The following is a 72,089-nucleotide window of genomic DNA, read 5'->3' as shown; positions in this document are numbered from 1 at the left end:
AGTTCCGAATGAAATCCGGTGGCGAAAAAGCGTTGGTCCGGTGAAATCGGTCAAAATTTGCAGAGCCGAAGTGACGCGTGTCCGCCTACTTCAACCGCCATCAACGCAGTCCCGTAGGAAGAAGGAAAATAAAATGCACGGGCCTGCTACTGGCTGTGTAGCTGAGCCACCTTCGCTGCCTCGTGCAGACAGAAGAGAAAATAGAGAGGTACTCTCCTGATGAGGCTGGGGCAGGTAGGTCACCGCCGCTTGCGGCGGGGGCTAGCCTGCCACAGAATTTTTATCTATCGCAGCCCTCCACTACGGCTTCCCTTTCTCTCCTTCCACTTTTACTCCCACCTTCATCCCTTCCCTTACGGCGCGGTTCAGGTGTCCACATAGCAAGTGTGACAGATACTGCGCCTTTCCCTTCCTGTGAAGCAATTATTATTATTATTATTGTAGGCCGTCATTGCATCCGCCACCGCTTTGGTGGTGGACGACAGCTGTTGTTGCGGCGCGTGTTGTTCTCTCCGCCCCGCCGGGGTGGTGCAGTGGTAAGACATCCGACTACTGTGCCGGAGTACCCGGGTTCGAACCCGACCTCGGCGGCTGCGTTTCGATGGAGGCGAAACGAAGAGGCGTCCGTGTGCTGTGCGATGTCAGCGCACGTTAAAGATCCCCAGGTGGTCGAAATTACTCCGTAGCCCTCCACTACGGCTCCTCTTTCTCTCTTTCCACTTTCACTCCCACCTTCCTCCCTTCCCTTACGGCGCGGTTGCGGTGTCCACAGAAAAGCAAGTGAGACAGTTACCGCGCCTTTCCCTTCCTATAAATAAATCAGTTTTTTAAATCAGTCTTTCTCTTCCTCTTCCTTTTCTTTCTGCTCTATTTTCTCTTCTGTCTGCACGGGGCAGCGGGGGTGGCTCGGCTACAGAGCCAGCAGCAGGCCCGTGCATTTTCTTCTTTTTTTTTGTGCTCAGCCCTGATGGGGCTGGTGCAGGTGGGTCACCGCTGCTTGCAGCGGGGGCTGGCCTGGCACCGAATTTTTATCTGTTGTAGGCCGTCATTGCACACGCCACCGCTGGTGGTGGACGACGGCTGTTGTTGCGGCGCGCGTCTTTCTTTTCCTCTTGCTTTTCTTTCTTCTCTATATTCTCTTCTATCTGCACGAGGCAGCGGAGGTGGCTCAGCTACAGAGCCAGTAGCAGGCCCGTGCATTTTCTTTTCCTTCTATCCTACAGCCACGACAACAACAACAACAACAACAACAACAACAACAACAACAACAACAACAACAACAACAACAACAACAACAACAACAACAACAACAACAACAACAACAACAACAACAACATTTTCTTTTTCTTCTTCCTACACCCACAACAACTCTCTAGAGGAAAAAGAAAGGGAAGAGGGAGAGACAGACGCGGTCCGCAACAACAGCCGTCATCCACCACCGAAACGGTGGCGGGTGCAATGACGGCCTACAACACAAAAATTCTGTGGCAGGCTAGCCCCCACCGCAAGCGGCGGTGACCCACCTGTCCCAGCCCAATCAGGGGAGTGCCAGTCCCAGCCCCGTAGGGCCAGTTCCAGACATTGACTGCGTTATTGTTGTGGATGTAGGAAGAAGGAAAAGAAAATGCACGGGCTTTCTACAGGCTCTGTAGCAGAGCCACCTCCGCTTCCTCGTGCGGACAGAAGAAAATAAAAGAGAAGAAAGATAAATGAGAGAGAGAGAGAGAAAGACGCGCGCCGCAACAACAGCCGTCGTCCACCACCGAGGACTTCCTCTCGAGACGCCGAGCTGTACGGACGTGCGCCGTATAGGCTCTGGCCTCGCGACCACTTTTTGTCAAATTTCTGTGACTTTGGCCCTGTGAACAGTGTTAAAGATTCGGAAGGGTGTTCCATGCCAACCGATACCGGATTTCGCCTGGTACGACCACTGACAATCCATTTTTCGGAAATTTAAGTACCAGCTCTTGGTGAACCGCGTTTGGCCTAACGTTAGGCCAAACGCCGGTGTCGAGCCGCCGAGACCCGCGCTCGCTTTCGCGAGTCACCGAGGGATACTTGCATCATGGTCTACACCGTAGAGGGTGAAGACGTTACTCCGGAGCAGCTTGCCGAAGGAGGATGGCAGACTGTACTAAACCTGCAAGAACGCTACCGACGCCGTGGCCCGAAGGAAGACGGCCAAGCGAGCCAAGACCTGACGGACGCGCGCGTTCCTCATAACCAAGGCAAGTCCAAACCATCTCTGATATCGGAGGAAACCACCTACCCGACGTAGAAAGGCACCGCTCCCACGGCTACCAGCAGACGACTATAAAGTAGTCGTTAGGCCTAGAGGCATGGACTTGCGCACCATCGCGCCACGCAACCTTCTCAGAGCTACCTGCATAGCGGTTAACCTACCGCTTCAAGAGCTGCTGGAACAAGACAGCCTTCGTGTTAACACAGTTAACAACACTTTCACGATAAGCACACCGCATAAGCTCAGGGCTTCGGTTTACAGTAACCTGCGACGGCTCAAGTCGGGCGAGAAAGAGTACGAAGTGACATCGTACGTGTCAGCGCCGGACGACTCTACGAGAGGCGTAATTTATTATGCGTATGACGGCGGAACTCCCGATGAGGTCCGACAAGGATTCTTGAAGCGCAACCAAGGGATTCCGGTGGTGGATGCTCGTCGCCTTGGCCAGTCAATGTCCATACTGGTGACGTTTGCCGGAAAAAAAAGCTCCAGACACCATCTACTATTGGGAGAGTCCTTTCCGCGTACACCCGTACAGAGAGCAGGTGGAAACCTGTTTCAACTGCAGAAGAGTCGGCCATCGGGCGGATGTCTGCTACAAGCCCAGGACTCAAATTTGCCGCAGGTGCGGTGAAGAACACCTTCCGCCAGCCGAGGGGGAACCTCACACTTGCACGCCGAAGTGCATTGTGGCAAAGGGGCCCACAACACGGGGAGCAAGGACTGCACACATCGCTTTGTAGAACGCCGCCCCAAACACAAGCAACAACACAAGAACCTGAACGATGAAGTCGACCAGCAGTCCGAACACACGCCGCGCTCAAGAGACAAAGCCGGTAGCCAATCGTCGAGCCACCATGGAGGAAGCAAGACGTGCCACAGGTCGTCCTCCTTCCCACCACTGTCATCTAGCCAGGACGCCAGTTCGAGGCAGGGAAGCACGGACCGACGGCAGCGTTCGAGCAGGAGCAGGAGCAGAAGCTGCTCAAAGCAGGTGAGCTGGCCGGATACGGCTTCCCAGAATTACACCGCTCGGGAGAAGGAGCTCTTCGCTAAAATACAGTCCAGAGACGCAACCATTGCGCAAATGCAAAGGGAAATAACAGAAATGAAAAGTCTATTTCAATCTTTGCAACAACCCCTAAAAACTACGCCAGTACCCCGTGCGCCTTCATCCACCACGCTAAGCGCCATACCCTCCACCAGTAATGCAATGGAGACGGACAGCCGCATTAACCTGAAAAGACCGGCTCCTTCCGACGAGGGTTCCGGATCGAAACGCGCTGCAGAAGCGTCTAAAGGTGACAACCCGCAACCCACTACCAAATCTAAGTCAGCAGACAAGCTAAGAGCAGAATTGAGCGCACTCGAGAATAAATTTAGCGGTCTCGGGGAAAAATTTAACGTTCTCACGCGCGAAGTAACTGAGCTGGGTTCAAACATCGCTGTTTTTTTCAGCAAGTAGTGCAGCGTCTCGCGGCCCTGAAGGCAAGCCGTAATGTAATGCCGGCATCCGCGACCGTGCCCGTAATTATTCCTCCCATGTCTCAAAATGGCCCCTCGCCAGCAAATTGAGGTATGGCAGTGGAACTGCAGGGGATTCCGCAACAAACGGAGTAACCTGTTGTTTCACATCCAAAGCTTACCTAAACAACCGGACGTAATAGCCCTTCAAGAAGCTAGCGGTCCGGCGAAATTACCGGGCTATAAAGCGTTTACTCCCCCCTCGAACGCAGGGACGATGGCGACAGTCCCATTCACAGCGACATTTGTTCAACGCAACATTACTGCTATACAACACACCATAGACAGTTCTAGCGAACAGTACACACTACTTGAAATTGTGCCCAGAAAAAAAGGGAGAGGCAAATCTTTTCATACTCAACCTATACAGTCCACCGAAAGACAGAGGGTCAGGAATTCCCGACCTACTGTGTAAAGCAACTCGTCTCGCCGCAGGAACGCAGCTCCTTGTGGTGGGCGATTTTAATGCCCACCATTCGGCTTGGGGTTATCGGAAGAACAACCCCAAGGGTACAAAGCTGTGGCAGCCTATCCAGAACCTGGGCTTCATAATTCTTAACGATCCCCAAGAAATTACGCGGGTCGGCAACAGCATTAGCGCAGATACCTCGCCCGATCTCACACTAACCAAAAACATTAGCGACGCCTGCTGGTCCAACACCAGAAACACACTAGGGAGCGATCATTACATAATAGCTACAACATTTGACACAACATTTCACAAACTGCACCACATGCGCACACGCATCACCGATTGGGATAGGTTCAGACGCTTACGAGAGCAAACTGCCCCCAGTCAGATAACAACCTAACGGAGTGGATTGCTGCACTTAAAGAGGACGTCAAGACCACCACGGTCGAGACGCCGACTGAGGAGCCGCACCGGACGACTGACTCCAAACTCCTTCACATGTGGGAAGCGCATGCCAGCCTACTAAAACGTTGGAAGAGACAGAGACACAATAGAAATCTACGCAAGCTATAGCGCAACTCGAGCGCCATATCGAAACGTACACTGTAGAGGTGCAGAAAAAACAATGGGGCCAAATCTGTGATAATATGAACGGGCAGCTTGGAAACAAAAAGACATGGTTCTTCCTCCGACACTTGCTCGACCCCACACAGACAAAATGCACACAGCGAGACCGACTCACGAAATTAATGCACCAATACCAGGGTACGGACGCTGAGCTACTTGCCGAACTGCGAACACGCTACCTGAGCACATCCCACACAGACCCTCTACCCGCGTATGAGGGTCTCGCCAACGACACCCTAGACGCCGACATAGCAGATTCCGAGGTCTGGTTTGCTCTCAGCTAGCTCCGTACCACCACCGCGGCGGGACCTGACGGGGTGTCAAACAAAACGCTCCGAAACCTAGACCACACGTCTGTCGCGGCCCTGGCGAAACTAATGAACACCTACTGGAGGGAAGGCGAGATCCCTCAGGAATGGAGGCACGCGTGGGTCACCTTCATCCCAAAACCAGGCAAGAAACTCTCGATCGAAAATTTGCGCCCCATCTCCCTCACGTCTTGCATCGGAAAACTAATGGAACATGTCATCCTTAACCGACTGCAAAATTATGCGGAAGACCGCGACTTACTTCCTCCAACAATGATTGGCTTTAGGGCAAACTTGTCCATGCAGGACGTGATGCTACAGCTTAAGAAGGATGTGCTGGACCCTCCATGTGGAACTGGGACGAAGGCGGTACTCGGGCTAGACCTGAGCAGAGCCTTCGACAACGTCTCGCATGAGATTATCCTCACAAATCTCTCTCACTTGGACCCTGGTGAACGGATATTTAATTATGTCCGATCGTTCCTATCAGAGCGGACAGCAGAGCTCACTCTAGGTAGCCTTAAATCAGATCCCATTCCTCTGGGAAGCCGGGGCACACCACAAGGCTCGGTGCTCTCGCCATTCCTATTTATTCTTGCACTCATTACACTTCCCCCCAAGCTCGCTGCCCTGCCGGGGCTGCAGCACACCTACGCGGACGACATTACCCTGTGGGTAACCACGGGGAATGACGGCCAAATAGAGGATACGCTGCAGCAGGCAGTCGACATAATCGAAACCTACGCGTCGGGAGCGGGCCTTGAATGCTCGCACGCAAAATCAGAACTGCTGGTTTTCAGGGCCAAGCCGCGAGGAAGAAATGCAAACCAGGCCCCCCGATCGCCCTGAACGTATGTTTGAGAGGCCAACCGGTCAGGGAGGTTCAAACCATGCGCATACTGGGCATGTACATACAAAACAATCGCAAAAACGCCGAAACAATCAACAGACTCACTGCCACGGTGAATCAGACTGTACGACTTATCAGAGGAATCGCCAACAAAAGAAAAGGAATGAAAGAAAAAGATCTCTGTCGATTAGTCCAGGCTTTCGTACTGAGCAAAATTGTCTACTCTCTCCCGTACCTGAAACTGCAATTCGCGGAAAGAATGAAGGTCGAGAACCTAATCCGACAGGCCTACAAGGCTGCCCTTGGGCTCCCGCACAGCACGTCTACGGAAAGGTTAGTGGCCCTTGGGGTTCACAACACACTTTCGGAGCTGTGCGAGGCACACCTTGTCTCCCAGCTCGGACGACTCTCTCGCACGAACGCGGGAAGGTCCATCCTGTACAGACTACACATGTGCGAACAACTTCCAGAGAAGGACGCGAAAACACACTTACCTACACACATTAGGACAGCTCTATTCATTAAACCCTTGCCCAAGAATATGCACCCCGCGCACCACGAAGGCCGACGCATGGCGAGGGCTCGCGCCCTACATGCCAAGCACGGCCGACACGTCAATGCAGCATACGTGGACGCGGCGGAATATCGGCACACCCAGATACAAGCGTTCGCACTGGCCGCTGTGAATGGGAACGGTTCCCCGTTGGCGGCCGCATCAATCGCATCCACCTCCTCTGAGACAGCGGAGGAAGCGGCCATAGCCTTAGCTATTGCAAACACGTCCGCCGATATTATATTCAGTGATTCTAAAACAGCCATTCGTAATTTCGCGAGGGGTCGCATCACGTCTACCTCCCTCCGCATCCTCCAAAGCACCCCTACTCCGGTTAGGGAAATTGAACCAATCTGGGTCCCGGCCCACTCGTCTAATCCGGGGAACGAGGCGGCTCACGCGCAAGCCCGAGGTTTCGTCGACCGGGCAGTGAGCGTGCCCTCCGACCCGAATTTCACGAAGGACGGGTTAATTTCTTTTCATGACTTTACCCATCGCTTCAGGCTGGAAAGGCGCACATATCCGCCCCCCCCCCCCCCAAATCTTTAACAAAGGCACAGGAAGTTACCTGGCGCCGACTACAAACACGCTCTCACCTAAATCCGGTGGTGCTTGCCCTGATGTACCCAGGCCAGTACAATCCAACCTGCAGTAAATGCGGCGAAAGAGCGACATACGATCACATTCTCTGGAATTGCGCAAATGATCCACCTGCGGTGGAATTAATACAGCTCCCTTCTCCCGAGCAGTGGGAAGCCGTGCTGGTCAGCTCGGACCCGCAGATTCAAATCGAGCGGGCTAGTAAGGTCGCCGCCAGCCATGGACTAGCGGCCATCTAGTACGTCTCTCCATAGACCTGCTTGAGCGACGAAATAACTGTTTTCCAATCCAATCCAATCCACCACCGAAGCGGTGGCGGGTGCAATGACGGCCTACAAGGATAAAAATTATTCGGTGGCTGGCTAACCCCCGGCGTTGACCTACCTACCGCACCAGCGCCATAGGGCCAGGAACAGTCATCCCCATTGACTGCGAGACAGTTGGTGATTGACTAGAATTGTGACAGTACTGTGCCTTTTCTTTGCTGTCGGCAAATTTTAAACGCCGCCGTTGTGGCTGTAGGAATGAAAAGAAAAATTTGGAGGACGCTTAAGCTTCGCCTTCAAGAGTGGAACGCGATAGCGTTATTGCACCTCGTCGAGAAAACTTACTAAACGCAAGGGTATTGACGCATCCTCGCACCGGTACCTGCGCGGCCCGAAGGGGAGAAGCGGGTGAGCGAAGATAGTGATCTAAAGAAAGGAAAGACGCTTGATTCTACAACCTGTGAGGGTGCACGGCGAAACGTCAGGGGCGAGTGGCGCGCCACGTGTCGGGGCAGTGCCGCACATTGCGAGGAGGGGTTCTTCTGTGTTTGCCGCAAGATGGCTCTGCATGTGCGCAGAGCGCAGAAGAAATGTAGCGCAAACGTACTTCGCTACTCGTGTAACTGCGACTTCTGTAACATGCTCATAATTACCGATATACACTGCAATATAACGTTCTACGGCATGTTTCTAAGGCAACACCGCATTCACTAGAGGCGCTTTTGTACCGCTTTCAAGAAAAAAAAAAGAACTCGTGGCTGAGTGGTAGCGTCTCCGTCTCACACTCCGGAGACCCTGGTTCGATTCCCACCCAGCCCATCTTGGAACTTGCTTTTTATTTATGAAGTGCATGTTTATTTATGAAGTGCATGCCGGGATTTATCGCTCACTGGACGCCGACGACACCGGCTTTTCTGCGACACGAGCTCCTTACGCTACCGCGTTAAAATGCTCGGGCCTGCTACTGGCTCTATAGCTGAGCCACCTCCGCTGTCTCGTGCGGACTGAAGAAAATAAAAGAGAAGAAAGATAAATTAGAGAGAGAGAAGAAAAACTGATCGCGCTGCAACAACAGCCGTCGTCCACCACTGAAGCGGTGGCGGGCGCAATGACGGCCTACAACAGATAAAAATTAGGTGGCTGGCTAACCCCCGGCGTTGACCTACCTACCGCACCAGCCCCGTAAGGCCAGAAACAGTCATCCCTATTGACTGCGAGACCGTTCGTGATTGACTAGAATTCTGACAGTACTAGTTGTGCCTTTTCTTTGCTGTCGGCGAATTTTAAACGCCGCCGTTGTGGCTGTAGGAAGAAGGAAAAGAAAATGGTCGGACGTGCTACTGGCTCTATAGCTGAGCCACCTCCGCTGCCTTGTGCGGACAGAAGAAAATAAAAGAGAAGAAAGATAAATAGAGGCAGAGAAAGACGCGCACCGCAACAGCCGTCGTCCACCACTGAAGCGGTGGTGGGTGCAATGACGGCCTACAACAGATAAAAATTCAGTGGCTGGCTAACCCCCGGCGTTGACCTACCTACCGCCCCAGCCCTGTAGGGCCAGGAAGAGTCATCCCCATTGACAGCGAGACCGTTTGTGATTGGCTAGAATTGTGACAGTACTGTGCCTTTTTATGCGAAGCATATTAACGTAGGTTTCGGGCCTTCGCGCGACGCCCGGCGGTGGCCACCATTGACCCTGAAGTGGGGTCACGTGACATGACGTCACGTGATGACGTCACACCGGCTGCAGATGGGGCCTCATGTCGCGCCGTCGGACTTCGCCCGGCGGAGGCCTCCACGCTTCGGTTCGCGCCGTCGCGCGCGACGCGGCGGCGGCGCCACCATTGCTGCATCACGTGATATGTGGCGTCACGCCAGGGATGAAGCGGCGCGCTCCCGCCGTCGCGTCAGTCTCTGTTCCCGCAACCGCGCCAGCGTCTTTGCGCCGGGCGTGTATGCGTAAGTGACGTGCAAACCAAGAGTCATGCATTTACGGACCATGAGTGTTTGTCGGTCTGCAAAGAATAAAGTACGACGATTAACCTAAAACCACGTCTCCTTTACTTAGCCCCATCCACACTGAGGCAGCTGCTTAACATGCTTCGCATCCACTGGGCTTGACCTTTAAAAGCCTCCAATTTTTTTTTTTTTTTTTTTGCTGTCGGCAAATTTTAAACGCCAGCGTTGTGGCTGTAGGAAGAAGGAAAAGAAAATGCTCGGGCCTGCTACTGCCTCTGTAGCTGAGCCACCTCCGCTGCCTCGTGCGGACAGAAGAAAATAAAAGAGAAGATAAATTAGAGGGAGAGAAAGACGCGCGCCGTAGCATTAGCCGTCGTCCACCACCGAAGCAGTGGCGGGTGCAATGGCGGCCTACAACAGATAAAAATTCGTTGACCTAACGTCCCAGCCCCGTAGGGCCAGGAACTGCCATCTTTCACCACTTCCATCGAAACGCTGCTGATGCCTGCTGTACTGCGTCTATTTCTATATATGCTCGGTGGTGCAGCGTTCGAGGAAGCGTCAAATAAAAGGCGCCACACGGACGCCTGGATCAAACGCCCGGCGGGGCAGCCAACACCACCTAGAAAAGAGGTGTGTTGGTTAGCTTCGTATACGTGTGAATCTCCTGGTGACATCACATGACCGGACGTGACGTCATTATCACTTTCATTATAGGATGTGACGTCATGCTACGTTCTGTCCAGTGATGACGTCAGGGCTGATGACGTCATCGAATAGAATCTCATGAGGCGTTTTTCGTTTTTGGTATGATACCACCAGCATGTGTGCATGGGGGTCTCCTGTATTTCTCCTGTATTTTTCTGTCTCCAAAAACGAAAAAGCCTCATGAGATTGGATTGGAACCAGTCCAAGCTTGTTAAAAGGAGCGTTGCCCACTCATGCATGTTGCAGAGCATTAAGAAGTCCTGCGATCACAAAATGACAGAAAGCATTGGCTGTTAATAACTCGGCTGAAAGGCAGTGGTTTTCCAGATAGTGTCATTTCTTCTGTGGCAGAAAAGCTGCTGAAAAACATAACGAAGAAAACGCAGGTGCAGATAGAAGAGGGAACGTAGAGCGATGTGTTGTAATTCCGTATATACACAAAGTGTCACATGGATTAAAGAAGGTAGCAAAAGGTGATATTTAGGGCGCCAAAAACGTTGATAAGCCTCTGTACCGCAGTAAATGAGCATGAAAAGCGTGGCAAAACGAAGGAATGTGAAATTGCACATCAAAAAAGGTTCATACCTTGTCAGGATGAAATCATTTACAAGATCCCGATTTCGTGCGGAAAACAATACATCGGAAAAACGGGAAGATGTGTTAATAAGAGGCTCCTGGAACATCATAATGACTGTGGGAAAATCAGCCAACCTGGAAATCTTGCGCAACATTGCTTGCGATGCGAAACTGACTGCAAACCATTATTCGACAGGACTAAAATTTTAGACCAACAAAATGAAAGAATTGAAAGAGAAATCGTAGAAGCCTTCTTAATTGAGTTAGCAGAAAAAGATACGTGTGTTAGTACATCCTTTGTGGCTGTCACAAAAGAAGAGCTAGATATGATAGCTGCGCAGATGCGGAGTTGTGGTCGAAGTGATAACGTGCGTGATCACACGCATGAATGATGTGTTTGTGATTTGACGAGAATGCTATATGTATATATGTACGTGTTTTGTCGATAAAAATAAACAGTTGTAAGTTTACGCTTCATTCGTGTGTCGTCATTCACTTGTCTCTGTCTATCAAGTAGCGCAGTATTCCCCAGTACGATCACCCAACTGGCCCCCGTGTTTGCATTGTCGGCTTCTGTCGACAACGATGAGACATTATAGGCTTTCGCCTTATTATAAGGGCTTGCGCTATCGGATTTTTCCTCATCTTCGGGGAAGCGCCAATGGATATGTCCTGTAACCATCTTTGTCATTCTATTCATGACCATATAATTACATTATGTGGATGTCTCTGCTAGAATGAGAATTCATTTTGGTTTTCCTTTGCCTTTTTATTTTAGTTCAAATTCTAGTCTAAAAATTATTTAAATACTCCACTCCTTTTAGGTGTTTGTGTTTCTATCTGCAATGTACCAGGCTAATGCCGCACCCATGCGACATTACTACTGAGGACGTCATCGTTATCATCATTAATGTTCGCCCTCTCGTGCACAGAGCTGTGCCCAGATGCAATCAGAAGCGAAGAGAGAAGACGCAGGACAGGCAGCCATGCATTCCACAGAAGGAACCGAGCGTGCTTCACGGTGCGCCTGGGCTTCACGACACTGGGAGCCCTGCGTGGTTGCCTCGGCGCTTGTGCTGGGCGTTGTCGGCGGCCTGGCACTGCAAGGGGTGGCGCTCAGCCAGCGCCACTTGAGTTACCTCGCCTTCCCCGGAGAAGCGTACACGAGGGTAAACTAGTATACCTGTACCGTGCATGATGTAAACGTCATACGTAGTGCGCAAAAAAAAAAACCTGAGGGAAAAGGCTGCTAGCGCAAAATAAGATAAAGCAGTAGTAGTGACATCAGGTTCGGCAAAGAGAGACCCTTTAATGAAGAACAGAGATTTTAGCCGGCGTTTAAATTTTGCTGACATGATACTTTGTGTAGGAAGGGGAGTTCGGGAGGTAAAGATGGAAAAAAATCGTGAGGAGATTAAAAGAAATGAAGGGGGAGATAATATGCGGCCATTAGGTGTGTTCTAAGGTGCATCATGGAGTAATGGTATAAAATGAAATGACAAATGCATAGTCCGATAAATGTGCTCATAGAGTTCACAGCGTGAGAAATGCTGAAGGGTAACATTCAAGGTGAACTTAAAGTTTGTCTAAAAGTCCAATGTCTTTTAAATACGTAAATAAAAAGTTCATTGCGAGTCTCTGTTGCCTAGGGCAGGCTAAGGGACCTAAAACAATGTCCATTGCTAAAGGCACTGAGGAGAGCTTTTTCATTGTATGTTCGTAGTACGCGCACTCGTCAGCGTACGCAGGACACTCAAGTAGGATATGTTGTACAGTTTCAACCGAACCACAGTTGTTACAAAGCGGAGTGTTCATTTGACAAAAACGGTATCGCAAGCTATTTGTGTATGCACAGTTCGGGAGGAGTCGGTGGTAAAGAGTTTCTAGCTGCACTCTGTACTCTGTCAGGTTCGAGAAGCTTACGGTGTGAATGCTGTCCCGCAATAGCGCGAAGCGTGCATGTCGAACGCGCTCCGTTTTTTTTTGTCGTTTCTCAAAGACGTTTTCGAATGAAAACATTTTGTTTAGCTTTCAAGGCGTGGTTATGTAATGCAGAAGTGTTATGTCACCATGTTTTTATCGCAAGGTGGGGTATGCTCCTTCTCTTTTGCTGTTGTATTTGTGGCACTAGTGGGATTTTTTTGTCGCAGCAACCACGGTATCAGCCAGTTGCGTGACTGAGCTGTTTTAAAAGGAAGGGAGTAAATGTTACATGGACGTTAGTGGTGAGCAGGAGTGTTAATATACTTAAGTGACACGTTCGTAGGTTTCCTTGAGCTCGAAGTCCTCTTCTGCAGCATGAGAAATTAATTTTTCTGCTACCTATTTTTGCTATTAAACGCTGTGGACGCTGCAGACTGTTCGGGATGACGCACCAATGCGACATTCTTCCCCGCAGGTGAACTAGATTGGATAATAATGTAGTAAAATTTCTCGGATTTTAACGCCACGTGTCTATTAAAAGTATGCCCTGTGCAGATTGGAGTAGCGCTGTGTGCCGCAGATGCTGGCCATGCTGTTCCTGCCGCTCAAGGTTTCGTGTCTTGTGGGTTCCATCGGCAGCACCTCCTACCGCACGGGCGGCAAGCTTCTGCGCTGTGCTCTGGCCTACTGGGTCCTGAGTGCCTCCAGCGCTGCGATGGTTGCTTTCGGAACGACGATGCTTCTGCGTGGCGTCCGCAACGAGACCGTCTCTGCTCTCCAGCTCACCCCGATCGCACAGCTGAACATATCGGCTGTCCAAACAACGGACCTGGCCATGGATATGATACGGTGAGCACTGCATTCACAACGAAGGTCCATTACGATGGCAATGGACGGGGAAATCAATACGTTGCAGGTAAATGTCATCGTCGCGTGCCTATAGGTTTTCTCTCCAGCATTTAAAACGAAAGGAACTCAACGTGCATGCAGAGGTCTCTTTCCGCCGAACATCGTGGACGTGTCGATGAGGACGTGGCCCTCGCAGTTCTCGCCGCGGGGAAGTGAGCTTTGGGCCGACGACCCACGGAAGCTTTGCTTGGATCCGAAACACGTTGAGGCTGACACTCCAGGTGCGCCGCACACTCGTCATCCACTGCGACGGGTCAGCGGCCTCGGCCTTCTGTCGTCCGCCGTCGCGCTTGGCTTTGTTCTTGCGCACAACGCGGACGACCGGAATGTCCTCCTCAACTTCTTCATAAACCTGAGCAACGCCATCGCTGCCGTAGGCAGGGTGCTGTCCTGGTTTCTGCCGGTAGGCCTCGCCTCACTGACTGCTACGCGGGTCATGACCATCGCGAGCGCCCTGAGATCAACACAGAGCCTCTCGTTGCTTCTGACCTATTCGCTGAATGTTGTCGTGGCAGTGATGGTGCACACCTTCATCGTGCTCCCAATCATTCAATGGATTCTGGTGCAGCACTGGAAGCGCGGCCTGCTTCGGTTCTTCGGACAGGTACAGTGCATACTCCCGTCAGCGCTAACGGCAGCAGCTGGCCGATTGTCGTTAGGCGATTGCGGAGCCAGATGGCGGATCCTCCTATTGTATTAACAGGAGCTGTTGGCGGGCTAGTTGGTGAATGTCTACTGTAGTATTGCGTACTGTAGTACTGTAGGATTGCGCTCGTCCCGTGCTACGTGTCCCTCTTACTTTTGTGTCGTGTTTTTTGCGCAATTTCACCATGACTCCTATTGTAAACGATGACTGCATGATCGGGCATTCTTTGAAGAATTCTGCAGTCAGGTTTATTTAAAAGCATAAACTTTGTAAACAGAGTGCAGTGACGCACAATTATGCATTACATTCGCCTGAACTATTGAAAGCTTTTATTTCAGTACATCATGTCCACATGCCGAAACTCTTTCAGAGCTTATCGGCACTGCACAAACCACAATCACAAAGAGTGGTAGTGACTACTACCTCGCCGGTATTCGAAAGTGTAATTACTCGTGGATCATAAAGTTGGTAAAACCCCCGTTATTTGAACTGTGTAACATTAACTTAGCCAGCCTTATGTGCCGTCATATGCTATTTCCCACTCGAGCCAGGCATGCGGGTAAGGGGTAAACATTTCTTCTGAGTTACGTCAAGCGGCATCGTGCCCATAAATTTCAATTTCGGAGCTACAATGGACAAACCAAACGGTACATCACTGCATTCAAGCAGGTTGTCGGTCACGAAAGCTGTTCTTTTACGGTCGGCTTGATGGGTTCGGATTTGCCGACGTCAAGGTCAGAGAGATCAGAAATCGGTTGTTGGTACATATGTAGGACGCCGAGGCCAGACTGCCAACAGCATCATAAACGCTGGTAAACGGTACACATATTTTTTGTGACCGCGCTAAAAGACACTACGCGACGAAATATCTGTAGGAATTATCTCGAAGCGTCCACGGCCGAGGCCCATGCATATGTTGAAGGACTGAAATGACTTGCCTTTCTGCAGCACTTATGTAACCCCGCCTTATGTCACTGTAGTGATTTGGGTTGGCTAACGGCAAAATGGAGTTTCGTGTGCTAATTCGGGACTGCAGACGTGATGCTGGCAAAGTTCGGGGGGGATCCGGCTTTTCTGAGCGAACTCGTCCAATTAAGTATTCAGCACAAGATTTCCTTCAAATGAAAAGTGCTCAGCAGAATCGCGCGACTTGTTACTCTTACGTTGCAACTCAACGGAATAGCGGGGCTTTACTTTCGTAGATCGGGTGGTACAAATGGTTATAGCTGGGATAGGATCGCTAATACGAGAATCAAATCTAGCGAATCAGAAAGCCAGGTGTAAGTCAAGCTGATGCATCAGGAAAGTTCATGGCACACACGTACCGTCTTTGTCAAAAGTAACCAAGCAACCCCGCCTGCTGGCGGAGTAGGTGCGGGGCCGAGCGGCGGCGCGATGGTCGCCGTCGATGGCCGCTGCACAGCGGCGGCGAGTGTAAAGTGGCTGACGTAATTCTGCTCCCTCGCTACCTTTCTTGGGATATAAAATGTAAATGGGTAACATGTGGGCTCTGATTTCGCGCGTTCGGAACGCTGTGCTAATGTGAAAGGGCGCTGCTAGCAGCAAACTCGCTCAGCGATTCTTTTTTACTGGCGCCGGGAACCATGCGCTGTTTGTTAGAACACCGTACGCATCTAAAAATTCTAGAGGGCACTCTGGATCACCAGAGTGTACTAGAGTGGAATGAGGGAGAAGCCATTATAGCGGGGTTGATCGTAGCCCTCCACTAGGGCAGCTCTATCTCCCTCTTTTCTTTCACTGGCACTTTGGTCCCTTTCTTTACGGCGTGGTATATGGGTCCGCGGAGAATTGGGACAGATACTTCGCATTTTTATTGCGAAAGCAATACTACTTGCACTTTCAAGCCTTTGCGGTGCGACGGCGGTGCACATGAAATGACCTTTCGCATGACCTCTGTGTGACGTCACGCCTCAAAGATGGGCGACCAACTCGCGCCGTCCGTGAGAGACGGCGGTGCGCATGAACGACGGCATAACTCCCACTCTCTCCGCCAGGAGCGCCACAGGTGTTATGACATCACGCCTCAAAGCTGGGCGACAACTCGCGCCGTCCGTGAGAGACGGCGGAGCGCATGAACGGCGTCCTAACTCCCGCTCTCTCCGCCAGGAGTGCCACAGGTGTTGTGACGTCATACAGCTGTATAAAGCGGCGACCGACTCGACGGCGGTGCGCGTGACTACGATGCCGCCTACTGTTAAGGATGCTTTCGCAACCTACCGGGCTTAACCAAGCTAAGCCTCTGCCAACTTTTTTATCTTGTAAATCAATTTCAAACGCCGCTGATGCCTTCTGTACTAACGCCTCCTAGACATCTGGGTCTGCTTCTGTTTACTGTGTGGTGCGGCGTTCGAGGAAGCACCAAACGGAGGGTGCCGCACAAACACCTGGATCGGACGCCCGGCGGGGTCAGCTTCGCATATGCATGAATCGTACACTTTGTAAAGCCTCTCTAAAGTAACCAAAAATACCTCCCGTGTAACATTCGGTTGGCACAAAAAAATCTGGCAGTGCACGTCCAAGCCTAATTTGGCAGGCAGTTAACAAAAATGGATCATGAACGTCACGTAGGAACAGAAATCTGCTGACAATCTGCCGCAAAAAAGATGCCCTAAGCCGACGCCGCCATCCTTGACATATAAATTCGTGCGGCTGCATCTTTCCCATTTTGAAGCCCACGCAAAAACCGCGAATACCCTGTGCAGCTTCACACAATCAATCTTGTACAGTGTAAAACGTGCATCACATACCACAGCCTAGAAATGAAGAAGAGGTTGCCCATTGTGGCTCTGGAAAAATTGATAAGCCAGTTCTTTCCACTTATCTGCCCTTTCCCGCAAGTCATCTGTGCATGCTCTCCAATATGTCTTGCTATCACGATGCCATTCTAGTGGCACGCCAACGTACTTTGGTGGAGTCGTCACCCAGGACACGTTTGCAAAATTATCAGGAGCATTTTGCCATCAACCATGCCAGACTCCCAGGAACTTGGACCAGTTTACCCTACTGCCTGTAACTTCGCTAAAGGTTTTTACAGAATCAACAACTTCGATTATACCCTCCTGGTTAACCGTAAAAACCACAACATCATTGGCGTACGCCAGCAGCTTCACTTCCACGGCTTGCAAACGAAAACCAGTAATATTCTAATTGTCCAAGATATTTATGCAAAGGGTTTCAATGTAACCGCAGAATTAAAGAGGGCTGACGGGGCATCCCTGCCGCACAGAACGCTGCACGCTAATGGGGCCACCAGATGTTTATTTACGACTAATCTCGTAGTGCAATTTCGGTACGCCAGGGCCACGCCCTCACGAATAACAAAACCAACATTTATATAGTCCATTATACAAAGTAGAATTTCATGGGCAACACAGTCGAACGCCTTTTCAAGGCCCAGCTTCAGGATGGCCACACGGCCATTTATGACCCCCCATCACAACATTCTAATACACTTCTTGCTTTGTGTATATTTGTAACAATGGACCGTCCCTTTATCCCACATGTTTTATGCGGCCCAACGATTTCCTGGATTACCGACTGCAGCCTTCATGCTAACACCTCCATATAAATTTTGTTATCAACGTTTGTGAGCGCAATCGGCCGGTAGAGTGTTACTTGAAGTAGCCTAGCTATCTGGTTCATCAAGTTTAGGTATGAGGACTGTGGGATTTGCCATAAGAAGGAGGCAGTTCGTTTACGTCATAAGCTTCGTTAAATACTACAGCCAGGACTGGCGCTATTTCGAGTTTAAATTCTTTGTAAAATGCCGAACTTAAGCCGTCTGGACCGGGTGATTTTCCCGGGTTTAAATTGTTTATCGCCAGTTCGACCCCTGATTCATTTATTGGCAGCTCTAATCTTTGTTTCTTTTCTTCATTTAATCTTGGTAGTGCCCCGAGATACCTGTCCTTAAACTCTCTCATATCAAAGTCATGCAATGCAAACAGTGTCTGGTAGTATTGGAAGAATGCTTGCTGAATATGCTCATTTTCATCCGATAAGACGCCGCCCCATTCTATATTTACGATGTAATTTCTCTGTGCGTGCGCCTTTTCAATTCCTAGCGCTCGTCTCGACGGTGCCTCCCCTGCAGTTGTCTCTTCTGCTCTCTCACGTACAATGGCACCGCGATAACGCTCTTGCTCTATCAGCTCGATTTTTTGTTTAATCTTCCTTATATCTTCTGTTCATTTGCCAGGCGCTGCACATTCATTTTCAAGCATTTGTTCCAAGCAGGGACCTTAAGTTTCGTTCAGTATGTTTCTGTTCGTGGGCAAGAACACTAGATCTACTAATTGGTATTATTTTAAGCTGTTCCTTACAAAGCTCCCATTGCTGCCATGTTCTCAGTGTACTATTAGGGTCTATCTTGCCTATTTCTTCCGTTACTGCAGCTCTGAAAATTTCTTCTTCGATCAACTTTTCATTTAATTTCCACTGGTTCCAATTAAAAGCACTGCCCCGTTTTTGTGATCCTATCACGCATATTACTAAACAGTGGTCAGAAAAAGAGACGGGAACAACATGGTAGCTACTACTATTTGGAATCACATCAAGCGAAACATATGTGCGGTCTAGACGAGCGTGGCTTGCACGCTTAAAATGTGTGTAGTTTACACCGCACGCGCCGTCAAGACATTCCGCCACATCCTCAAGTTCCACTCCCCCCCAATTTTGGAGACTACCTCAGTGCTTATGTCTCTGAATCCGCGCACACTGGTCTTATCGCGACTACTAAGGACGCAGTTGAAGTCGCCCATAAGAATGAGGTGCTTTTGCAAACTGAGATGCTGTTCAATGCTTTCAAAAAACGCTGCCCTTTCGTCTGTTTGATTTGGTGCATACAAACATACAATGCGCCACTCAGCGTTGTTGTTGTTGTGGCTGTAGGAAGAAGGAAAAGAAAATGCACGGGCCTGCTACTGGCTCTGTAGCTGAGCCACCTCCGCTGCCTCGTGCAGACAGAAGAGAAAATAGAGAAGAAATAAAAGTAAGAGGGAGAGAAAGACGCGCGCCGCAACAACAGCCTTCGTCCACCACCGAATCGATGGCGGGTGCAATGACGGCCTACAACAGATAAAAATTCTGTGGCAGGCTAGTTTCCGTCGCAAGCGGCGGTGACCTACCTCTCTCAGGCCCTTACGATCTTACGATCTTACTTCATACCATCCCACGAAGGAGAACTAGGGAGCAATTGCTTACGTCAGCTAGCTTAGGCTCGCTGAGGGAGAGCTGTGGCCAGCGATAGCGACCGTAGCACCGAGACTCGGCCCCGCGCATGCTCCGCAAGCCGTCGGGGCTGCTCGGTTACGTTTGCTCGGTATAGCCGTCCACGAAATACGGTAACAATTGTCCTCTTAAACAAAGTAGTTATGTCGTGTTTGACTACAGTGTTTTAGTCCTCCAACGAGCCTCAGGGGAGGGGTTATGGCACAAAATTTGCTCTTTTATTGCGAAAGCAATACTACTTGCACTTTCAAGCCTTTGCCGTACCGTGGCGGTGCCACCATTGACCTTTCGCGTGACCTCTGTGTGACGTCACGCCGAAGAGCTGGGCGACCATCTCGCGCCGTCTGCGAGCAGTGGCGGTGCCACCACCGGCGGCCTAACTCCCGCGCTGTCTGCCAGGAGCGCAACAGGTGTTGTGACGTCACGCCGAAGAGCTGGGCGACCATTTCGCGCCATCTGCGAGTAGTGGCGGTGCCTCCGCCGGCGGTTTAACATCTGCTTCGACGATGCCACCTACCGCTAGGGAAGCTCGTCGCAATGATCGTAAGAGACAGCAGCGAGCTACAGAGACGGAGGAACAGCGTATCCATGTCGTATCCAGAGTGAATCATTGTATAACCACCACAGTCTAACCATAACAAGCATATCCATAAGCACCACCACCAGCCGAACATTAGCTGAACCTGGGCGTAGCCATGGGTATTGCTTTCGCAATCTACCGGGCTTAACCAAGCTAAGCCTCTGCCAATTTTTTGTTTTCAGGAGCACGCCGCGCGTGTAGGAAATACCTCCTTTTGGGACACAAGGTTGGAGCATGGAATAACGCGGGCAACATTTTGCCTTGTCTACCGCCTCACTCATACAAAACGTCAGCACCCATGGCATCCTCATGCGTGGCCGTCGAGTGAAAATGGGCCCAAGCAAAAGCGACGGGGAGAGATATTTTCTCCCCACTGCATAAAAATTACCTGCGGTTTAGCGTGTGGTTAAACCTGGAGTTACGCGAGAATTATATGTATGACTGCGCTCAGGTTCGGCGTGAAAGTAAAGATATAGCTTTTTACTCTATAGTTTGAGCTTTATTTATGCCATAGGGGGCACTTTTGACCACTAAAGTGCGATGAATCGAAAGCCTCTATCACGTGGTAGCCCGTAGCGCTCCACTACGGCACCTCGTCCTCTCTGTTTTTCCTCTCACCTTCGCGATGAAGCGATAGCGTAAGCCGCCAGCCAACATATTGCTACGAATATGACGAAGCGGGCAGTGGCGCGGGTCGGAGTGCTCGCGCTAGGCCTGCTGGCCATTAAAGCATATTTCATCGTCATGTCATCACGTCGTTTTGTTTCTGTTGTGTCGCCGTGTTACATCGCTTGTCATGCCACCTCGTAACATTTGGTTGGAGGTGCGGTTCATCCCCATCCTCGCCTTGCACCGTCGAATCCAACCGTACGCCTGGTCCATCGGCCGGGAGCCTGTGGAAATCGCCGCCCAGCTCTGCCTCAGCCCGTTTTGCTCAGACCCGACCAGTCGCTCTCCGCAGCCCCGTCTCCAGCCCTGACCACAACACACGACGACCACGAAGAGCCCAAAGCCGACCCGACCGACCCCCCAACGAAGCAACCTCACGACCACTCAGCGACGACAGGACCCCCCACACCAGCCGTCCGGCGTCTCCATGAGCCTTGACCTTCGGCAAACGATGAAGATTGGACCTGATGCTCCGGGGCGAGAATTCATCTCATCTTCGCATTTATTGTGGTGTCCAGCGTTTCATGTCCTAATCCTGTGTCTGTGTTCATTGTCACTTCATGCATTGGATTTCTAGAAATCGATCGGACGATCGCTCGATGGCCCCGGGTAGTGCTACGAAGATGACGAAGCGGGCAGTGGCGTGGAGCGTAGTACTCGCGCTAGGCCTGCTGGCCATTAAAGCATATTTCATAGTCATGTTATCACGTCGTTCTGTTTCTGTTGTGTCGCCGAGTTACATCGCTTGTCATGCCACCTCGTAACAATATAAAACCCCGCTTTAACCGAGGCGTGTAAACGTGCCTGTGTGGCCTAAGAATAACGTGATTGCAAGGGTTTTGGCAGGTTGATTGGGATATCACCCTCCCATATGAAGGGAGAGGTCCGAGTTGGCAGCTCCTACAAAACGTAATGTGAAGCCCGACGTTCAGGTAATGCTAGGCCATGTCAGCTGCCAGCTACCGCCTCCCATGAACTCCTATTCCTCCTTCTTTTTCACTCTTCAAGACAGGCGCGGCAAAATGGCGAGACTGTAGCCAATGTAGCTCTCGCTACAAAACGGGGCCTATATAGGATCACGCGAGCGCTGTTGAGGCGACTTGAAAAACTCACAAAAGACATTGTGATACCAATCCATAGCAAAACAACAGTACTAACTTCGTTCACACAGACAGTTCTTCGACATGATCCTTAGGTATAAGATAATGGTGACAATGGCATTTCATTGGACATTAACTTCATCGATTGACTCAGATAGCTTCCCAGCGGTGCCGAACGAGGTGACGGGGAACGGCCTGATCGGATTGGTGCTTCAGATGGGGGTGCATCGTACATGAGTTGTTGACGGGGATAGTAGGAGGGAGGCCTGGCGCTCGGAGAAGTGACGATAGCAATTCTAGTGCTTTATTTCGGAGGTGTGGACTCGCACTGACACGTGCGGATATCAACCACGGTTAAGAAGGCAGGTTTTCCTTCAGTAGCCGCTGTTACAACAAACCGTAAATTCTTCGCACGCTGCCGGACGACTTGACGGAAACCCTTTTCATTATATGATAGGTGGCGGCCCCACGGCACAGCTTCTCACTTTGAATTTCTTCCTTGCATAGTAGCAACTGCTTGGGCGCAGGCTTGCATCCGAATTTGAAGACCCAAACTGCTGCGTAGTGACTGTAATAGACTAGCTCACAACAGAATGCTCTAAACGTGCCGCTCGTTGGTAGCATTATGATGTTAACTGGAAGGTGAATGGTTAAATCCTTCGTAAGAGTCATCCACATCAGAGAGTCTGTCTTCAGACCTGGGATTGCCAAATGTATAGTTATAACAACTACTGTCATCACCGTATGCAGCTGGCAATATTTCGATTTATTTCCGCTGAGACTTCAAGCCTCGAAGGCACTAAAATGAAGCATGACGTCGGCTGTAGAATTACTCTTTTCCTTCGTCATCACAGATAAAAAGTTGGACATATCTTCAGCCACTCTTTTCAACTGGTTCCAAACTTCTTTATCCTATACATTTTCCAGTTGATCAGATGACAGAGTTTAACCACTTCCTTAATCTATATTCTGCAAATGACTCCAGGACCTTTTCATCTTTTTTTTGAGGTCTGATATCACTATTTGTGGTGAGAGCGTGTTCAAAGCGTCATTTTGCCTCTTCAACGGACCTACTAGGGGTAATAAAAGTATCCCAGTGGTTTTAGAACCACAGTAGAGCGGCTCCGGCCAGACATTGTACCAGCTAGCTGTGCTGGAGCTTGCAGTGGTTGTGTAATATTGAGTTGATGGCAGTGATAGAGCCAGTAGCCAATGTTAGACGCCCCTTGCGACCCTATAGGGTCGCCACTGAAACCTGCCTAGTGGTTTTCGAAGCTATTTCCAGGACATAGTTTCCGCTGCTCATCTGACGCTGGAGAAAGTGCCAACTTTCAAAGCGGCAATTTTTTTGTTTTTGTTTTGCAGCTGATGATCTCTGCCGTGGTTCATTGCCTGTAGCATAGAATTAGGACACCTGAATGTGTGAAGATAAGGCATTGATGACGCTGTAGACATGAGGGAGAAATTACTTCATAAGCGCTTCACGTGTCTCCCAGAAGTCGGGGCCAAATGGAGCAACGCAATGTTTAACTCCGCTTCACTATGGGTATGCTTCACAGACAGATCTACGAATTCAAAAGAAGAATTCGCTGTTCTTTTATTTCCGTTCTTGTTAAAGTGGGAGCCCCGTCGTGGTGGTGCAATAGTTAAGATGCCCGACTACTGTTCCGGAGTGCGCGGGTTTGATCCCGACTAGCATCCCGACTGCAGGCGGCTTCATTTCGACAGAGGCGAAATGAAGAGGTGTACGTGTGGTGTACGATGTTAGTTCACGTTAAAGATCCCATTTGGTCGGAATTACTCCCCTTTCTCTTTTTCCGCTTTTATTCCCGCCTTCCTCACTTCCCTCACGGTGCGGATCAGGTGTCCCCAGCGCAAGTGCGACAGGTACTGCACCTTTCCTTTCCTGTGAATAGATCAAGGACGTTATAGATCAAGGATCAACCGAAATGCCAAATGTAAATTAAAAGGTCAACTGTCAAGTTAAAGGTCAAAGGTTAACTACTCGGTTTGCGGCGCGGGAATTGAACAAAGGTTTAAGAATTTGCGGGACTACGTAAACAAGTTGATGGATTGTGCCCTGGCGTCATTATGAACGTCAGGGCGGAATCAGGAGCATAGCGTTGGCAGGCGGTAGTCGGTAACTGACTTGGCCGAGCGCTAACTGGACGTCGGTTTTTTAGATGTTACGTCTGGCAGGAGCTGCCAACTCAAGCCTTTATCCTTTCACGTGAAATAGTAATATCCAAATCAGCCTGCCAGAACCCTTGTATTCAGGTTACCTCTAGGGCCTCGCAGGCACGTTCATAAGCCTTGGTTACAGCAGAGCTCTATATGTTGTCTGGTAGCCTACGCTATCGCGTCATATCCTTACAGGCGGAGCTTAAGTGTTCTCCATAGTTTTGATTTGAAGCTTCACGAAACTACAAATTAAACTATTGCTTAACCGTGTGTTTAATCCCAAGTTCGGCCATAGACACAGCCAGGGAAGAGAAGCTTCTGCTTCCATCCAGATTTTACCAGAGCTAACCATAGGTATTGTCTTTAAAGTCACATTTCCTTTACTTTTGAAAGCACATTTTATGTACGCATACTGACGCATACATTAATTGGAATAAAATGGGAGAGGCCTTCGCCCTGCAGTGAGTATAGTCCGACTGCTGCTGATGATGATACTGACGCGCCTCGAAACCATGAGACAATATGCTGCCCTTGAATACATCGTTGGAACATCTGGCAACATCGCTCTCGCTTTATTGGCCGACTTCAACAGACTTCCCTCGAGTGCCTATGCCGCAGAAAATCTATTGTTGCCCTTGCCGTTGTACTTAGTCGTGAGCCAAAAGTCCCAATGGGACATTGAAATTCAGGAGCAAGCCGAAATTTTCAGACTGGTGTTAAATTTGCCTGGAACTTCCTGTCACAATAAGAAAGTTATTGAGCGACAACGAAAATGGAGTTAGCCGGACGCCGGTAAAACGCGATTCGCCGTGATGATGGATTAGATCATGAAGATAATGCGTTCGATAACGTGTACAGTTGCAAATGAATGAAACTCGACAAAGCGAGCTCTTAAAACATGAGATAAATTGTTCGCTTCGTAAAGCCTAAGCGCTAAGGTAAGAGCACAACTCTTTTCGGGTGCGGCTTTCAACAACCACCGTACATAGGCAAATATATGCACGCACCATGCGCATGGAGCACCCTGTTGTATTATTTAAATCTCGTTCCTTACGGACATCATTTGTTCCCTTTACATAGATGCGACTGTGAGCGAACGTCAGCGAATTCATGATGATGCTTGCAATGTTTCCAATATGTTCATTCTTCAATATAAGACAGGGCTTGGAAATTCGAAATAAGCTCAAAAGTGCGCTTTCGCTTCTATTGTTTGCCGAACTGCGACGGGCAAATAGAATCTGCAGCGCATTATTCTTTCACCATTGAAAATTTTCGCAAGGAAAAGCGGAGATGCCTCGTAAGTTTCGTCAAAATGCATAGGCAGTGACTGCTGTCTTGCCGCGATGTAAACGCCGTAAGAAAACGAATTGATGATTGGACGACTGTGTACCAGCACACGCAAACAGATGACGCCGGCGTTCCTGGTATACGGGGTTGTCCACTTGTAGTGTGAACGCGCTAGCAAGCGGCCTCTCTCTTCCAGGCGGCTTTGCGTCTGACGTGGCTGCGCAGTGAGGCTAGGATGCAGACCATGCGAATCATCACTTCCAGGTTTCTCAATCCGGCTCGGCTTTGTTGCGATATGCTGCTGCATTGAACGCAACGGCGTCCGGAGAGAGCGACCACCTCTTCATGTGTTCACTCAAAGAGTGGACGACCATATACTGATCAGTTTAACCACCAGCGGCATGCCCTTTTCTGCAGGGCGCATATGGTCAATGACGTTTTGTAATTTTCGCTGGTTAGCCCAAGAGAGAGCAGAACGTTTTATTTATTCCAGCGGATGAAGAGGCTCCGGCCCTCCGTTGCTTGGGATGGATGGCGGGTGTCCCGCCTCAGACGCAGGCCGGCAGACGTTGTTGGCCGGCGGCGTCCCAGGCCAGCTGGATGGCGGCTAGCTGGAGCCCAGGGTTCGAGCAGCGCAGCATGGTCTCCCAGAGTTGCGGCGTCAGATTTAGACCCCTCCCGGGAGAAAAGGGGCAGTCCCAGAGGATGTGTTCGGAGTCCCTTTCGAGTAACAGTTTGCACAGAATTCAGATCTTTCTCCTGGGAGAATATGGCTCACCAGGAGCGGGTGTGGGAATGTCCCAGTCTGAAGGCGACGCCAGGCGACGGCCTGCCTGCAATTTAGGGTAGGGGTTGGCGCAGCAGCCACCCGTCTACTGAGTCTATAATGCTGCAGAATTTCTGTGTAAAATTTGGCACACTCTGTGCTCCCCGATGCAAGCGCCCCCCCCCCCCCCCCCCATTCTCTGCCGCCGGCTCGGTGGTAGAGCCCTCGAGCCGTTGCATGGGCGGATTCGTTGACGGGAACGCCAGCGTGCGCTGGAGTACAAATCAGCTGTATAGTTCGCGAGATTGGTGATTGCTGTAATATTCGAATTGCCTAGGGAGCAATCAACCCACGACTGTAATTTCGTATGGCAGTTTTGCTGTCGCAGATCACGAAACGCGCCTTTGTCTGGGCGCAGGCTAGAGCTACAGCCACTTCCTCAGTGCCTCAGGAGATCTAGGTTTCAGAGTGACCGCGGTGATCGGTCTACCTGACCCATTCGTTACCGCTGCAACCATAAACGGGTTTGCCCCTCCGGCAGCATCTACAAAGGCTACTTCCTCCGGCGGCAAGTGGCTAGATTTCTTAATGAGCATTTGAGCTCTTTTTTCCTGACGCTCCGTATGGTGTTCGGGATGCATGCTTTTGGCAGCAGAGGTATCCATAGCCTGCCCCGTACAGCCATGTGTATTTCAGATTTTGACTGAGCGCCTCCCCAAGTGTCGATGCTCAGTTTTTCTAGAATGGATCGGCCTGCGGCGGTTAGGCGGAGCCGTTCTACCTGTGAAGTGCGCACCGCTTCCGCGATCTCATCCCATGTGTTATGGATGCCCAGTTGCAGAAGGCTAGCGGTGGAAGTACAGCGCGGGAGTCCAAGGGCTCTTTTAATACTTGTGCGGATGAAGCTCTCTAATTTCTGTCGTTCTGCTGCCTTAAGGGGTAAGTATGGCGTAGAATAGCTGATTCGACTAAGGATAAATGCTTGGATTACGCGCAGAAGATTCTTTTCCTTTAGTCCTCTGCCTTTACTCGAAACTCGGCGGATGAGGCTAACTGTTTAAGATACATGCCGTTCAATCCTCTTAATAGTTTCTCCGTTGTAGCCATTATCTTGGAGAAGGAGACCTAATAAACGGATCTGCGATACCTGGGGAACTTGACGTCCTTGTACCGAAACTTTATATCCACTTCATGCTCGTTCCGCAGGCACCGTGGATGGTAAATGAAGAGTTCTGATTTTTCCGGCGAGCATGTAAGTCCATGTTCTGCTACAAACCGCACGATCGTGTCCACCGCCTCTTGTAGCGTGTGTTCAATTACGGCATCGCTACCCCGGCTGATCCATAGTGTAATCTCGTCAGCATAAATACTAAAATTTAAATGAGGGTAACATCGTAGTTGTTCTGGTAATTTTGCATTGCTACGTTGAAGGGAAGAGGCGAGAGTACCGATCCTTGAGGAGTACCCCTACTGCCCAGAGGGAAAAGTGATGATGTGCTATCGCGGAATTTAAAGCGGGCACTACGCCCACTCAAAACGTTTTTGATATAGTTATACGTTTTTGTCCCTACATTCAATGCTGATAGGCCGTCCATGACTCCTTGGTGCGAGACATTATCAAATGCCTTCTTTAGATCGAGGCCAAGGATAGGCTTAGCATCTTTACTCTTGGACCGGATAATATCATGTTCCAACTGGACCATGAAGTCCCGAGTCGAGAGATGAGAGCGGAAGCCTATCATTTCCTGCGGGAAAAGGTCGTGTCTATCAATATATTTGGTGAGCCTGGTTAGGATAACATGCTCTAGTAGCTTTCCCAAGCATGATGTTAGGGATATTGGCCGTAAATTGTCTATCCGAAGTGGCTTACCAGGCTTTTGTATGAGAATAATGTCAGCCGTTTTACACTGCTGAGGTATTTCCCCTTTCTCCCAGCACTCCTGCAAAAGCTGAGTTAGTGCGGCTACCGATTGTTCATCTAAGTTTCGCAGTATTTTATTAGTGATACCATCTGGGCCCGGCGCCGTGTTGGTTCTAAGCCGAAGAATCTCTGCTCTTCTGCCGTGCTAATAGGGGCATCAAGCTCATCATTGGCGTCCCCTAAGAAATCTGGAAGGGGCATCCTGTTTGTATCGCCAACATACAAGTCTTGCAACTGTCGAAAGAACTTCTCGCCATCTCCTGGAAAGGAGTATGTAATCTTCATGAGGTTAGTGGCTACTTGAGCTTTCGAGCTCTCAGGGTCCAGAAGGTGACGAAGAAGTCCCCAGGTCTTAGGCATGCTCATATTATTCTCCATGTGTTCGCATCGATCCCCCCAGGTTTGCTCGCATAGCTTGAAAGCGTAATCTTCAATGGCCTATTATGCCGAGCTATCTTGCGCCTTAGGTTACGATTCCACCGCTGCCCCTTAAGTATCCGTTCCATTCGTTCCTTTGCCTCCCACATGCGGAGAAGACGACTATTCACTAAATCCGTAGCGTTAGCGACATGGAGATATTTAGTCGCTGCCTTGACGTCGGGCTTTAGTTGTGCAACCCACGTGTCGAGGTCGGTTATTTTGTCATCATTGTGGCCTGTCCGGTTGTCCCGAAATTTGTCCCATTCCACTATTGCCTGCTTTGCACGACGTTTGGGGCCGGGGCCACCCTCAAGTTTAAGCGCGATTATGTAGTGATCGCTACCGAAGTTCATGTGCGTGTTGTTCCACTGGGGACTGAGGGTGCGCCTAGATAGTGTGAAGTCGGGGGATGGTATCGACGCTAACACTGTTCCCAATTCGTGTCGGACAGGTAGGATCTGTATGTATAGTGCACCCTAGGTCTTGTATATCCTCCCACAACTGCCTCCCTTTTGGGCAAGGCGTACAGTATGCCCACGCAGGGTGTCTTGCATTGAAATCTCCCATAATCACCAACTGATGTTCCTCGCTGACTTGCTCTGCTTTTCGGAGCAAAGTCCTGAATCTGACCTTGCGCTGCCTCGGTGAGCTGTAAATATTGAGGAGGAAGATACTGGCCCTAGGACTGGTTCCCAGGATAATCTCCACAAAAATATTTTTTATCTCTGGCGATGCGAGGTCGTGTTGTACTGCTGCCATATTTCTTTTAACTAAAGTTGTCACTGCCGCCCGCTTCCCCTTATCGCTGTGGAATGCTTGGTATCCCGACAGTTTAGCCGGGCCCCGGTTTCCTGAAGTGCTAATACGAGAGGCGCATGTTCTATCGTTGTGAGGAACTGCTGCAGCACCGGCCGTTTCCTTCGGCATCCGTGACAGTTCCACTGCCATATCTCATACCCAGCCTTGCGAGCCATGTTTATTCGCAAGGGTCTGTTCGATGTTCTTCTGCCAGGCGTTGATGCCTAGCAGCTCATTCCGGAGTACTTGAGACTCCTCAGCTTGTTGTTGCACTGCCCCACAAGCGTCTGGAGTTGGGAGGTGATTTGATTTAGCGAGGCGGCCATCGAATCTAGCGCCCCCTCAATTCGGGTCATCCTTTCTTCTACTGACTTTTCTTCCGAGGTATCCTCGCGTACCTTCCGTTTTACAGGTGGAGGGCTTGCCGTGTCAGTGATCATGCTATCCTCTTTAGCGTTCTGCGTATTGAGCCTGATATTGAGATTAGCGGCTGTGCCAGATCTGGACTGCCCCTGCTGTTGCAGATTTTGATTTTGACCTCTAAGGGAATCTACTACCCCATTAGGATTTTGTAGCATGCTTCTAAGCTGTCTATTTTCATCTCTTAGGTTTGCCAATTCCTTCTGGGAGATAATATCTGCGAAACTCACCCCCTGCTGCTCCTGGCTGCCGCTCCGCCGCCAGGCGTCCGCCGGGTCCCGTGAGCTGGAACATTCGATCAGTTCTGTCTTCTTGCCATCTAGCCGGGGAAAGGATTCGTCCCTGGCCTTGAACTCTCGCCCTTGCTTGCTCTTTGATCTGCTGCGCCGATCCGTCGAGGGTTGCTCTTGAGCTTGCGGCTGTTGATGTTGCTGCTGTTGTTGTTGAGTCAGCTTGCCCCATGCCTTCTTCTTAACGTGATGCGAGGTGCGATACATTTCTTCGCACTTCTTGTCTCCGAGAATATGGTCTTTACCACAAAGCATGCACTTTGGCTCACAGCGATGCTCCTGTGGTTTCAGCTCCATGCCGCACCCCCTGCATCTTATGTTGTCGGGGTCCGGGCAGACATCTGAACGGTGTCCAAGTCTCCCGCACGATTCACAAACTTCATATTTCTGGCGATAAAGTTGGCACTTAAGAGGCATGCCTCCATAGAATATCTATCGGGGCACCTCCGCTTGCTCGAAGAGTATAAGCACCGTCTTGGAGTCTTTTCCAAGCCTCCAGGCTCCAACTACTCGAGGATTGTTGAGGCAATCCTACATATCCAAGATGTACTCCGCGGAGTGGTATAGAGGTATGTCATGTATTACGCCTTCCCACAATTTTCAGGAGACGCTAAGTAGGCAAATGTGTCGATGCGATTTTCTCCGCAGGGGATGTGGGTAATTTTTGGATACTTTGCCATCTTCTCTTTTTGGCTGGTGCCAACCATAATTGAGTTTTGCTTGTGGTTGAGTACAACGACGTCATCCTTATTTTTGGAGGGATCGAGTCCTGACGCCCTGTAGCAGTTTTGTTAGGCCGCCTCTCGGCCGCAGAATGATTTTGTACGTGCACGGCGGCAAACGCGTACGCAGCGTCTCTATTGATTGGCGTGCTAAGCGTCTGCCTTCCTTCGTCGTAAATGTTTGCTTCGTGTCGCATTTTCCTTCGTCTGTCTGCGCCTCCGCGATCTCGAGTGGTAGCGCCTTCGACTTCCTCACGGTGAACCATGAGCCTTGTATCATATCCTCGGGGCTTATATTCTCTCCGTCAACGATCTCCATGTTTGTCATTTCATTAGAGTCTGCCCTACTTCCCGCGCCGTGCCATAGATGTGCGGCGTCAGCGTCAGTGACTTTGCCGCAGCGTTCGCCGCGGCAGCTCGGTAATGGCGGCTCTCTAGGGTTAGCTGGTCGACGTGGTCCGTGAAAACGAGCAACCGAAAAATCGGTGGTTAGCCCAAATTACGATTTGTGTAGGCTGCAGAGAATGAGTGTCTTTAGCCAACATGACTTCTCACTGCAACATGACTGCTACGTGATATCTACATGTTTTTGATGCCCTTTCTCGGCTGATTATCTTATTACCGGCTCTTTTAGCGATTTTTAGATATGTCATGAGATTTTCTTTCTGTTAAGAAGGCTGCGGTTTCCTTGTGTCATGTGCGCATGCATGTGCCGCCGTATATATTTTTAACTTTTGTTGAAAAGAAAACCAGTCCTTAGTAGCGTTTGTTCTTGTGGTCCCTTCCTCTGTCCATGTCCTTTTCCGCTACCTTTTCCAAGAATGACTGCTGGAGGCGAAAGCGGGGGTAAAGCAGCTAAGCCCCGGAGGCTGCGGATCTAGGATGGTGTTAAATGTCGGGCACCTGTGCCGCTCGAACCAACTTCTCCTCAGCGACGACCGACCTAGCCAGCACGCGCACTTTCACATACCGACGCACGCCCGATTGCACGCCTCCGGCAAAATCTTGCTTGGAGGACTGTAGGTCGCCGTGAGCGGTTCATGCGTCCCCCAAAGGGGCATCAATCCCGAGTCGCAACACGTGCAGGCGTGACTAAAGGGGGAAGCATACCCGGAGACAGTCTTGTTGTCCATTATTAAAATGCTTGGGGTAACCGTTAAGGGGTCTCGATGGACGTCGCTTGTCCTTGTAAACTGACCCTGTGGTGGTTGCACAAGAGGTCAGCCAGTTACTAAGGGAGTTGCTAGGGCTGGCTCTGTAGGCGTTCAAACGCTGCTTTCTGCGAAATGTGAAGTCCTGTCCCAACACGAGTCCTCAGCCGGCAGATCCGCTCCAGCTGCCACTAGACGTTCTTGACTTTCCAGGATGCATGGTTCGTCACTTCTAAGGAAGCCACGTGCGTCCAAGACGCCATCCTTAATATCGGGCGCCTGACGCTTACAGTAGTTATTTGTAATGATGAAAAGGATTTATTTACAAGTACAAGCCAGTAAATTTGAGGGCAGGACCATACGCAGCCAAGTGGGCGTTCTTCGCACGTCTTTGGTGTTTCCTGATTCGAAATTTGCTGCACTCTGTGACCGTATATAATCATTATACTCGTTACAGTGTTTAATGATTGTATATCGCGCCAACCGGAAATGTATTGTCCGGTATCAATCTGAGTCGCTCTGACGATTAAACTGGTTTAAACAACACCGGCATAAGGCTCGAATGTGACAGTTGTGTGCTTTATGCATATCATACAGGAGTGACCATGTCCAGTATGCAGGTCAGACCGGACAGACCATGTCCGGTATGGCTCCCAAGCACGACGGGCCGTTTCGCTATTGAGCTGGAGGACTGGTTCAGTAAGGTGAAGATTAAGCGTCCGTGAACTTTTTTCAGGATAATTGTTCATTTTTAATATTGAAAAGTGTTTCCTTGAATACGCCGCGCTTTTGAGTACGTATCCATGAATACAAGGAGCTTCCATAAATGACGCAAGTTACATCAGCATCATGCAGCTTGAGGACGAAGCAGCCGTGCAACGAGAAATTTGTGAGGTAGCCATCTTGGGCCGAGCTGTTAACGGAGAAACGGAATGTACTTCTACGTTATTTATGTGTGAATTATACTTTTCCCTTAACTCACAACTGACATGCATTCGCTGTGCGCAGACGTACGTTCCTCTGGTCGTCAGTGGGGCTACTGGCTCGACGGCCGCCAGTTTGGCCCTTGGCGTGTCCGTGCTCGAGATAAAAAGCGGTCTGGATGCACGTGTGGTCCGCACCGTACTGCCTGCAGGGGTGGTGCTGGGCCGCTCCGGCAGCGTCGCTCATCTGATGGTGTCCTTGCTTTTCATTGCCCACCTGCACAGGGTAAGCTTGTGAAAGACGGCGGTGATCACTTAAATCAAGGAATGCAGAGGAGAGCGCTCATTTGGTTTCATGATGGTGTATGTTGGAATGGGAAGTTAATGGTTAGTTGTTTAGAGAAGTAATATGCAAAACTAGACCAAAGACGAGCACATGTCTTTTTTCACCTCTAATTTATAGTATTGAACACCCAAACAGTTATGTCATGCAGCTGAAAAACATTTTACTTTCGATTGTGTGTGGATTTAGGGTTTATCTTATTGTGTGCCCACCAGTGCCACTACGTTGCTATGTTTTAGATGTATTCCGCTAGAGTTTAGACTGCCCAAATTTTATGTCAATATATTTAAACTGTGCGATAGCACAGTTAATAACATGTAATTAATAACATGTATATAAATATCAAGATTGCAAAATGACACTTTGTAGATAGTAAAATATACGTTTAGATCCGTCAAAGCCTGCAAGAGGCTTGAGAGACTGGACCCTACAGCCAAACAAAAGCGCCAAAGTCCTCAGTTTACCGCACGAATCGTTACTAATAATATAATAATATAAATTGTTTATTTATTTCAAAAAAATACATACAAATACGAGCCTGCCCAAGCCAACATTGGGCTTGTGGGGCAGCGCTCGGCAGAATGGAGCGAGCCCAGGGGCGGCACAGTAAGTCAGTTGCACAAGACTCAAACTAAAAACTAAAGAAAGGCAGTAAGAAATGATGGGGAAGAAAAAAAAATAAAAAAAGAAAGAAAGAAAAGAAACAAAATTACACATACAGATCAAAGATATAAGATTTTACTTCTTTCCGCGTGCTGGAAGATAAAACATTATCTGGCAGGTCGTTCAACACATCAGGTACATAGAAGGCACGGACACGTTTCCCGTATCTTGTCCGTACTCTTGGTAAGGAAAAGCGGTCGCGTGGACGTAATGTTCTGGCGGGGACATACGGGGCGCAGAACTCATTGTTCCATATATAGGAAAGGATTACTGTTTCTTTGAATAACAGCCTGAACGAGGGCATGTGCGAGCATGAAAAAAGACCGGGATTGTTAGTAATGTGCACACCATACATCACCGCCCGAATTATGGATTTTAGTAAAGAATCAACTTTATTGCGCCAAAACACTGAACAGAAATAAAAAGAACAAATTCCATATCTCAGCACACTGTACGCCAATGCATGTGCTATTGTTTTCCTTACGTAAATTGGGCATAGTGCTTTAATAGAATACAGCAGGCAGGCTATTTTGCGCAGCCTTTCACAAACGTTAGCCAAGTGAGTGTTCCAGGACATGTTAGAATCGAAATGAACACCGAGATAATTGACACGTGAGAGGTATGGAATAGGAGAGCAAGAACAATTGTTACACAGAGGAGAATGAAGAAACACTGGAGTGATGACAGGAATAGATTTCAGCGGATCGTGAAAACATACTAATTTAGTTTTATTTTGGTTAATAGAAATTTTATTAACCAAGTAAAACGTAAACCCGATTGTAACCAGAATCACAAATTAAACAGATAACAACTGTTGTAGAAAGGAAGCATTTATCGAAAATGTTATCGCGTGATTTTCAGACAGCCATATTTCGAGGACACTATGTTCAACGCATAGCTTCCAAACACTGCTTCAGTTTGCGCAGTCAGGTCACGACAAAAAAAAAAAAAAATCATCGCGCGATTCATTACACTATGAAGCGCTTTTAGAGCGTGCATTCTATCGCTAGCAGTATTCAAGGTTGGGTGAATAGGCGATTTAATATTGACCAATAAATCGCTTAGCAACGCAGACATCTGACCCGCGCCGTAAGATAACGCTCGATATTGTATACCGCACCGGAGTGGCGTCATTTTTTTCATACCTCGTTAAGAACCGCGTACAAAACGCACGTGGATTTTTGGAGCAAGCGGAGAAGGCGATGATCGCCCTGGAAATAAGCTCAACCTCAAGCGTACGCATTATTAACGACTGGAAAACTGCACTAAGGAACTGCAGAAAAGGCAAAATATTCCTTACTGCATAAACATTACTGCTTTCCAATCAAACAAGAGACCGTTCCATGCAGCTAATATGGACAACAGCACATTCCTCCCGTCATAGAAGTGAGGAAGGCTCATAATTTCGCCCCCGAGGAGTCGTCCTCTGGACGATGGGACAACCACTCATGAGGTCGGTGATGGGCCGTATGGTTTTCTACCAAGAAACACCCTACACTATCATTAAACACGAGATATGTACCCCTGGGACACAACTCTCTCCCAAAGGCGCAGGAGGTCATCTTGCGAAAACTGGAGATGCATTCTTTCCCAAATCCTGTTACCAACGACCAAGCATGCCCTGTATTATACACCTCATATTTTAACTATGCCAAAAGGGGACCAACCTAGAACATACACTGTGGGAAACTTCCCGAGACCCCTCTACGCGGGATCTGCAGCTCCACCTGTGAGCTATGGGAGGCCGCTATGCTCAGCGCGAACCCGCGAATCCAGCTCCGGGCCATCAAGTGAGAAACGCAGGTTGCCAGAGCCCATGCCCTCCACGCCACGTAACGCTGAAGCCCCTGGATGATAATTTCTGCAAATTCTGGAACAAATAAAGTTTATCTTCCCTCCGCCTACTAGCAGATTTACTCATAGAACATTTTAATGAAAAATTGCAATGGACGATTACTTGCACAAATAAAGTGAGAAAGGATGGAAAACGGAGATCTTAAAAACCTTGCATGCATAACGGTTCCCCAGGACAGACTTTTCACCTAGATATAACCCTACACTAGCGAGAACGGTGACGCTTCTATCCCCCACCTAACATCTCTCTCTCAAAACACCTTCAAATAATTTGGCGACAGCTACAAGTCTATACCTTTCCCTCCCAGCTTGGTTGGCCTTGGCACACCCGGGCCAGTACGAGCCCACATTCACTCTTTGCGGCGCATCTAGAGCCACCTTTGTGCATATTGTCACGTAGTGGTGACAATGCCGTCGGCAAAGAATGAAGATAATTGATCTTCACAAGATTCAACTCTTTATTGGACTGACGTGCGCCAATAAAAAAGCTGAACAACTCGGCGATGGCGATAGCAACAATCTTGCTCAGCAGTCGTCGATCCACTGACTCCGTCATACCGACAAACGCTCAATTCATAGGCGGCGAGGAAACATCTAGATAAAGCCCCAAACGGTGACCAGCGCAACCTAGATCATTGCAGACACATACATGAGTGGCCGGAATATTTTTTGTTTTTGCGATGTTTATGGCCTCAGGGCACAGAAAGAATGTTATGACGGATGAAGGGTGTGGTTAAATAAAAAAAAAAAAAGGTTGGGTGATGCAATGAAGTCGAGGAGTGAACGATGATACGGAGTGGCCGGAGTCGTCGATGCACATCTCGGCGCATCTTGTGCTACAAAGAAACTGATGAAGCTCCGTCTGGTGACAACGAGCATGATCAAACAAAAAGAAAACGCAGAATTGATGTGGGCCAGAATCAAAGTGATAAGGCCATATGTCGGCGGATGTCGAAAAAAGAGGAAATAAAGATTTGAATGGTTTGCAGCATTCCTACCCCCATAAAAAGGCATCCTCCCGATGCTTACAAAATAAACATAGAAAAGTAAATAAAAACTAGATAATAAAATAACTTTAGCGCGCGTAATAATCTTTGAGGCGTACAACACGGATGACTTCTCGGCGCGCCCGGCGCCTTTGGGATGTGGTCGGGCCGTCGGATTGGACATTGTAGCCGAGCTGTCCGATGCGTAGAAGGATTCTGTATGGTCCAAAGTACCACCGCAAGAGCTTTTCGCTCACTGCGCGGCGGCTCATACGGCGTCCAAACCAACACATGGTTTCCCGGCCTGTGCTCTGCGTCGCGTCGCCGTGAGTTGTAACGTCGGGCATCAGTGTGTTGCTTTTTTATGCGGACCAGGGCAAGCCGTCGGGCTTCCTCTGAGCGGTGAAGGTAGGCGGCGACGTCCAGGCTCTCGTCGGTTGCGTGCGGCAGCAATGCATCGAGCGTCGTTGTAGGCTCCCTGCCGTACACAAGCTGGACCAGGGTTGCTATGATTTTCTCCTGGACGGCCGTGTTATACGCGTAGATCACGTATAAAAGGATGGCGTCCCAGGTCTTGTGTTCGGCGTCGACGTACATTGAATCATGTCTGCGATAATTTTGACGTCGTAAGTACATTGGTCTGGGGATGGTAGGCAGTTGTCCTCCGGTTGCTCCTTTGGCTGCAGTGCAAGATTACCTGTGTGAGCTCCGCTGTAAATGCAATTCCTCTGCACGTGATGAATCCTTCAGGAGCGCCGTGTCGCGGGAGAACTCGCTCTACGAAAAACTTAGAAGGTTATGCTGCGGTACCGTTGAGTAGGGTATTCGCTTCGGCGTAACGGGTAATGTAATCGGTTGCCACGATGATCCATTTATTCCCCGCTGATGAAGTTGGGAAGGGGCCGAGGAGGTCCATCCCAATTTCTTGGAAGGGCTTAATCGGGGGCTTCTTGCGTCACTGGCACTCATGGCACGTTTGCGCATAATCAGCAACGTCGGCAGGTAACCGTGACCAGTAATATTTCTCTTGCGTCCTGTGCAAAGAGCGCGCAAACCCGAGATGCCCCGCTGTCGGCTCATCGTGAAGCGCCTGCAGAACCTCCTGTCTGAGATTCTTGGGTATAAGAAGCTGCGCAGTTCGGCCCGCTGCAAAGTTCTTAACGACGACGTCAATGTTTAATATTGCCGCGAAGCATTCAAAACTTTATTTCTTCTTTTTCTCAAGCCGCCGGCATGCGGCCTTATCACCGTGATTCCAGCGCAGGAATCGATCATGCATTCTTTGCTTGTTCATTGCTTTTGTCGCGAGACGTAGGGCACATGTAACAGGCCAAATACAGAGGCTTTTTGCGAAAGCAAAAAGACGACGACAGAGAAAACGAGGACGTAGACCATCGAAGAATTAGGAAGATGAAGAAGTAGTCGGTGACATATAGCAAGCGCAGATTGGTGAACGGATGACGATGAAGACGACGATAAGGCTGATGTGTATCCACGCGGAGGTTATAAAAATACGCTATATGGAGCGGCAAGGCTGTGGAAGCCAGAGAAGAGATTTAGCGTTGCATAACCGGTACAGTGTATCGTCCATGCGGGGGAAGGGTAGTCGCCTTTTTTCGTTATGCTATTCAAGCGCCGGTAATTGACGCAGAAGTGAAGGATGCCGACTTTCTTGTTTACCAAAGCGACTGGCGCCGCCCAGGAGCTCTTGATGGCTGTATAACATCGGTCCTAAGCATTTCTTGTTTTTTATCGCGGATGGCCTGGCGTCCTCGCGAGGATACATGGTAGGGTCTTTGGCGCAGAGGTCTGGCGCGTTCATCCGTGATGATGTGGTGCGTGGATATATTAATTTGTTGCACTTTAAAAGCTAACAAAAAGGATTCGCTGTGGGAAGAGGAAGAAGTGCACGGGGAACGTTCCAGTCAGTGGCAGCGTGAGCGCTGCGCGTATTGGACCTACTGTGTTCGCTGTCGCTGATCTGACCAGTCTGAGTACCTCAATAAACCCCCATCTTACATTTGATGGAGCTGCCGGGTAAGATCTATCCTCTGGCCCTAGAACTCCGTAGACGCACGTTACCACCTCCTGCGATGCCTGAAGACAGCAACCACCAAGCCGTACAAGTTGGCTCGCCCATCATCTGTACAGGCTTCCTCCGCCAGCGAGACCTCGCCATCTTCAGCGGCACTGACGACCATGACTTCGAGGACTGGCTCACATCCTATGAGCGGGTGAGCACTTGCAACAAATGGGACGCGGAAACTAAGCTAAGCAACGTGATTTTTTATCTCACCGGCGTAGCAAATGTGTTGTTTTGAAATCATGAAGCGGACATTCCATCATGGTCCGTGTTCAAAGCCAGCTTCTCTGAAGTTTTAGGCCGTCCGGCTGTGAGGAAACTCCGCGCTGAACAGCGCTTACGTGTGCTGTCTCAGCAGGTTGGCGAGAATTTTACGAGTTACATCGAGGACGTCATCGACTTGTGCAAGCGCTTCAACGCACAGATGTCGGAGGCCGACAAGATCAAGTACATTCTGCAAGGCATCGATGACGACGCCTTTCAGATGTTGACTGCTCGAGATATTCGTACCGTCGAGGAAGTTGTCACACTGTGTTAAAGGTTTGATGAAATGCGCAAACAAAGGGCCATAAGTCGCGCGAACCACATGCACATTAAGTCGCTTGCTGGCCGGACAGATGCAGGTGAACATTCTGCGCTCCTGCCACAAATCAAGAGGTTCATTCGGGAAGTTGCTTGACAGCTCTTCCTTATGTGCTGCCATTCCGCTCGACCAGCACTTACATATGCTCCGCCACAGCCTGCCTACGTTCAGCCACCTCCTGGTCCTGCTCAAGAACCTGCGCAGTTTATTCCACCGGCTCCGAGACCACGCAATCCCTGGCGCACGACAGATAACCGGCCCATTTGTTACACTTGCGGGCTGGCTGGATATATTTCCCGTTATTGCCGAAACCGTCTCCCATAGTCAGCACCACATACTCATGGTTCTGGGGACTGGCCTTCGACGCCTTAGTATTCCGGCCTACTGAGCCTCCATCCAGCCGTCATTTCTCCCCAGACCGCTCATCCACGTCCGACCGCTGTTCTCCGTCGCTATTACGCCGCTCTATCTCTCTGATGCGACGTCGACAGAACGCTTCACGTGAGGAAAACTAGAGGCCGCAGTTTCTGAGGCGAGAACTGCGACCCCTTCAAACTTCCCAAGTCCTGATCTGTCGCCAGCCAACCTTATTGAAGTTTTCGTCGAGGGTGCTGTGGTCACGGCTCTAATTGGCACTTGTACTGCGATTTCAGTTACGGGCGCAAAACTATGTAGCTCTTTAAAGAAAGTGAAGACGCCAATTGCGGGACCTTCGCTTCGAACGGCCAGCGCTCAGCATATCAAGCCTTTAGCAGCGTGCACAGCTCGAGTAGTAATCCCGAATTGCCTTTATACAATTGAGTTCGTCGTGCTGCCAAGTTGCTCACACGCTGTAATTTTAGGCTGAGATTTTCTGTCGCGTCACGCTGCTATTATCAATTGTGCTCGCGCTGAAGTGGGGTTCTCAACTTTGCGCGATGCCTTACCAGATGCTGATCCATCGAATTCCTGTTCTAAACCCCTCGCCGCCGAAGATACCGACCTCCCTTCCTGCTCTTCTGTGCTTGTTCGTGTCGCTTGTGCCTCTGTTAGCGATGACACCGTTCTCTTCACACCAGCCCATACTTTCCTGAGCCGCAAGTGCCTTTCATTACTGACCTTTTCATGTTATGGGTCTCTAACCCATTTAACTCCCCTACTGCTTTGCGCCATGGTGAATGCCTCGGCAGTATCCCGCCAATCGCATCTCTTCTGATCTCTGAGGAACCTGACGACGTGCCGCACTCTGCCGTGACTGCGCTCAGCCCCCCTTCACCTGCGCCCGCTCCCCCATCTACAGAGTTGTTCCTCCGTTCCATCGACGCCGTTCTTCCTCCAGCGCAGCGCACTCAGCTTTTGAACCTACTGCATCCCTTTCGCTCCTCCTTCGACTCATCAAAGTTCTTTGGGTCAAACTTTTACAGTAACTCATCGCTTCGACACCGGCACCGACACACCACTGCGACAGCGCCCCTATCGTGTGTCTGCAACCGAACGCCAGGTTATTGAAGAGCAAGTCGACCTAATGCTCCAGAATGGCGTGATTCAGCCTTCAAGTAGCCCTTGGGCGTCACCTGTTGTCCTCGTAAAATGAAAGATGGTTCTATTTGCTTCTATTCTACTTTAGCCGCCTTTATAAGATTACGCGCAAGGACGTCTACCTTCTCCCGCGTATCGACGACGCTCTCGATTGTTTGCAAGGCGACGAGCTCTTTTCTTCTCTAGATTTACGTTCCGGGTACTGGCAAGTTCCCCTGGAAGTGGCTAATCGCCCCAAAACTGCCTTTGTAACTCCCCACGGCTTGTACGAATTTACAGTTATGCCGTTTGGCGTTTGTAATGCTCCGGTAACATTTGAGCGGATGATGGACACCATTTTGCGTGTCCTAAAGTGGAAGAAATGTCTATGCTACCTCGACGACATTTCCTTTTCTCTCGACTTTGACACACACACCTCTACCGCCTGAAGCACGTTTTGACTTGCCTATCTGATGTCGGACTGCAGCTGAATTTGAAAAAAATGTCGTTTTGCCGCCGCCAGCTCACCATTCTCGGCCACGTTGTCTCCAAAGAAGGTGTATCTCCAGACCTTGCCAAACGTCGTGCCGTAGCAGCCTTTCCCAAACCGACTTCCATCAAAGATCTGCGTAGCTTCCTCGGGCTGTGCTTTAACTTTTGCCGCTTTATAAGAAATTTTGCTTCCATGCTGCTCCCTTGACAGAACTTCTGTCCAACAGTTCCGACCTTTCGCAGTGGTCGCCAACGTGTGAAGATGCCTTAAATGATTTACGCCGCATCCTCACGGCACCGCCTGTGCTGCGTCACTTCGACCCCACAGCGCCTACTGAGGTCCACACTGACGCCAGTGGTGTTAGTCTCGGCGCTGTGATTGCTCAGCGCAAATCAGGCTATACTGAATACGTGGTCGCCTATGCTAGCCATACACTCTCGAAGGCTTAATCCAATTACTCTGTTAGTGAAAAAGAGTGCTTAGCGATTATTTGGACTCTTACTAAATTCCGCCCTTACCTCTATGGCCGCCCTTTTGAACCAGTGACGGACCACCATGCGCTTTGATGGCATGGCTTTCCTCACTGAAAGACCCTTCCGGCAGACTGGCAAGAAGGGCTCTTTGCCTTCAGGAATATGATGTCCGCGTTGTTTACCGCTCCGGCCGCAAGCATCACGACGCCGATGCACTTTCCCGCTGCCACCTTACAGCTGAGGTCGCGAACCTTTCCTCTTCCAACGATTCCCCGCCATCGCTTCACATCAGTGACATGTCGTCAGCGCAGCGGCAGGATCCTTGGATAAATTCTCTCCTCGATTTTATCTCCAATCCTGCGGCTGCTTCTCCATCGCGTGCTTTCCGTCGCCACGTTTCCCACTTCGCCATTCCTGATAACCTCCTCTACCACCGCAACTACTGCGCAGATAGCCGCAAGTGGTTGATAGTTATTCCCCAGCAGCTACGTTCTCAAATCTGTGACAATTTTCACGCTGACCCACAATCTGGTTACGCGGCCATCTTCAAGACATACCCTCGTCTCCGGCTGCGTTACTACTGGCGGGGCATGTACTCCTTCATACTCAAGTACGTTCGCTCATGTCTCACCTGTCAACGTCACAAGCCATCTCCTCAACGTTCTGCTGGAGAGTTTCTGCCGTTATCCTGCCCACCACGCCCTTTGGACCGCGTCGGCATTGATTTGTACGGGCCGCTTCCCTACACTGCAGCCGCCAGCCAGTGGGCTATTGTAGCCGTTGATCATTTAACGAGGTACGCAGAAACCACCGCAATTCCATCTGCCACAGCGTCAGAAGTAGCTTCCTTCATTGTTCTTCGCCACGGCGCACCTTGAGAGCTGCTCAGCGACAGAGGACGCGTTTTTTGAGAGACGTTGTGAAAGCCTTGCTCACCAAGTGCAGCATTATTCATAGAACCATCTCCACCTATCATCCCCAGACTAATGGCTTCACTGAGCATTTCATCGTACTCTTGGCGACATGCTCTTTATGTACGTCTCCTCCAACAACTCTAATTGGGACCTCGTCCTTCCGTATGTCACTTACGCTTGCAATACCGCAACGCAGTCTACTACTGGCTTCTCTCCTTTTTTTCTCCTCTTCGGTCGTCGCTCCTCTGCTACAATCGACACCATACTCCCGTATCAGCCAGACATATCCGAGTATACTCCTGCGTCTCAAGCAGCCCAATGTGCCGAAGACTGTCGACAAATTGCCCGCGCAATGATGGCTAACACCCAGTACCGCCATAAATCCAACCATGACAATCAACACTCGACACCGGACTTCTCATCTGGCGCTCTTGTGTGGCTATGGATAACTTCCAATACTCTGACTGTCCTCGAAATTTCTTTCTAAATACCATGGGCCCATACCGTGCTCTGGAGAGCACTTCTCCGGGTAATTATGTGGTGGAACCTCTTACGACATCTCCTGTTGCCATTAAAATATCTCTCTCTCTCTCTCGCCGTCTCATGATTTGCGCCTGCGCGGACGCGGGATTGTTCACGTCCAGCGCCTTAAACCCTATTACGACCGTGCCGTCTTGTTCAAGCCGTAAGTCACCAGGATGGCTCCTCTTCGTCCCGCGGGTAATTGTGAAGAAGAAGAAGTGCACGGGGAACGTTCCACTCAGTGGCACCGTGATCGCTGCGCGTGCTGGACCTGACTGTGCTCACTGTCGCTGATCTGCCAGTCCGAGTACCTCAATAAACCACCCTCTTATAGCTGTTATTTTGAAGAATGGCCTGTATCTTGCTTTTCCTAATTAGGGGTAGTACTAGTATAATATTGAACTTGGGATGGCGGTCTTGGTCAGTTTGGTCATTCGCGGGCTCATCGGAGAGGGCGACGACATCGCTGTTTTCTCCTAATTCGTCGAGGAAAGCGACCGTTTTTCTCTTTTTGGGATGCCGGAATTCCTTGGTGAAGTTTGTTACCAGAACCTGAGCTTGTCCATTCCGGGAATGGGCGACGCTTCCTGAGATGTCAAGTCCTCTATCCAGTAACAACTGGGTGTTTCCTTCGATGACCCCTTCAGCGATTTCGACTTCTTTTGCAATCCACAAGGACGATAGCGCTTGATAGGGGCGATACGGTCAATTCTCCGTCGAGTACGTTGATTGCGACGTGATGAGTCGCAATCAAAGTCTAGTGCCAATTTTACCATTTTATTCGTCCTCTCAAACTGAAAAAAAAAAGGAGAGGGAGCCCGGACCAGCAAAAGCTTTGTCAGGCTTAAAACCAATTAAAAATAAATAAAAAGGAGCAGAAGCTCGAGATAAAAAAAAAGTTTTTTTTAAAGCGAAAAAAGATATAAAAAAGCACACAAAAATGAGGTCCATGTTGCAAGGTGGTCCCCGCTGGCTTAAGAAGAATAAAAATAAAAAACCAGAAGGTAGCATCCAGACCTGCAAATGAAACAAAAACAGGAACCAGAAAAGAAAGGAACAGCAGCAAAACAACATTCATACAAAATGACAAACAACGTACGCAGAGGGAGGCAGACGTACAAAACCGAAAACATAAGAAAAAGGGAGACTGAGGTAGAAGAGTAAACAGGACAGTCCCCAGTGATGAAATAAAAATCGGGTGAACAATAGAGAATTGCAGTCTCCTACGGCATTTTATTCGTGGGTGCACAAATTCACAAACAGAGAAAAATTCTAAATTAAAGAGCAGAAGTATAAAAAAAGTTGAGAAAATGCCGACACCACGGACAAGAGGGAGGGGATGAGAAAGTATTGTAAAACGTAGACAAAACATTAAGAGAAAAACGCTATTAAATCTAGTCTCATGCGAAAAGACGTCCGTCGCTAAACCAGATTATTTTAACCGCAAAATGCAAGGGCACGAGAAACAATGGAGGAAAATACATAAAAAAAACTACTGCACCACTATCCCGGACTCGTCTGACAACCACCGCATGCAGGAAGGGTAAAATAAAAAAATCATATCACAGAGGGATAAGAGAAAAAAAATAACTCCGCTCATTTCATAGCAGTATGCATGCTGCCCATGTGGACCTGGCTCTGTAAGCAAGAGTGACTGCAGTCACGGGCAGAAAACTGAAAGGCATGTCTTAAGCACTCTGCTCAATACAGGAGCACGGAGCCCTCCCCTGTGCAGAGCGTGGTAGGGGGGTCTTCAGGAGCCTCCGACGAGACCCTCGCCCCCACCACCGTCAGGCTCAAGCACAGGATCAGCAGGTCGTCCGCTGGTGCTTGTAAACGAAGATGGAGAGTTGGCGGCATCGAAGGGCACGCCACGACGAAATACCGATGGACACGTAGAAACGTGATCCAGTAGGCATAAAGGACCTGCGCACTACAGCGATAGGCGCCTCCGAGCCTTCAAGTGGGCGTGTCCGAATCAGACATGCTGAAAGAAAGAACAATCTTCCTCTTCTGTACAGAGCGTGGTTGGGGGTCGGCAGGATACTCCGAGGAGTCCCTCATCCCCAGTCTCAAGTACAGGATATAACGGAAATCCACTGGTGCTTGTAAAGCCAAGGATGGACTGTTGGCAGCAGCTGCGTGCACGCCACAAGACACAGGTCAAAAAAGCACCCAAGTAATAAGGCAGCCAGAAAAAAAAGAAATAAAGGATGCTTGAGAAGAAAAACAATGGATTGAAAGAAAATATTAGAGGAAAAAGAAAAGGAAAGCAAATTTAAATAATTACGTACATAACTGGAACGCCTGTTTCGAAATATATTATATACATATATATATAGATATTGTGAAAGAAGGCAAGGTTAAGACGGAAGGTCGTGACGGCAAGGCCAGCGATGCCTTGTCTAGCGTTTTAATCCGATGATAAAAGCCACGCGCGTGCCGGAGCCGGCGCTGTGGGACGATGATGATGGTATGTACAAATGAAAGAGGAAGATCATGGCATGTACAAATTAAAGAACATCCACAGAAGGCTCACACAATCTGCCCGGGGGGTCGGAAGCGGCCAGCCTGGCCGCTCCTAACTAAGCGATGCATCGCGGCGCACAAACGGTTTCAAGCAAGACACATGAACAATTTCAGTTCCACGGCGGCGTCGATCAGCTGGGGGATCAACAGACGTCACTTTGTAGTTCACTGGGGAAGTTTGGCTTATGACCTCATAGGGACCTATGTAGCGGTGGTGGAATTTGTCACTAAGGCCAGGGGTGCGCAATGGTGTATAAAGCAGTACTTCGTCGCCAGGACAAAAAGAGACCACTCGATGTATAGAATCATAGCGAGTCTTGCGGTCTTCCTGGCACGCTGCCGTGTTGAGGCGGGCAAGATGACGGCATCTGGCCACACGAGATAAAAAATGAGTAGGCACTGATGTGGAGTAGTCGGGCGTAGAGAAGAAGGAAGCGTCGAGAATTGTAGTGGGAGGACGGCCATAAACGAGGAAAAAGGGAGAATAACCGGTAGTCCGCTGTACTGCTGTGTTATAGGCGAATGTGACGAATGGTAGAATAGTGTCCCCATTTCGATGATCTCGTGTGATGTACATGGATATCACGTCTGGCAAGGCGCGATGAAATCGCTCAGTCAGACCGTTAGTCTGGGGATGGTAGCTTGAGGCTGTCTTATGAAGGGTGGATGACACGTGAAGAACTTCGGCAGCGACTTTCGATAAGAAGGCCGTCCCGCGGTCACTTAGGAGCACCAGAGGAGCGCCATGACGCAATCCAATTGATCGCAAAAAGAAATTTGCTACTTATTCAGCGGAACCAGTCGGTACAGGTGCTGTCTCAGCGTAGCGTGTGAGGTGGTCGACAGCTGTTATAATCCAATGGTTACCCTCATCAGAGAGAGGTAGGGGACCATATAAGTCGATGCCGACTACGTCGAACGGCGTGGCGGGACAAGGAAGAGGTTGTAGAAGGCCAGCGGGTGAAGAAGTCAGCCGTTTGCGACGTTGCCACAGAGGGCAGGATGCGACGTATTTGGCAACGGTGGAAGATAAGCCAGGCCAAAAGAATCGCTTTCTCACGCGGTCGTAGGTTTTGTCCAAACCAAGGTGACCTGCAGTAGCCTCATCGTGAAGATCCGCCAGTATACGTGGGCGAAGCACACGCGGCACGACTGGGATCCAGCGAGTTCCATCAGGGCAATACACGTAGCGGAGTAGGATGCCATCTTCGAGCTTGAAATTGCGAAGCTGTCGGCGAAGCCTAGCATTGGGTGGGCTCGAAGCGCCGATAAGGCGGTCGATGATAGGACGGCAGGAGGCATCGGCTAATTGCTGCGAGCGGAGAGCGTGCTTGTTCTCAGCGTCGTCAAAACAAACGGTTGTGATATACGTCGGGCAAAGAGATGGTCGGCTCTGGTCAGAGGTGGAAATGCATTGAGAAGAAAAACAGCAAGTTGATTCCGAAAGGGGACAGCGAAAGAGAGCGTCGGCTTTTTGGTGTTGGCAACCAGATTTATAAGTGACGTCGAAATGGTATTCTTGCAGGCGTAGAATCCAGTGGCCAACTCAGCCTGTCAAATTTTTGAGGGAAGGCAACCAACATAGAGCATGGTGGTCGGTCACAACTGTGAAGTGCCGACCGTATAGGTAAGGGCGAAATGTTTGGACAGCCCAGACGACGGCAAGACACTCCTGCTCGGTAATGGTGTAGTTTTCCTCAGCTGGAGTCAGAGTCCGACTGGCAAAGGCAATCACTTTCTCACGCGATGTTGCATCACGCTGCAGAAGTACAGCGCCAAGACAGTGACCACTGGAATCGGTGTGCAGGATAGTTTGAGCGCTGTCACTGAAGTGGCCAAGAACAGGATCTGATGTGAGGGCGTGCTTTAGGTCATTAAAAGCAGTTTCGCACTGTTCAGTCCACACGAAAGGGCTGCGTGCTTTAAGTAGCTCATGAAGTGGCGCAGCAATAGTTGCAAAATGCCTTATAAAACGCCTGAAATAAGACGCGAGGCCGAGGAAACTGCGCAAATCTGTAGTCCGTTGTGGACGAGCGTTCAAGACCGCGATGATTTTTTCAGGATCTGGGCGAATGCCGTCATGGCTGACCAGATGTCCCAATATTCTAATTTCCTTCTGTGCAAAGTGGCACTTCTTGGTGTTGAGCTGAAGGCCTGCCGAAGCGAGACAGGTGAGGACTTCATTCAGGCGCTTGAGATGGTCATTAAAGGTTGCCGAAAAGACAACAATGTCGTCCAAGTAACACAAACAGGTTCTCCATTTTAGGCCACGAAGCACAGTATCGATCATTCTTTCAAATGTCGCTGGTGCGTTACAAAGTCCGAAAGGCATAACATTAAATGCGTAAAAGCCATCGGGTGTTGCGAAAGCGGTTTTTTCTTTGTTGTCCTCGTGCATAGGTATTCGCCAATAACCTGAGCGGAGGTCCAAGTTCGAGAAATATTTGGAGCCTTGGAGAAAGTCAAGGGTATATGCCTCATTCTTCCATGGTAATCGAGAGGACTGCAGCTGGTCAAGGTGTTGACAGGTCGTTATAATTGAATCAACACTTGAAGGATTCTGTGCCACTAAGGTATGATAAGCCATAGAATTGATCCCTTTTAAGATGTGGTGCACACGTTCAGGTTCTGTCATGGCGGGACTAATGCGCCGACGAAGTGCAAGAACAGCCTCTATGTAAGACGCATATAATTCATTGGGACCTTGAAGGCGGGAAGCGAGCTTGTTTCTCGCGATCTCAGTCCGAACTGCCGGGTCGGAACTGCTGTTTGAAAGTGTTCTAGTTAGTAGTGTGGGGTTCGCGATTAATGAACCAGTTTCTGGCGACCTCAATGAGATAGAACGAAACTTTGAGGAGTTTTAAAGCATCGTTCCACCGGTTATAGGCACTGCAGCGTTCATATGTGTCGAGCCAGTCATCGACGTCTTTGTCGCGACGACCAGCGAACAGCGGCGGGTCACGTTGACGTGTGGGCAGAGTCGGAGGCGTCGGTGCAGCCGAGGTAGAGGATCCGGCCGGGTCGGGATTGCTTTCGGTGGACATGATTATGGTGGCAGTTGCCAAACGGCGACCGGAACGTAGCTCCAGCGAGAGGCAGGGCCCAAGGCAGCAAGCAGATCGAATTTGACCTCCACCACTTGTGAAAGAAGGCTAGGTTGAGACTGCAAGGTCGTCGCGGCAAGGCCAGCGTTGCCTTGTCTAGCGTTTTAATCCGATGACAAAACCCAGGCGCGTGCCGGAGCCGGCGCCGCGGGACGATGATGATGGTATGTACAAATGAAAGAGGAAGATTGACATGTACAAATAAAGAACATCCACGGAAGGCTCACAATATATATATATATATATATATATATATATATATATATATATATATATATATAATGAATTAGGACATAAATAAAGAGAAAAAGAAAACAACATAGGTAACCTTTCAGAGGAGATATGTGGAAAAGTAAACCGAACCATTTGAATTAAAATTGCACAAGCGACAGGATTCCGAAGCAGCGTCGGGTATTGAGAAGTTGTAATATCTGATGAGCAAAAAGACTTTAGACGAGAAACAAAAGGAGCAGTAAGGAGCAGTCTTGGAAGTAGTGACGGACGTCATTACATATCTTGCCACAGGACCAAAGTGAGGAGGAGGATAGACGTACTTTTTTAAAATAAAAAAGAAATCTGCCATGCTCTGTAATAAGAGTTGTTAGCGCATTACGGGGGGACAAATGCGTGGTATATTGAGGGTATCAGGTATCCAATTAAATAATTCGGTGCCGCCATTAGTTTCGCGTCAATATGTGCTCCACAAAACAAGGGAAGAACGATGTAAGCGTGAACGGACATAACGTCTTGTAAGGGTAGAAGGATGTAAATGGCCATACTGGCCTGCGCTACTAGCTGACAAGACATTCTCGCACGCGGCATTCTTCATAGAAACTGATTGATTTATAAGAAGGGAAAGGCGCGGTAACTGTCTCACTTGTGGCTGTAGGAAGAAGGAAAAGAAAATGCACGGGCCTGCTACTGGCTCTGTAGCTATCCTTCGTATCCTATAATTTTCTCTTGTGTGCGCACGACGCAGCGAAGGTGGCTCAGCTACAGAGCCAGTAGCAGGCCCGTGCATTTTAAGGCGAAATCGTTTAATGGCTCATGCTGTCGTGGACATAGTGGGCCCCGTTTTTGAAGCGCTCTGATTGGCCTATGCGGTACGCGTCCCAGCCATCTGCAGTGCCACACTTGAACGAGCGCCAAGGAACGCCACGCGACAGGAGCGATGGTGTACCGCCCAAACTCACACTTGTCGGAGAGTGTGCTGGATACGGCGCCTTTTCGTTTCTGTAAACCAATTATAATTATATATAGCACTGCAACGAATGCCGACAAGAGGCTAGCGATGGGAGGCAAACTACAGGATACTAAGGGTAGACGTACCCAACTGAATGTAAACTGAACGCAGTTCTGTAAAATTCTAGAGGGCACTTTGGACCACTAAAGTGCAATGAGGCGAGCGCGTTGGATCGTAGCCCTCCACTACGGAACCTCTATCTCCCTCTCGTCTTTCACTCCCACCTTCCTCCCTTCCGTTACTGCGCGGTACATGTGTCCGTGACAGATACTGCGCCCTTTCTATCCTGTAAATCAATTTTAAACGCCACTGATACCTGCTGTACTAACGGCTCTATCCATTTTCGTGGGGAGAGGGTGGGGTAGTGGGGCGCGGCGCCATAATTTGGGCACCCGCACTACCTCTTGTCTGTATGCATTGTGTTGTATATGTAGTCTGGGCTCACATTCAGAGCTGCTGGCCCGACACAGGCAGAGGAAGTAATAGCTGCTTCCAACCGCTCGTCCAAGTATATATTGATACGTGGCAAGGAACACAACAGCTGAAGACGTGTGAATGTCCCGACGAGCACCAACTTCTCGTAGCAGCAACCGTTGCTATCACTTCGTCTTCTTCTATGTCACTGTTGCTGATCGGTGTCTTCTTCAACATCCAGCGAGGCAGGGCATATATGTCACACTAACCCCCCCCCCCCCCCCCCCCCGAAAAGCACAGTCCCGGTGCGCACTAGGTCGAACTACTGCAGGTGTAGTACGGCTTCATTCGGGCGACGTGAACAATCTCGGTGCGTGGCATAGAGGACTGTCGCGGTGGATGCACAGGGGTGATCTCGTACGCCATCGGTTATCCTCTCTTCGCACTACATGTCCTGCCCATGTCCATTTCTTCTTCTTAATTTCCACTAGAATGTCGGTAACTTGAGTTATTTCTCTGACCCACTCTGCACGCTTTCTATCTCTTAATGTTACCCTTACCATGTTTCGTTCCATAACCCTCTGGGTTGTCCTCAACTTAAGTAGAACTCTCTTGGTTAGCCTCCACGTTTCAGCCCCATAGGTGAGTACAGGCAAGATGCAACTGTTGTATACTTTCCTCTTGAGCGATACCAGTAAGCTGTTAGTCATAATCTGCGAGTGCTTGCCAAATGCGCTCCATCCCGATCTTATTCTTCTTATTTCCTTTTCATGGTCCGGATCTGCGGTTACTACCTGTCCTAAGTGGACATAATTGCCTACTACTTCCAGTACTTCGCTACCTATGTAAACTGCTGTTTCTTCCTAAGGCTGTTGAACATTACCTTAGTCGTCTGCATATTGATTTTCAAGCCTACCTTTCTACATTTCCTGTCTAGGTTATCAATTATTATTTGCAGTTCATCCCCCAATTTCCTTAGCAAGGCAATGTCATCAGCAAATCGCAGATTAATGAGGTATTCTCCATCTACCCTTATCACTAACTGCTCCCATTCCAAGTCTGAATACTTCCTCTAAGCAATACCCCGCCGGGGTGGCGCAGTGGTTACGGCGCTCGACTACTGTTCCCAAGGACGCGGGATTGACTCCCGGCCTCGGCGGCAGCTTTTCGATGGAGGCGAAAAGCAAGGTGCCCGTGTGCTGTGCGATGTCAGCGCACGTTAAAGAACCCCAGGTGGTCGAAATTTCCGGAGTCCTCCACTACGGCGTCTCTCATAGCCTGAGTCGCTTTGGGACGTTAAACCCCACAAACCAACCTTCCTCTAAGCAAGCTGTGAATAGTACTGGGGATATTGTGTCTCCTTGCCTAACACCTTTCTTTATGGGAATTTTGTTGCTTTCTTTATGCGGAACTATAGTTGCTGTGCAGCCACTACAGTTGAATCCCGCTATAACGAAATTCACGGTGCACGAAAAAAAATTCGTTCTCGCGGAACTTCGTTATCGCAAAAATTTGACGTGAAACGCAGAAAGAATTGCCCAAGCAGCAGCAAAGGCGTTTAATGCCAAAAATCTGTAAGCTTGGTTTGCTTACGCTTCACGGCGAGCAACGCCGTCACGCGATTTTCGCACTCGGTCAGCAAACCCATTGCAACATCGTCGTCTCGGACAGCAACGAAATTCCTGATGACATCAAAAGCGTCCATCACCTGTACGGCGGTTGCCGCAGCCGGCGCTTCCTGTACGTCGTCGTCTTCTTCATCGGAAGAGTCCTTATCATTCCGGGCAGCTTTTATGATCTGCTCATCACTCACATCTTCGTGAACAACAACACAAGCGTCAGCGCCGATGTATTCGTCGAGCTCGAGATTAGGCGGCACGGTTCCTATTTCTCCCAGCGTTTTCCAGGCGGCCGCGATCCCCGGAGCCGGTGACGCCTCTTCGTCGTCGTCTGTAACGCCTGGTGTTAGGCCAGCAGAGTGTACGGGTCGACCTTCGGCAAATCCGGCGTGCCTGAAACAGTTCACAATTACTGAGCGCCCCAGTGTGCTCCAGGCAGCAGACATAATCTGCAGTGCCACGTACAAGTCCACCTTCGTGTCTCGGCCGGTTTCAGTGTTAAAAAGCAGCCGCTGAATTAACCTCCCGCGGTAAGCGCCCTTCAGGCTAAGAATCACGCCCTGATCGAGAGGCTGTAAGACAGACGTGCAATTGGGAGGGAAAAACCTCAGCTCCGTGTTAGTGAGCTTGACTTCGTCGGAGTGATGCGCTGAACAATTGTCCAAAAGCAAGCAAACTTTACGGCCCTGCCGCTTCATGTCGCGGTCGAATGCCATCATCCACTCGGTGAAAATAGCGCGGGTCATCCATGACTTGTTGTTCGCCTTGTACTGCACAGGTAGGCTACGAGTTCCCTTAAAACAGCGCGGCTTGGCACTTTTGCCTATGACTAACGGCGGACGCTTGTCCGAGCCATCCATGTTTGTGCAAAGCAGCACTGTGATGCGTTTTTTGCTGTGTTTGCCGCCGTGACAGCGCTGCCCCTTGAAGTCGAGCGTCCTAGCCGGCAACATCTCGTAGAATAGCCCGGTCTCGTCGGCGTTGTAAATGTCTGCAGGCGCGAAGTTGCTTAAAATTCCGGCCATGTTACTCGCCTTCCAAGCAGCTGCTCCGTCCACGTCTGCTGACATTGACTCGCCGCACAACACTTTTCCAACGATGTTATGGCGGGCCTTGAAACGGTTTAGCCAGCCAATGCTGGCTTTAAAATCATCAATGCCAAGTAGGCATGCATAGTTCAAGGCTTTCTGCTGGACGATGCTTCCGGACAGGGGGACGTTGCTGGCTCGTGCTTCCACAAACCACGCAGGCACTGCTTTGTCCAACTCTTCATGGAGGGGCCGCGTCACCTTTTTGTGCTTCGAGGATGTGCCTGAAGCAAGTGCCATTCTCACGCTGTCCTTATTGCCTAGAATCGTTGACAGCGAACTTGCAGGAATTCCGAAGTCTTCAGCAATTGCCGCTTTCTTCCTTCCGCTTTCTGCTTGGGCGATTATTTGAGCTTTTTGCTCAAGGGAAAGAGTTTTGCGTTTTTTCACTTGCGTTGCCATCGTGTCCTGCGGATGAAAACTCGTCGTTGTCGAAGAGAAAGGCAGCGAGTGAACAACGCGACCATGACACAAAGCCAAAATGGCGGAACTGCAATCACGTGATTTCATGCTTAATGTGGCTTTGGATTTGACTTGGACTTCTCGCCAATAAAACTAGTTTCGGTTTCGATTTTGAACGCGAAAATTTCGTTGAAGCGGAAACGCTCTGCAAAAATGGTTCGTTGTGCAGAGAAATTTAGGCCATTAATTCTTATAGGATACTCGCGGGGAATAAAAAATTATTCGTTGTCGCGGAAATTTCGTTGTGGCGGTATTCGTTGTGGCGGGATTCATTTATATATCTTACAGCACTTTCACGTGCTAAATTTGGCGCTCCTGTCTTATTTTACAGCCCCGCCGGGGTGGTACAGTGGTAAGACGCCCGACTACTGTGCCGAAGTACCCGGGCTCGAACCCGACCTCGGCGGCTGCGTTTCGATGGAGGTGAAACGAAGAGGTGTCCGTGTGCTGTGCGATGTCAGCGCACGTTAAAGATCCCCAGGTGGTCGAAATTACTCCGTAGCCCTCCACTACGGCTCCTCTTTCTCTCTGTCCACTTTCACTCCCACCTTCCTCTCCCACCCTACGGCGCGGTTCAGGTGTCCGCAGCGGCAAGTGTGACAGATACTGCGCCTTTCCCTTCCTGTGAACCCAATTATTTACGGCGTGGTTGAGGTGTCCACAGAAAAAAAAGTGAGACAGTTACCGCGCATTTTCCTTCCTATAAATCAATTAATCAGTTTTTTACTCCGTGGTTGCGACTGTAGGAAGAAGGAAGTGATCCTTAGGAAGAAAGGAAAAAAAAATTAAACACGGCTTAGCTCTGCTATGCCTGATATACGCAGCGAAAAGCAGTGACTACATCGGGATGAGAAGAAGTTTATTTCTGCAGTCTTCTGCGCCGTTCGTCAGCAGCTAAACTCTCCTTGGCTTCCATGTCGAGCGCGTCTGAGCTCACCGGCGTTCTATAATGTGTTTACAGGAAAAGAAAGGGGCAGCATCTGTCACTCGCGGAAGGCAAGAAGCCCCGCTCGGCGACGTTAGAGCGCACTCGTTCCAGCTTGGCCTTATAGCTGACAGCAGATGGGTGACGTCACATCCTTGACGTCATCCTAATTGAGTGACTTAACTGATTTAGTATTTGGTACTTTCAAACTGCGCGCCAATCGCAGTATCTGTCACGCGTGGAATCCTGCTATCATCCTCTCGGTACACAAGCGAAATTATGAGCAGCGCTTCACAACCCGCGGCGTGGCGCAGCAGTAAAGCGCTCGGCAGTGGATCCAAGGAATGGAGGTTTGATTCCCGGATGGATACTACTTTTTTTTAATGAGGAGGAGTCGCACACCTCTTGAGGCAACGCCGGCATAGCTTGTTGAGGGGGCTGCACAGTTGGTTTTGGCTGTGACGTCACGGCATACGGCATACGCGAAGCTCGGCTTTGACCCTCGTAGTGAAGCTTTTCGCTTCGAACACTTGCGCCTCTCCTAATAACGTAACTCGGCGAGTTCGCGCATACGTAGCTGTGGCTAATTGTAATTAAGCGTGCGCCAGACCCGTGTTGAATAGCCCAGTGAATCGTTTCGCTTGAAAACATTATTTAGCCCTATGTTATTTTTCGGCGGTTTTTTGGGGCGTCTTCAGAGCTGTCTCCTTGTTGCATTTCCAGGAGTCTTTTCCGTCGGCCTTGTCCACTTATAACCAATGGTCGGTTGCCCTCAGTCCAGGGCTCCGCTGACCCCTGCCGCCCGTCGACCTTACTGTACCAGACCTTGCTGGTTTTTTTTTCTTTATTGCCGGTCATCACCAACACAAAACAAAACCAACAAAAACGCGCTACAAACAGAATGCTCACAGCAGAACGGTTGCCACAAGCATGACACTGTTAATACAGAAGCCGGCAAACTCATACGAGTTGCCTTTGTCAAGTTAAAATTCCTTCAGCTCGCATAGTGGTTCGACTCTTGAAATCCAGTCTGGCACCGTGGTCTTCAATTTGTGCATTTCAACCGATGCGTGTATACTCTCGCGAAAGGTCTTCGCAGCGGTCGCTGGACAGCAGAGTCTACCATTGCACCGCACTTGGGTTGCGTATATTGGGGACCACGTTTATGTTTTGACAGGCCTATGTAATGTAATAAGTGTGGGTTTTTCGTCGTACCACGGACATGTGCCCGTGTTTATCGTAGGGTGCATTTTGCTTAGAGTGTATAGGTATAAACATATCAAAGAACTACAATTCCCCATTGGCAAGTTTACAGCGCCGAAACACAAATATATCCACAAAAAATCTAGATGTATGGAAAACTCGATGAATCTACACTTTATACAAGCTCCAAAAGGTGGCTTACAACCTTCGAGCAGTAAAAATTATCTTGTCCTGTTTGTGTTCACTCTTTTAGGATGGAACTATTAATGTTTTCCTTTGTTATGTCTAATGTGAATTTCATATTTTCAGTTTTCTGTGTTTGCGGATTTAAGATGTCATTACTATATGTTTGGATGCTTTTTTCCCTTTTTATGCCCAATGTAAATTTCATGCTTTGATCTTTTTACTAACTTACGGTTTAATGATTGGTGGTGCTGTATTCTGTGGCTTGCCTTCTTTTTGAGTGTTATTTTCATGTAGTAGTCTCTTGGGCCTGTCAAGCTTCTCGAGGACCGTGTAGCCCATCAAACCATTCAGCTTGCTTACTGAAAAAAAAAAAATCTCTTGATCTACCACCGGATAATATGTTCGTGATTACTTTCGAGGACGAGGTGGCATTCTTGAATACCTCAATATGATGATGTATGATACATCAATACATCAATATGATGAGATGGCTTTCCCAAATACTTTGATGATAATTTTAGTTGCTGGTTTATACTCAATAATTCAGTATTTGCTCCATGGTTGCCATAGTTTAGTGATTAGCTGCATGGTTGCCAGTGAACGTCAAGGAAACCCAGGTGGTCGACATTTCCCGGAGCGTTGCACTTCGGCACTTGCCGTAGTCGATGTCGCTTTGGTATGTTAAACTCTGTGGAATAAACATAGCATACCTTGAGTTAAGCCGCGGGAAAAATTGCATCGACTTTGCTAATGCGAACGTGAAAGCCTCGATCATTTTGTTTTGGTGTAGCTGTGTTCTTTTAAAACCATGGATCGCAGGCGAAGATCGAGGGCTGGGACCTTGTGGGCACCGGTGCTAATGCCGTCGTGGCCAGCCTCACCGATGCAGGCGTTTCACCTGCCCTGGTCACTGTGCTGCTTGGAGGAGAAGCCGGACTGGGGGACCCCATCATTCACACAGCGCAGTCAGTCCTGTGCGTACACACGGCCTTTCTCTATTGCTTTAAAGTTCCCTCATAATTGAGAAACTTTAAACAATCGTGATGAAACACACATTGTACAAATATTTCCATTGAACGATAGTCATTGAAGCTTTTTCAGACAAGATTCCCAATACAAGAAGCCACTGCTTTCTTCTGTCTAGTATTAAAATCAGTGAGGTTTTTAGGTTAATCTGTAGTTTTTGCGCTCAGCATCTAGGGTTGTTAGTCATAGCATCAAGCCAAAGTTTGAGCAATAATTCTCTTTAACGATCTAAACGGCAATTACCTTTGAAATAAACCACATCATATTATCCTGGCTACCATTGTATACACAAACATGAAATTGCCGATTTAGATTGTAGTGTGTGACAGTAGTCCATGAAAGCGCGGGAGAGAAAACTGAAAATAAATATTACGGGGGATGCTAGAGCAGAATGTGCAGGCGAAAGCCCAGTTAGACGTTAGCCTAGTCAAGCAGCTCGTCTTGCATGTGCTGCAGCAGCCTCTCTATCCACCGTTTCTGCAGTTCCAGGGAAGTTCAGTTCAGTTCAGTGGTTCAGTCGTGTCCTACTCTTCGTGACCCTACGGACCATGTCACGCCACGCTTTCCGGTCTCTCACCATATTCCTAACATCACATAACTTCATCTGCAGTGCCTCGAGGATGCCATCTAACCATCGCGTTCGCTGCCTACCCCTTCTCCGGCGACCCTCAACCTTTCCCAACATCAAATCTTTCTCCAGCGACTCCTCTCTTCTCATCAGATGACCAAAGTAGCTGAGCTTTAACTTTAGAATTTAACCCTCCAATGAGCAGTCAGGGTTTCTGGACGACAATATCGACTGATTTGATCTTCTCGCAGTCCAAGGAACTCTCGAGAGTCTTCGCCAGCACCACAATTCAAACGCGTCAATTCTTCGGCGGTCAGCCTTTTTCACAGTCCAACTCTAGCATCCATACATCACAACTGGAAATACCATAGCACGAGTTATACGGATCTTGGTTGGCAGACTAATGTCTCTGCTCTTTAATAGACGGTCAAGGCTAATCATTGCTCTCTTTCCTAGAAGCAGGCGTCTCCTAATTTCATGGCTGCAGTCTCCTTCCGAGGTAATCTTGGAGCCCAAGAAGAGAAAATCTGTCACAGCTTCCACTTCTTGTCCATTGATGCTCCAGGACTTGATAGGGCAAGACGCCATGATCTTTGTCTTTTTAATGTTCAGTTTAAGCCCAAACTTCTCACTCTCTTCTTGTACACGCATCAGAAGTCTCTTGAGTTCCACTTCACTTTCTGCTATTAAAGTGGTATCATCCGCATATCTAAGGTTGTTGATACGTTTTTCAGCAATCTTCACTCCAGCTGAAGACTCGTCCAGACCGGCCTTCCTCATGATGCGCTCTGCATATAGGTTAAATAGGCAGGGCGACAGTATGCAGCCTTGCCTTCCTCCTTTCTCACTCGGAAACCAATCAGTAAGACCATGCCCAGTTCTGACTGTGGCCTCTTGCCCTTCATACAGGTTCATGAGGAGACAGATGAGGTGAATTGGAACTCCCATCTCTTGGAGAGCTTGCCACAATCTCCTGTGATCTACACAGTCAAGCGCTTTCCATGATCCAGCGAAGGTTGGCAATTTAGTCTCTAGTTGCTCTGCCCTTGCGAAACCCAGCTTGCACGTCCGGAAGCTCCCGATCTACATTCTGCTGCAGCCTACCTTGGAGGAATTTCAACATCACATTGCTAGCATGCGAAATAAGCGCAATCGTGCGGTAGCTGGAACAATCTTTGGCACTGCCTTTCTTTGGAATGGGGATGTAAACTGACCTCCTCCAATCCTATGGCCACTGCAGGGTTGTCCAAATCTTCTGACATAATGTATGCAGAATGTTAACAGCGTCATGGTTGAGGTTTTGAAGCAACTCAGCTGGAGTGCCATCAATTCCGCTAGCTTTGTTCTTAGCAAGGCTGCCTAAGGCGCATTCAACTTCACTCTTCAGGATGCCCGGCTCGAGATCAGTAATCACAACCGTCTTATGTTGGGTTTGCACAGTCGGGTCCTTCTTGTACAGTGCTTTTGTGTATTCCTGCCACCTCTTCTTTATCTCTGAGGCTTCAGTGAGGTCCTTGCCTCGTTTGTCCTTTATCACGCCCAGCTTAGCACAGAAGCTTCCTTTGATATCTTTGATTGTCTTATACAGAGCTCTTGTGTTCCTTAATTGGCTGTTGTCCTCAACTGCTTGGCACTGTATGTTCAGGAAGGCATTCTTATCTCTCCTTGCTATTTTCTGAAAATCCGCATTGAGAACCTTGTATCTTTCTCTTTCCCCCATAACTTTTTCCATCCTCCTTTCCTCAGCTATTTGCAAAGCCTCTTCAGATAACCAGTTTGCTTTCTTGCACTTCTTTTGCTTTGGAACTACTTTAGTAGCAACTTCTTGTATTATATAACGAACATCAGTCCACATCTCTTCGGGCTCTCTGTCTTCTAGATCTAATGCTTGAAACCGATTCCTCACTTCCACAGCATATTCTAATGGAATTTGATCCAGATAATACCTCAAAGGCCTTCTAGTTTTCTGCGTTTTCCTCAATCGAAGCTTAATTTTGGCAACAAGAAGCTGATAATCGGTGCCACAATCGGCCCCAGGCCTGTATTTTACTGCTTGTATAGCGCTTCTCCATCTCAGCCGGCAAAGAATATAAACGATCTGATTCCTGTACAGACCGTCCGGTGAAGTCCATGTGTACAGTCGCCTCTTGTGCTGTTGAAAATGGGTATTCGCTATGGTCAGGTTGTTTTCTTGACAAAACTCTACTAGCCTCTGCCCAGCTTCATTTGGCTCGCCAAGACCGAACTTGCCTATAATTCCGGATATTTCTTCACCCCCGACCTTAGCATTCCAGTCTTCTATGAGAAAAAGGATGTCTGATGATGGGGTACGGTTTAAAGGCATTGTAGGTCCCTATAAAATCTCTCAACGACAGCTTTTTCAGCAGTAGTGGTCGGTGCATAGACTTGGATAACCGTTATGTTGAAAGGGTGACCTTGGAGTCGAAGTGAAATCATTCGGTCGTTTTTGGGGTTGTACCCTAACACTGCTTTGCCCATTATTCTGTTTACTATGAGAGCGACCCCATTCCTTCTCTTGGATTCGTGCCCACAATAAAAGACATAATGGTCGCCGGAGTTAAATTCTCCCATTCCGGTTCACTTGAGCTCGCTGATACCCAAGATATCAATGTTCAATCTATCCATTTCTCGCTTGAAGAGATACAGTTTACCTTGCGTGATAGATCTTACATTCCATGTTGCTATGCGATATATCTCCTTGCTACATCGGACTTTCGAGTCGCTTCCCGACACATCCACAACTGAGCGTCCTTTTGGCTTTAGCCCAGCCGCTTCATTCGTCCTGGAGCTACTAGGAAGCGCCCTTTGTTCGTCCCCAGTAACATGTGGGACGCCTTCCAACCTGGGGGGCTCATCTTCTGGCGCCATATCATTAATGGTATTGTGACTGGCCATAGGGTTTTCTTGGCAGGAAATACTGGAGTGGGTTGCCATTACCTTCTCCAGTGAATCACGTTTTGTCAGAACTCTCTGCCGTGACCTGTCTATCTTGGGTCGCCCTACACAGCAGAGCTCACGACTTCATCGAGTTTCGCAAGCCCCTCCGCCACGACAAGGCAGTGATCCATGCAGGGGAGTTCCAGGGCACTTGCTTATTATTAGGACCACAAGTTGCTGTCGCCGGGCCGCTGCCACAGGTTCATTCATAGCCGCCGCCTCGCAATGGTAGTCACGACAACAAGCGGCGTTTCGAGCTACTCTAGCCTTTTCCGCCGTGGCGTACTTTCTCGGTCTTTTCGTATGCGACTTGCGCCTGCTGTGTCGTCACCCCTAGCGATGTTGAAGGGAGCTCAGAGGCCACGCGGCGACGTGTACAAGGCGGGCAGCGCTTTTTGCAGAACGTTCTACTGGCGTCGCTATATGAATTTCACTTCAGTGGTAGAGTCCTCCCGCTGCACCACTGACATTTACCTCGTGATCTCAACGTCGCTGTTGTCGTGTTCCTGAACGCCCTCCGTGGTCGCCACTCAGGACAATGCGCTCAACTCTACGATGGTGCTTCGTCGCCCTTTCAGAGAACCCTCCTACTGACTCGATGTTTGCATTTTTCTGTATCTGCTTCTCTGTGCGTGACGACGTGACCTTAAAGTAGATGACATAAAGGTTTCGCCTTAAAAGTAAAGAGCGTCTTATGATGCAGGAGAAAAGTTCTTAGGTGGCAGGTTTTGGTATGTGCCCCATTTTAGTACAGACATTAGACGTGGAACGAGAAAACGGTGAGTACCGATTTGCCAAGGTAAAGAAGGTGGGCACCGAATCAGACAGGGCGGAAATTGGTTGACGTAAGCTGGACAAAAAGTTGCCAAAACTTCTAGTGGGTCCAAGCCATCATGAGGACAAACACAGGGAAACGACAAGATGTCACATCGGCCTTATCGACGACGTGAATGTTCAATTCCAGGGATAGCTGAATCACTTCACCTCAGACGGCCACTACAAACGATTACCCGCACAGCGGATTCCTCAAGATTCCATCACTAGGCGAGTATCACGAGAAACGCCTCATGTATGACAGATTTGGTCCGATTGAATGACATTTTATACAGAGGCCAAAAATGAATTTTAGATTGACATATTAGATGAGGCATATCTGACGGGCGTGTTCCTGTTAACGACACTGCAAGATTTCATTTCCGTGGCCAAATTATCTCCTAGAACCAAACACCAGGCTGCTTGTCTGTGCCCTCTCCTGTCGTTCATGTTTCTTTGCGTAGTTTCTTTACTTTCGCTGTACACCAACCAGGCCAGCAGAAAGGTTTACGTGCTACAGCGCAGTACGTACAGGAATTCTGATTGGGAACCTGACCACGGTGACGTGAGCACAGATAATGCAACGGTGCGAGTTCCTGTTCTCTGTCCCACATGATCCGCAGAGGAGGCCCCTGAGGGAAGAATTTCAACTGCAAGCCGATGAATGCAGTAGAAACACGCTACGTCATCACACCCACGTTTGATGCGTCGCCCCGCTTAATATCTTACGCGCAGGCGCCCTGAAGAGACATTCTTATGTCATTGCCGTTTTGCTTTTCAAAGCTACTTCCAGGTCAGATTGTTTCAGGACAGAACACTATATGCTGTTTTACACTGTACAAGAGATTAGCCTCTAAGGCATGGAATAAAAAAATGAACATTTTTGAACGAACTGTTTATCATTGAATGCTTGTGCTCTGCACCCCGATCATTCACATGTTGGCCATTTTGGCCGACATATAACTTGACAGAGGTGAATGATCGGGCTAGAGAGCAAAAGCGTTACATGACAAATAGTCCAAATTTACATCTACCCGCCCACTGCCCATCGTGCGATTTCAAACCAAAGTGTGAACGAAAGCTCACAGAAATTAGGATTTTAAGCAGGAGTATGGAGACTCTTGCCCGTGAGTTGCTCAAGGCCTCTTATATCAAAAGGCTGGGATCGGAATGCATCAGGGACACCTCAGTATCACTATTTAGTGGCGAAAGCCGTCTTCTTATTTCGTTTAGATAGGGAATGCCTAACGTGGACATACAACCCTTGCCGGCGGCGTCGAAGCATTTGTTTTTGTGCATGGATAAAAATGTTTCATTCTTTTTTTTTGCCATTTCAAAGAAGTTTCATTTTGTTGTCGTTTCGAAAAGAAGTGCGACCAGTTGGAGTCAGCGCCTGTGCTCTCTGTGTCTCTTTGTGAATTCTTATTTATTAGCGAGTGCTGTGGAATCTTTCCTTTTTTTGTGAAATGCACCATCTAGCCCAGCAATTGGTCTTACCTGATCAACTCGTTTGCGGCTGTTAATCATCGTGTTGCTCTTTGGTGGTGCGACGAATAGCGCTAAAACGAACACCTGCAACTCGTGCACGTTTTGTTGCACTTTCGACTCAAGAAGTTTAAACGCAGAGAAGCCACGCGGTCAGATTCTGTTTGCATGCACCATTCCCCGAGCTTTGGTCGTACAGTAAAGAACACCAAAACCTTGAGTTGTCAGACCGCATCGGTAAGTGTGATATTTCTGAAACAGCACCGCACTTGTGAAGTAGCATGCATTTGTCGGTTTTCACTTTAGCGAGTTTCAGGAAATGACTACGTGTGAGCCTCACTAGGATCTCGACGTAATCACAGAGTGCAATGTCCCAGACCACCTGAAATATATTGTTCCCCAAAGGTCGTTCAGAGCCTGACGAACACACTCAGAGAGCAAATTGAAATCATCGATGCAGACCTCCACCTAGGAATCACATGTGAATCAAGCAGAAAAGAAGTCAAGTTGGCAGCTCAATCGGTGCAGATACAATAAACAAACAGGTCGAATTCTTCTTACTAAAGGAAAACATGCGGCATATTTTGCCTGTAATTGTCTACGTTTTCTTGAGTGACTTTGCTTGGAGAAGAAGGAAGCCTATCAAAAGGTTCGTCATACGAAAGGGATGCTTCCAGTCATTCATGACATCGTCCACCTCTTTGCACGCTCCAAGAATCGGCCCTAATACTGAGGAAATCTCGCATACCTGGTGTTTTCTTGTTTTAATTTAATTTATTTAGTCGCTGCGCAGTCGCACACCATAGCTGCGCTGTTGCTTCCCCGGAAAAGATAAGTGCTTAGAAATTGTATATGATGAGTAGGCTAAAGAATTCCAGAACTACTGTCTGGACATAATCAAACTTTTTTTAGCACAAGAGACGTGCAGGGTTCGCAAAACTCGTCGAAGGCACTTAAGTACCTTTTATAGTGTGGTAAGAGGAAAACATTTATATGACGCTGTACTCATTTGCCGCGGTTGGCCTCATTCGTTTCTCTTGCCCTTATTTGCTTCTTTTCTGTTTGGCTGTTTTCATTTGTGCTCATTTTATTTTTTCGTGACCATTTTCCCGCTGATATGTTCTGATTAGTCTCTAATTATTGATTGTGTGCTAATTAGGTATATTTAGAGTAATGTTTTTACTCTTTCTTGTGAGGTGTCACATTGCTGCCATATCTTTTTGTAAGTGGCGTTACCATCCAAGTTTTTTCGTTTTTGACCCAAATGCTTTATTCAAGAATTACCCCACATTGCTGGTAGGTGTTATAGTAGGAGGTTACACTTTGGCAAAAAACACATCCTCATTTGCAGCCCACACATGCAATTCCGAAATAGAACGCAATTATAAGTCCTTCGGTGATATTAAGTTTTAATTACGCTTAATGAGACTTTTTCTATGTTTTTGGACACAAATGTGGTGCTTTTTCTTATTTTGTGATATCTCACACTGCCTTGACGTCTTTCCTCCGGATGTGAGGTCATCATCTAAGTTTATCCGTTCTAGGACACAACATATAGACCCTTCAGTGATCTTAAGCATTAATTACTCTCAACTAAATGTTCCTTATCTAATTCGATGGAAATACGGCATCTTCAACCTAATTTTGACGTTTTTGTACTATTTCGACGTCTGAGCTGTTTTCACGCCCACTACGATATCGACGTCTGGCGCTTTTGACGCAAATTTGATATCTTTGGCTATACTCAACTAATTACTCTGCAGTCTACATATAGTTTCATTTTTCCTCCTCCTATGTCTCCTATGTTTATTCGTTGAAGCACTAGCAGGGGTAAACGACTGCGCAGACCTACATTTTCTGCGCACACTCATGAGCCCAGTAGTGCTTCCGCCTTAATATTCACACGGGCCAGTTGGTTTTGAAAGCAGTGTAACTTGGTGTTGTGAAGGCACGCTGCGTTTTTGCTTACACCTCGACATATCTGCCTATCGCGGCGCCACCTCTGGTTACAAACACGACGCTTGTATGTGTGCCGTCAGCGGCTCAATAGGACACATTTCTGCGTAGCTGGAAGCCCGAAAACTGTTACTCAACGTAAAGGAAGAGCTGAAATCGAAGCTAATGGCAGATGTGCTTTAATTACTCGCTTTGACAGTACAACTGCCGAACAGTATAGCACAGTGTGCATGACATATAAGATAGACCATACTCATTATATTTCCTTGTTCCTGTGCAGCGGGTGGCTCACCGCAATGGCTGACATGTACGGAAGCTGTGTGGCCGCCACAGTTTGTTACGACAGTGTGGAAGAAGACCTCTCGGAAGACGACGTGTACGGCAGTGATGAAGGATGAGCTTGCCCCGTAGACTGCGCGCGAAGGACACGGACTCAGCATGGTGTTGTTTTGGCTACTAAGAACGCCTAGAACATGGAGTACAATCGTTAGCAACACTGCGAATAACAGTGTGTGTAGTTCTTGTAAAATGAACTGAATTTGTGTAAATATTATATGGTCGTAAATGGAATTCAAAAGAAAAACCAGCCGCGAGTCGGCGCTTGTACTCTACGTGTGTCTCCTTGGTATTACAGTGCGCTTATGCTTTGTTTACTTTTAGAGAAATCAATTAAGATAAGCTTAGAGCTTATATTGGTTTATAGTCAAATAGAGCAGGCACCCAGGCGTGTCTATGAGAGACGAAAAGGGGAGTCTGTGAGACCCAAACTGCACTGGGTATGCGTTGCACTCGTATTCCTTGGCGAGCGTGCCGGGCTTTTTCGATCTGTCATTTGCGAAGTGGCGAAAAGAGCTCTAAATCTACAGTGAAACATACGCTGTACTGTATGGGTGCGATTGCGTATCTGCATTTTCTTAGGCGAAAAGGACTTCCAAATTTAGGAAAAAAAAAATAAAGCTACAAAGACGACGAAGCGCAAGTTCTGAACTTAACTTTCTGTTCTGGCTTCAACGACGAACCTGACGGTGAGCTCCTTAATTTCCCTTTCTTTGATTTCCTGCCAATGCCTGCTATCAGTTTTGAACGAAATGGTATTTTAAAACTTATAGACTCATTAAAACTAACGTCATGAGCAGGTACTGACGGCATCAATGCCAAGGTATTGAAAACCACGAAGCATACATACTGTTTCATATTTTTCAACAATCTCTTTCATCAGGTGCTATACCACAAGACTGGAAAGTGGGCAAGTCATTCCAGTTCCAAAAAGGGTTTGAAGAGGGGTTTATTGGGAGTTATTCGGAGGACTGGCGACGGCGACCGGTGACACAAGGCGATCGTAGAGCGAGGCACAATATCGTCCGAACAAGACGGTCCGAGCTCTCAGTGCGCGTGCCAGCTGATCGGCGTCTTCATCGCCGTTAGCTTCGGCGCTGTATCTTCTTCTTCCTTACAGAAACAAATTTATTGGCGATGAATGAATGATTTGGGCATCACATATACGTGTGGGCGTTACCTTTCAGCAGCACGCAACATGTTATCATTATATACATGTGTGGAAATGACAGGAACACTATTGTTTTTGCTAAAAAAGGGGACCGCTCTCTATACAATTTTGCGACGTCTATGAGTTAAGCGAAATCGAGGCGTCGCATGTGCACCTACGACGAGTCTCTGGCCGGCTATGTCCCCTTCAAGCTACCGCCTGCCAGACGCGCGTTATTGGTTTTTCAAGCTGCGAGGATTGAAATGGTGGGTACCACGGATGGATCATTTTTCACTGTGGGTACCACGGATGGATCATTTTCACTGCGTGGGAATACTTACAAAAGACCGACCCCTACCGTAACGTATTGCTGAGGTCCGATGAAACTGTATGACGTCAGAAAAAAAGACCAGTAGCTGAAAGTGTAGGTATAAAAAAGTTGAAAGTAGATAAATATTGCTTCATTATTTCGCTACCAGGCAAAATGATGCTCGCCGCCACCCTGATTCAGAACTACTACCCTAACACCTGGTACACGGCTTGTAGTACTGATGCCTTGATGCAAAAAGCTTTCCCAAACAATTTTCCTTCAACATGGATTTACGTAGTATAATGACTTTCCATAGTTGCTTAAACCTTAAAGCGCGCTGAGTATCACAATCCATTTCTACAACGCTCCCTTCTAAATTATCACCACCAGTCGAGAACTGCGCGTCATCGATTGAGGGAACCTCAAGTGCCGCTTTTACAGTTCAAGCGACGTTCGTGTAGTAAGCGAGCAGCGCACTGCCCGACGCAATGCGACCCGTGCGAGTGTGTCCAGTTTACTGACCGAGCGAACGTGGCATCACGTACACGTGAAATTGCCAACAGACTGAGTGGTGTTACCTAATCGCACTGACGTAACCAAGTGGGAAGCATCCAACAGCTGGATTGTTTACTGGTGCTAGCTCAACCGAGTTGCCGCATTTTCTAGGTGTTTACGTGATATAAGTTCCAGTGAAGACTTGCAGTGCTCTGACTTAAGATCGTGTAGTTCGTTCCGGTTCGGGAAGTCACTTTCGCTTGGTGTCGTAACAACGCATGTAACGTCACGCTTGTTCAGCTACAACGAACAGCAAACACACGATGCAGGCGTGGGCCGGGATCACGAGCGCTAATGGTAGGCGATAAATGCAGAGTACTAAATGCCATTCAATGCAAGTGATGTAGGAATGGGTTTGCGTAACGTGTCATGATTATAATTTCATGATGCACATGAACCCCTTGCTAAACTTGATTTCCATGCGCACCGGTCACTAGCGATAAATTTAGTCGAGGCTTAGAGATGACTTGATCATTAACGACCATATATCAAGTGACCGGCACAGTCACGTACCTTGATGCAACAATGAGTAACAAGATCTCTACTGCAGACAGACCAAGTATGAAGGAGGGATCGAGTGTGACCGCGACTTAATAGCGCGCCCCTCCGGGAGGGCGCAGTGCTTCCGGCGCTCGACTACCGTGTCCAAGGAAGGGGGATCGAATCCCTGCCTCGGCGGCAGCTTTTCGATGGAGGCGATACGCAAGGCGTCCGTGTACTGTGAGATGTCTGTGCACTTTAAGAACCTTAGGTGGTCGAAATTTCCGATTACCTCCACCGCGGCGTGTTTCATACCCTTAGTCGCTCTGTGACGTTAAACCCCACTAAACAACAAAACTTAATAACGCTTTAATGGAGGAAAGCCCTTAGCGGGCTCTTTATGCTTTCGTTTATTTACTACTCCGCCAAAGCAAAAATATTTTTTTTTTGTTGTAGTGTGGGGTCAGAGGAGAAATTGAATGGGGTCTAGAGCAACGTTTCTCCTGAACAACTTGTCTAGAACAGAAGAATTGCTTCAGGAGAATAAAAAAAACATCAGTATGCGTTTACCGAAAAAATACACATCCATTATAAAGCAGCGAGAAAAATGGGCCTTCTTTATGGTTAAGCATGCATATTCAAGATTTTCTACCTCTGGAAGCTGGTGGACTGAAGCGCTGTAGTTGTCCAGGGGAGGCTGACATCATCGTCGCATTCACTGCGCATGCGCCTTCTGCCCCGATTTAAGCCTGTTATCTAAGGGGCAGTTCGCGGAAAGCGAACGCCTCGGAAAGAAGTGTTCATTTTGAAAGTGAAGAAACATGAAAGTTTATTTGTGCCCTTTGATTACGCGTCATATGTCACTGAACAGGCAACACTACGTGATATTTGCCTGCGCTAAGCAAGTAATTTATAATTGCTTTCCTTCTGCTGGAAATTTGAAGTTTCTGTTTCAAGTTGCCGAATAAGGATACTGATGTCGCAAGTGAGTATGAAACCAAACGAGGTCCGTGAAATCGCAGCAGCCCTTGTTCAATGTACGTAGCTTGCTTGGTGACTTGGCGAGAACTGAAACGATGAATATTCTGCAGATTTGGTGTGCTTCACCTGACCTTATAGTTGCTTGGACTATCGTAATATTTGTTCGGTCACATTACACAGAAACATACTTTATATAATTAACAATTTGTAGTACGAAATTGTGTAATGATTGCTTGCCATTTCCATGCGGTGCGCAATGGGTACTAGTGTCAACTGCGCAATTTGAAAGTAAAATTAAACTGAAAAAACTTAAAAACGTATCTACCCCTCTAGGAGAGCTCTATGCTTTATACATTCGAAAATGTGTTCGTTCGGTAAACCTTGCGTGCGGGCTAGTTGATTGCACGAATCTGATGACTTCTGGTGCTGCATTGTCCATCATACACACGAGAATCAAAAAAAGATGTTCACGCCGGTTGTGTGCATCAGCGGTGTGGCCATATTTTTGTGATCTATCTTGTGTACGTGATGTAGAGTTACTGTATATCTACCAAAGGTGAGTTAGTGAGAAGACTTTATTTACACCGACATCGACATCGGGGCAGGGGCTCAGCCAGGGGAAGGGTCTTCTTGCCGGCTCTCCTGCGCCGTGGCCGCAGAGAAGGTCTTGGAGTAAGCCTCCTCCGCCAGGCATAGGACGATATTTTGTTCGTCCACATTTGAGCTGCAGATGTAGGACTCCCAGGTAATTTGATCAAGGGGACCAGTTTCTTTTGCTCCAGGAGAATCGGGGCATTGCCAGACTAGGTGATTTTGACTCAGTGGTACGTTGCAGAGATTGCAAGCCTCTGGGCCCCTGTCAACTCATTATGCAGAGTAACATGAGGAAAGAAACGATTAGCCTGAAATTTTTGCCAGGTCCTGCATTCTGAGGGTATTAGAGACCTATTTGGTGGTAGATAGATCCTTCTACAAGGAGTCTTAAAGAGCTCCTTGTAGGTGATGCGGGGGTCTTTGTCTCCTGGTAGCGGAGTCTCTATGGCCGCTCGGGTGTATACATCTCGAGCGAGGCGATGGGGCGATGGGCAGACTCATATCCTAGTAGACCCTCGCGAGCTGGAACCCAGATGACTGAAACCTCCCGGTTTAGCGGGTGCTTTCTCAGTAGACTGGTCGCCTGCTTGGAAATTAGGCCTTTTCCGAAGCTCCTAACAGCCGGCTTATTATCTGAAAGGGTAGATCTAGCTTTAGTGCCTGTACATGCTAGCGCTATCGCAGCCTCTTCAGCTATAAAGCGTTATGCGTATTAATGGATCCAATTACTTTCTGGGAGAGGTCCCCATCTACCACTGCTATGACCACGGCCATTCTAGCCCGCAGGCAGCATCGCAATAGGCTGATTCCTCAGGAGGGTCGTTTGCTAGTTTGCTTTGAATAAATTTTGCTCTATGCTGTCTTCGTTCCTTGTCATGAATCGCGTGCATATTCTTAGGGATCGGTGCAATTTTGAATAGTTTCCGAGTCTCAAGCTGCAGGATTTCAGCGACATAGGGTAGCTCCCCTGACTGAAGCTGTAGTTCTTGCATTATTTGTCGGTCCACTACAGTGGAGTCGAGCCGCCAAATCTGCGTCTCGATCCCTGACCGCTTTAGCAGTCTCTTCCCAGGTATTATGCATTCCCATAGCTAGAAGCTTCTCTGTCGACGAGTTGGGGGTATGCCTAAAGCCCTTTTGAATGACGTGCTGATCATTTTCTCTAACTTCTCTACTTCACCAGGATTGAGGTTGAGAAAGCGGGTGGCATAAGCTATCCTCCTGATTGCAAAGGCACGAAGCAGTTTTATTAGGCAGTGTTCTCTGAGGCCTTTGTTCTTGAGAGAGATTCGCCTGAATATTCACGTTACCTGGTCGACATACGTCTGAAGCTTTTTCAGGATGGTGGTGTTTTTCCTTTTCTGCTGTAGGAAATACCCCAGGATCCTAATGATGCTGACTCTCGGTACCTTACTCCCTCCCACGTATACCTCCACAGGTTTGTGTAGGTGCGGCAAGTGGGATTGTTTGGTTGGTTGTGATTTGCTGCACATTGTGAAAGAGTTCAGATTTGCGAGGAGAGCAAGATAGTCCTCTATCTAGGGCGTAGTTTTCAACTATATACGCCGCTTCCTGCACCCTATGCGATATATCGGTGCTTGAGCCTCCATCGGTCCAGATTGTTGTATCGTCTGCATAGATGCTATGTTTGATGCCTTCTATCTTATTAAGCGCCTTCATGGATCACTGCCTTGTCGTGGCGGAGGGGCTTGCGAAATTCGATGAAGTTGTGAGCTCTGCTGTGTAGGGCCACCCATGATAGACAGGTCACGGCAGAGAGTTCTGGCAAAATGTGATTCACTGGAGAAGGTAATGGCAACCCACTCCAGTATTTCCTGCCAAGAAAACCCTATGGCCAGTCAAATACCATTAATGATATGGCGCCGGAAGATGAGCCCCCCAGGTTGGAAGGCGTCCCACATGTTACTGGGGATGAACAAAGGGCGATTCCTAGTAGCTCCAGGACGAATGAAGCGGCTGGGCTAAAGCCAAAAGGATGCTCAGTTGTGGATGTGTCGGGAAGCGACCGGAAAGTCCGATGTTGCAAGGAGATATATCACATAGCAACATGGAATGTAAGATATATGACGCAAGGTAAATTGGATGTCGTCAAGCGAGAAATGGACAGATTGAACATTGATATCTTGGGTATCAGCGAGCTGAAGTCGACCGGAATGGGAGAATTTAACTCCGGCAACCATTATGTCTTTTATTGTGGGCACGAATCCAAGAGAAGGGATGGGGTCGCTCTCATAGTAAACAGAAGAACGGGCAAAGCAGTGCTGGGGTACAACCCCAAAAACGACCGAATTATTTCACTTCGGATCCAAGGTCACTCTTTCAACATAACAGTTATCCAAGTCTATGCACCGACCACTACTGCTGAAGAAGCTGAGGTTGAGAGATTTTATGCGGACCTAAAATGCCTTTTAGACCGCACCCCATCATCAGGCATCGTTTTTCTCATAGGAGACTGGAATGCTGAGGTCGGGAGAGAAGAAATATCCGGAATTATAGGCAAGTTCGGTCTTGGCGAGCCAAATGAAGCTGGGCAGAGGCTAGTACAGTTTTGTCAAGAAAACAACCTGACCATAGCGAATACTCATTTTCAACATCACAAGAGGCGCCAGTACATATGGACTTCACCGGATGGTCTGTACAGGAATCAGATCGATTATATTCTCTGCCAGCAGAGATGGAGAAGCGCTATACAAGCAGTAAAAACAAGGTCTGAGGCCGATTGTGGCACCGATCATCAGCTTCTTGTTGCCAAAATTAAGCTTCGATCGAGGAAAACGCAGAAATTTAGAAGGCCTTTCAGGTATGATATGAATCAAATTCCATCAGAATATGCTGTGGAAGTCAGGAATCGATTTCAAAAATTAGATCTAGAAGACAGAGAGCCCGAAGAGATGTGGACTGATGTTCGTGATATAATACAAGAAGTTGCTACTAAGGTAGTTCTAAAGCAAAAGAAATCCAAGAAAGCAAACTGGTTATCTGAAGAGGCTTTGCAAATAGCTGAGGAAAGGAGAATGGCAAAAGTTATGGGGGAAAGAGAAAGATACAAGGTTCTCAATGCGGATTTTCAGAAGATAGCAAGGAGAGATAAAAA

At 48.7% G+C, this 72,089-nt stretch overlaps 1 protein-coding gene across 1 annotated transcript; it reads left to right on the top strand.

Annotated features, from left to right (window-relative positions):
* Window positions 1-32,260: 32,260 nt before the first annotated feature.
* On the top strand, window positions 32,261-64,966 carry LOC146194882 (excitatory amino acid transporter-like). The gene is made up of 4 exons (XM_084596657.1): window positions 32,261-32,275; window positions 32,664-32,864; window positions 56,582-56,736; window positions 64,849-64,966. The coding sequence occupies exons 1-4, from the start codon at window positions 32,261-32,263 to the stop codon at window positions 64,964-64,966; spliced, it is 489 nt and encodes a 162-aa protein (XP_084452783.1).
* The last annotated feature ends 7,123 nt before the right edge of the window (window positions 64,967-72,089 follow it).

The sequence above is a fragment of the Amblyomma maculatum genome, chromosome 3 (assembly GCF_055883805.1).
Source record: "Amblyomma maculatum isolate TAMU_Amacu chromosome 3, ASM5588380v1, whole genome shotgun sequence".
Classification (NCBI taxonomy): Eukaryota; Metazoa; Arthropoda; class Arachnida; order Ixodida; family Ixodidae; genus Amblyomma; species Amblyomma maculatum.
Note: the sequence above shows the minus strand (reverse complement) of the source record. Positions and strands in the feature narration are given on the sequence as shown.

What these genes read in the sequence shown, in the direction of transcription:
- LOC146194882 (XM_084596657.1), top strand. An exon ending in TCATTGCCCACCTGCACAGG is followed by an intron (nt 32,865 to 56,581) that starts GTAAGCTTGTGA and finishes CATGGATCGCAG; the next exon opens with GCGAAGATCGAGGGCTGGGA. An exon ending in CACACAGCGCAGTCAGTCCT is followed by an intron (nt 56,737 to 64,848) that starts GTGCGTACACAC and finishes GTTCCTGTGCAG; the next exon opens with CGGGTGGCTCACCGCAATGG.